The sequence below is a fragment of the Lotus japonicus genome, chromosome 6 (genome assembly GCF_012489685.1).
Source record: "Lotus japonicus ecotype B-129 chromosome 6, LjGifu_v1.2".
Lineage (NCBI taxonomy): Eukaryota > Viridiplantae > Streptophyta > Magnoliopsida > Fabales > Fabaceae > Lotus > Lotus japonicus.
In genome coordinates, this window is record NC_080046.1 from 54,902,868 (window position 1) to 54,974,956 (window position 72,089).

Here is a 72,089-nt window from a genome sequence, read left to right on the forward strand (position 1 = left end):
TTAATGAGCATTAACTAGTATACAGACTCTTTAGAAACACATTTTATTACTTTATGGTTCGGCTCGTCTAAAGTCTTAAAGTCAATTTAGAGAGTAAAATAAGTCATTGTAATTATTTATTGAGTTATTTTATTTACTTTTCAAAGTCGGTAACTTACTTTATCATCTAAAATATAATATATATATATATATATATATTTACTTAATGTGTTGACTGTCAAATCTTGTCTTTTATTAATTGGAGTAACTCTTTTTTTTAAAGTAAAATATAATATATATATATATATATATTTTGAAAACAAAAGCTTTTATTAGATGGAAAATGATCGATTTTACAGTCAACACATAACAAAGTGAGTAAAGACTCCCTAATGCTAACATAGCAAAACGTAAAGTTAGTCCATAAGGCAATACAAGGCAGCAACTTAAACATTCGTGCAATAATAGCAAGGCAAACCCAGAGCCACAACCACAAAGGCCAAACCCTTGATCAAGCATTAAAACGACCAATGAGAAGAGACATCTGTTGGGGACCTAGAAGTGGTGGGAAGAAAGCCTCGCAAAGCCAACAAAAACGGAGTCTCATCTCAGCATTGGAGAGAACGCAAATCAACATGAGACATTGACCAAAGATGAAAATAACATAACCAAACCATACTTCTTAGCGCGATAGCAATGACAAGTCCAATACTCCAGGAGCGAGCGAGCCACACCCGTACAATGACTCTCTTACTTAATTTAAAAGAGCCAAGTCCCTTTGTATAAGGCTTCATACTAAATTTCATAAAAAATTATTATGAAAAATAAGGACCGGAAGAAGTACTATTTTCCATATATTTCCAAACAATATTATGAAAAATAATTAATATGGTGCAAAATTCAATATGATTTTTATAAAAAGAACCAATGTTTATGCCAGTGTTTTAAGACTCGGCTCGGTGGTCGACTCGGCCGAGGTACTGAGTCACTGAGTCACTGGTCGGACAGTGAGTCAATGGGCGGACTGCTTGACTCAGTCTATATTAAAATATTCATTGTAATGTAAATTTAAGTGATATATTTTTAAAACGTTCATAATCAAATAGCATCATGGTTCAGTGGTAAATGTATTCCATTATTTCCTACAGGTCCCGTCTTCGACTCCTCCTCTAACCAGATTTTAAGTATTATTTCACGTTTTTTTGTCTACTTTATCATGTTGTTAGCAGAATTCAAATGAAAAAGGCCCACTGTAACAAAAACATTGTTGTTAACATACTTTAAAAAAATAATGAAAGGCCCACTGTATTAAAATAATTATTACCAGCTCCACTCTAGTCTAATTGGGCCTCCCATGCATGACCCATTAAATGAAGATTTAAAAAAATTATTAAAAAAAAGGGGAGACTCACCGGTCTGACAAAAAACCGGCCGAGTCACAGGTTCAATCGTTGAACCGGCCGAGTCAAACCGGTTCCCACCGAGTTGCTTGCATAACCGATCTGATTAGAGGCTCGGACCGGTCAGGTGGCCGAGTCCCGGTCCAACCGGTCGGACCGGCCGGTCCGAGCCGAGTTTTAAAACTATGGTTTACGCTCACTTGATTTTTATATTAAGGAATGGAAGAAGTACTGCTATTTTCCATATATTTCCAAACATCAAGTTGATACTTACAAAAATTACTAAATAGTAAATACACTCAATTTGATTCTTATATTAAGATGAGAATAAATAATCATAAATAAGTTCTTATAAACATTCATGAATTAAATATAAACATTAGGATGCATATCTTCATATTTATAAGGGTTAACTATCAGATTGGTCCCTGTCTTTGTCTCGCCGTCTGAAGTAAGTCCCTCCCCGGAAAATTTATTGTAAATGATCCTCGTGTTTGAAAAACTTTTGGAGCGAATCCTCGCCGGAGGGCGGAGCTCCGGCGAGTGCTTAAATGGCATGCTGACTGTGTTAAGTCAGCTGATGTGGATCTTAAAAAAAATTAAAAAATTAAAAATAAATACCAAGTCAGAATATTGGACCAAATTAACAAAAATAATCCTAAATTAATTAACAAAATCAATTCATTCCTAATTAATTTCAATTCCCCAAATTAACCCAACTTTCCAATCATTCCAATCAAATTGGGTTCATATTCTGCAACCCAAATCCTCTTCTCCTCCTCAAATTAGGGTTCTATCCACCAAACACGACCACCAACCCCAACAGCCACCACCATCCAGATCATGTTCTTCTTCTCCATCCTCTCTTCTTCTTCACCATCACCACTGGAACGTAGCAGAAGTACACACACCGGAACGACCCAGTGGATCCGAATCTGAGTGCGCAGAGGACGAAGGAAGAAAATGAGAGGGAGAGGCTGGGTGCGACGCTCGCATCCTCGCGGCTTAGATCGCCACCGCCAACGGCGATGAAGATGACGGTGATGATTAACATCGTGAACGACGACGGCGGCGAAGATCTCTTCCTCTTTCACCGACGGCGACGAAGATCTCTTCATGTCCTCTTGATTTCTTCATCTCCTGTCGATTTCTTCCTGCTCGCACCGTGACAGAGTCATCAACCTCTTTCTCTGCCTTCGATTCTCAGCAACACCAAGGGGGATTTGCAGGTTTGGGTTCCAGATTGGTGGTAGTTGGGGGGTTTGGTTGGATATGGGGGAGGGTGGATCTGTGGTGGTTGTTTGGGCTAGGTTCGAAGGTGGTTTTGTTTGGATTCGAAGGTGACTTTGTTTGGGTGGTTGTTTGGATTCACAGCAACACCAAGGTATGGTTTTTGTTCAAATCTTGGTTTGAAGATGGTTTTTGTTGCTGAGTCTGGATTCTTGGCCACCAAAGCACTTCTGGGTTCTCCTGGGTTTTTCTGGATAATAATCTTACAGTAGCCCTTTACAGCAACACCATGACTGGAAGATTATGATCCAAAATTCCGTCGGTGTAGTAATCTTGCTGATTTTGGTTTGGCTTCTCCCAAGAGTCCAAGACAGATTCTGTTTTTGGAACGAAACATGACAGAATTGTTGGTGCAAACAATGTGCCCTTACGTGTAGGTTGCTTTGACAACAAATCGGTGTTCATCTCTTGTTACAGTCACACTTTACCTTTCATGTTAGATTTTCTTTTTACCCCTTGTTGGGTTTCATTCTAAGCTACTTCTGGGTTCTCCTGGGTTTCTTTTTCCTGTTTTCTGGATTTTAATTATATCTTGACTCTGGTTATGATGATGAAGACCATGGGAAATTAGATATGGTATTTTTGGGATTTTAATTTGTTTATTGTTGGGGTTATAATTTTTTGAAGATGATGAAGAAAATGAAGATGAGATCAATGTGAAAACATTTAACGAAGAACATGATGTTGAAGAAGATTCATGCTGATGAAGATGAATTTATATTTTTTTAATTGAATTTAGATTAAAATATTTTTTTTATTTTTGTTAAATAATTAAAATTTCTGACCTGTTATTTTTTTTAATTTTTTTAAAATCCACGTCAGCTGACTTAACACAGTCAGCATGTCATTTAAGCACTCGCCGGAGCTCCGTCCTCCGGTGAGGATCCGCTCCAAAAGTTTTTCAAACACGAGGACCATTTACAATAAATTTTCCGGGGAGGGACTTACCTCAGACGGCGAGACAAAGACAGGGACCAATCTGATAGTTAACCCTATTTATAATGTCATTTTTTGTGTTTGACAAAAAAAAATCATTCATTGTGGAATTTATGGAACATTAACTATAATTTCCTTTATTGTGGAATTTATGGAGCATTGACTATGAAGTCATTTATTGTATTATACTTCCTTCATTCCACAGTCCCTATTTGTAAGACATACCTAATTTTTTAGAATTAAAAAAAGTTACTACTAGCAATAAAATTGTGAAAACAATATTAACTTTCTTATATTACCCACGATTCTCTCTCCAAGTTAAAAATGTTTTTCAAATTTTATATCTTTTCTTATTAAATATAAGGATAAATATGAGAAAAAATAATTATTGCTTCAACATATTGGTGGTGTTACTAGTTACACCCCAAAAACAATACCGAAAGGCTCAGCCCCGGCACATTACCTCAAAAATAATTATTGCTCCCAGAACCGCCGCAAAATACTTATTTTTTTGTAGTGCTTTGGGCTCGAGTTCCGAGCCCTTCCAAAACCAAACATGCTCATAATCCAAAAGAAGTTTAATATTTGAAAAAAAGAGAAATTGATCAAATATTGTTGACAATTATTTTTACATTGAAAATATAATTATGCTTTCTAGGGACATTTTCTTCCCCAACTCAGGTTTAAAGCTAAATAGTTGAACAAAAATGAAGAGAGTGATGAGAAACGGAGAAAGATACGGGAAATAATTTGTGCTAGTTGTTTTTTTTATTGACTGAGTTTAAAGATGAAATCCGAAACAATAACTACTCATGATCGTGAGCAGAGAAATTGACAAACGCAAAGGTTTCTGAGGCAATACCCAGCACTATCGGCTCCGACCGTAGCCACACAGTTTGAATCGCAAAAAATTTGATCAGGACTGCAGCGTCCGAACACAAGTTGGCATAACTGCCCTAGTGGGGGAGAATCACATTTGTAAAAACAGGTGCACACGTTGTTATAAACATACGGTTTTGTAAGTTCTCCATAGGAATCACACCTCGCAGTACAATTTGCAATTGGTTCGTTCTCTTCACATGTGAAAATTTTTGAGCATCTTCCAGGTTTCCTCGCCACCACACCTTCCACCACTGTCAATTGCACTGTAAAAAGAAGGAAGAGATTAGTGATAACGTCTCATATCATTTGTACTTTAACTCATATCGATCATAATAAGAGACTTACCTATTGTAATCAAAACTAGGAAGACAAAAGAATGAAATGAGTTTAAGGTGCGATCTGCCATCAGAGAAATCTTTTAGCTTGAGTTTATCAATCTTCTCTCGAATTGGATTCTTAGTTCACTTTTTATGTTCTACTTATAGGTTCATAAAAAGTTGACTAACATTAATTTTTGGGATAGAAATAGTTGTGTATCCTATATTCTTATATTATACTCCCTCCGTTCCAAAACTATTGTAGTTTTAGCTTTTTTTGTTTTGTTCCAAAACCATTGTTGTTTTACATATTCAAAGCATTTTATCTCATTATCTTTCACTCATGCCCTCATTTAATATTGTATCTCCCAAGTATCACCTCTTATTTCCACCAATCACAATTCTCACTAATTAGTTGACCAATATTTTCATTCTCTCTCTTTCATATAACTCATATTAAATAAGGGTGTTTCAGTCAAATTATAACATTAATTAATGAACTCTTAAACTTTGTGAAAAAACTAAAACTACAATAGTTTTGGAACGGAGGGAGTAAACTATTTCCAAAAATAAAAAGACATAACTTCGACAAGTGTCGCCTTCTTCTTCTATGTTTTTTTTCATAAATTTTCTCTCTCATACTGTAATTAATAGGTAGATAATGTCATATTTATATTTTCTGATTTTTTTTAGTAATTTATCACTTTTGAAAATAATTAATATTGTATTTAATAGTTATTAATAACATTAGAATAACTACTACCTCTGTTCCTTATTAACTGTCCACTTTGAAGAAAAAAAATTGTTCCTATATATCTATCCACTTAGAGTTTCAAAAGAGCATTAAATAATGTTTTTCAAAGAAATGTCCTTACAGAAACAATAAATGAGGAAAGATAAAAATACATTTTAAAGAGTGAAATAGGAAAACAAATAATATTTTCATGAATATTAACGAAATTAATTGCACTCCTTAATATGTGTGTTTCTTCTCTTCCTCATGAATAATTAAATAGGAACGAAGGTAGTAATAAAAGTCAATTGTGAGTTTTTTCAAAAATGACTACTGTATTAGTTTTTTTTTTTTTGATGCTACAGAACAAAGAAACAAAGAAAACAACACAACAGAAAGCGAAAACCCCTACGGCCTAATCACCACATGGCCCATGGCATCTAGCAGCATCCATCCCAGGGAGGGGGTCCTGGAGTATAGTGAGGTTTGAGTCCTGGCGCGCACCCGCTTTCGCCAAAAAATCAGCACACGAATTGCCCTCTCGCAAAACATGCTCAACCCGCAAGACCCAATCACGCCTCAACAACTCAACAATGTTGCCAATCAGAACTGCATAAACATGGTGATGAGAAGGAGGAGAACGCACCAAAGAAACAGCTAACAAGGAGTCAGAAAAACACACGACTCGGCGATGCCCCAAGGACCAAGCAAGCGTGAGCCCATGAAACATGGCCAGTAACTCCATATGCAGGACTGATTCTTGACCTCGAAAACCCAGAAAGCCTTAGAGCCAAGTTCCACTAGGATCACGCAGGCAACCCCCAAAGCCAGAGCGCACCGGATCACCAAGGGAACTACCATCACAATTAATAGCAATCTCCGAAGGCCCCGGCGGTGTCCAAGACACCAATCTAGGATGGAAAACACGCGGAGTGGACGACCAAGCATGCAACATCAACGCTTTATGATCAAGAATGGCACGCACAAGCTGATCATCAGGAACAATAGACTGATCAAACAAAGCTTTATTCCTCGCTGTCCAGAGCGCCCAAATGGTAGCCATGGCTGTGACCGGCTCTTCACGGAGCACATGCTTAAACCAATCCCAAGTCTCCACCACGCTGAAGGAAGCATGCCGAGGAGAGAGCCCAATCCTGAACCAGATTCTACGAGCAAACCAACAGTCCCGGAGGCAATGCAGCACCGTCTCCGGATACAGGTTACAGCGCGAACACACCGTCGAAGCCGCCATTTGCCGATGGAAACGGAGGTGATTCACAGGCAACACGTTATGACAACCCAACCAGATAAGGAAGAGAATCTTAAAAGGCCCCTTAAGTCGCCAAATCCAACCCCAATCAGGCTTGGGAGGAAGGTGCAACTCGTCATGTCTCGCCTGGAGCAGCCAGTGGTAACCAGAAGTAGCGGAATAAATCCCAGACGAATCTAAGTTCCAAACCATACAGTCAGGCACCCGCTCATTAAGCAAACAATCACGCCCATGAATCAAATCAACAATATCTCCAGGAAGCCCAGTATACAACCTGGAAAAATTCCAAGTTCCCTCATGAACCACATCCCTCACAGTAAGTTGCAAGTCATGGATATCCACCACAGGGACCAGATCACAAAGTTTAAAATTTCCAAGCCACTCATCATCAAGGTAGTCAAATCGAGATAGGTATCGTGTATCGCTATACCCTAATTCCGTGTCGCGTATCGTATCGTAACGTGTATCGTAAGATACAGACACAAAAAAAATTAAGTCATAAATTAAATAATATACTAATATATCATCTAAATATAGTTCAAAATAATCAAAGATCCAAGTCATAAGTAGAAAAATAGTCTCACAAAGTTCAAGTTCAACCTAATTCCAAGCCATAAGCCAAACTAAAGTACTAAACATCATAGAGATGAAATTAAATGCCCACTCCCTAATTCCAAGCCATTAAAAGGATGCTGAAGTTGAACGTGAAACATGAAAGTGCTGCTGAAGTTGAACGTGAAAGGGTGAAAGAATCAAAGAAAACATCACTTTTAGGGAAATTTACTAATCTTTAATGAAATTAAATTCCCACTCCCTAATTTCTAGGAGAGTCAGATGAAACGACATTTGAAAAACTGTTTTTGTATCGTATCGGGATACGTATCGTGCGATACTCATGCGATATGTGCGATACAGGTCACGATACGAACACAAAAAGATACGTACATGGGATACGTATCGTTTGGTTGATTTTCGTATCGTATCGGGATACGTATCGTGCGATACGCACGATACTGACTACCATGCTCATCATACCACAAGGAAGAGCTGCTGCTGCCCAGCTTAAAGGAAAAACCATCCATGAGAACGTCTCTAGCTTTCAAGATAGCCTGGCAAACCGTGGAGCCAAGCTTCCCTGGGGTAGAGAGAAAGTTCCCTTGCACACCATACTTTTCTCTCACCAAAGACACCCACGACTTCCCCTCTCCATTAATAATTTGCCAAACATTTTTACCAAGAAGAGCAATGTTGTGATCCCTCGCCTTACGTAAACCGAGCCCATCTTCTTTCCTAGGCTGTGCCACAGTGTTCCAATTAACCAAATGAATGCCATGGTTCCCTGTACCCTTCCAAACAAACCTCCTGATAGTCGCATCAATGTCATTGCAGACACCAGAAGGTGGAGAATCGGAGCCGTCTTAAGGAGTTGAGGCCAATTAGCTTGTGCAATGTGGCTTATAAGGTGATAACAAAAGTGTTGGTAAATCGCCTTAGACCATTGCTTACAGAACTAGTGGGTCCACTTCAAGGGAGTTTCATTCCAGGGAGGGGCACTAGGGATAACATTATCTTGGCACAAGAGGTCATTCACACCATTCACAATCACAAGAAAGGTGGTGGCTTGGTGGCGTTCAAGATTGATTTAGAGAAAGCATATGATAGGGTGAATTGGGATTTTCTTCGGGCTACTCTTTATGACTTTGGGTTCCCTCCACAGCTAGTGGCTCTGATTATGTGGGGATTCCAGGCGTCTAATATCTCTATCTTGTGGAATGGTTCGAAGCTTGAGTCCTTTGCTCCACAAAGAGGACTCAGGCAAGGAGACCCCCTCTTTCCATATTTGTTTGTCTTGTGCATGGAGAGGCTTGCTATTCAAATCCAGAAGTTGGTGGAAGATAGGAGATGGCACCCAATCCGTGTGTCGAAGGATGGGATAGGTATTTCTCATCTATTTTTTGCGGATGAGTCCTATTATTTTGTCAAGCCACTGAGGAGCAAGTTCAGCTTGTATCGGAAACACTCAATGACTTCTGTGAAGCATCCGGTATGCGAGTTAACTTAGAGAAATCCCGTATATTTTGCTCAACAAATGTGGACCAAGGGAAACAAAGGCGCCTCTCTTCTATTTTTGGCATGAGCAGAGCTGGGAATCTTGGGAAATACTTAGGAATACCTCTTCTCCAAGGGAGGGTCAAGCGGGACCACTTTGCATTCATCATAGAGAAGGTGAACTCTAGACTAGCTTCATGGAAGAGCAAGCTGCTTAACAAAGCAGGACGGCTGTGCTTGGCTAAATCTGTTCTATCTTCGTTTCCTGTGTACACCATGCAAGCACTTTGGCTCCCAGAAGCAGTATGCAACCATGTGGACAAGATGGTTAGAAATTGCATTTGCTCGAAGGGAGATAATCACAGAAGTTGGAACCTTGTAGCTTGGGATGATATCACGCAACCAAGAGACAAAGGTGGCCTGGGACTTAGGCGTGCAAGGGAGAATAACGAAGCAATGCTAGGGAAAATGGTACAGAGTCTGTTGCAGGAGAAAGAGACCTTATGGGTGCGAGTCATGTCAGAGAAATAATTGCAGAATGCCTCAATTTTGCAGACACAGCATAAACGAGGGGAGTCGTATATGTGGCGGGGAATAGTCAAGGCAAGAGACGCGGTGGCAAGGGGGTTTCACCCTCGCTTGGGGACTGGTAACTCATCCCTTTGGTACAACAACTGGTTGGGTACAAGGATGATAGCGCAACGAATTCCATTTGTTCATATCACAGACACAAACTTATGCGTGGCAGATTTGTGGCGGCACGGAGGATGGGACTTTAACCAGTTATATACTCAATTGCCTGATGAGATTAAGCATGAAATCAGCATAGTGCAGATTCCGCAGCAACCAGTTGGAGTCGATAAGATTTTGTGGCATGAAGAGAATGATGGTAAGTATACTTGATGAGCAATATTTTACCCATTTTACATAGCCTTAATTTGCCATTATTAATGATTATTCGTAATTAATTGACCTTGCTTGACAGTGATTTATATTATTTGGTCTAATTACGTTTATTCTTATTTTCAGGTCTTATTTGACATCAAGGGCATTTTGGAGATTTGTGGAATGAAGATTTAATTGTGCTGGAGTGAAGATTGTATTTTAGGAAATATTAGGATTTAATTTCGGAATAAATTAAGTTTGATATCTTTAAGATTCAAACTTATTTAGGTTGTTATTTTAAAACTCTATCTTTAGGATTTGTTAGGATTTATTGTTATCTTTTAGGATTTGATTTTGATTAGGATTTGTGATCTCAGCTCTTATTTAAGGGTTTATGCTGAGAGAAACAATTACCTTTTGCCTTCTGCTTTTATTTAATATAATTTCGTTTTTCAGTAATTATTAGAGCTCTGCTAGGGTTTATGCTTTTATTCCCTGCTTCCTCCAAATTAATTGCTGTATTCGCCCCATCCATGGAAGGCTAATTCCCTTCGAACGAATTCCTTTGCAAAGTATATCGCGCTCTTGAGGTATAGTGCTTAATAGAATTCGCCTGATTAGTTTTCTTCATCTCTACTTCTGGCTTAGGTTTGCTTAATTCCTTATGTTCACGAAATAGAAGATGATGTATGTTCGCTTAGTTCATATTAGGGCGTAAACGATTCTTAATCGCTTAGTTTAGAAATTTGTGAATTAGTTATCGCTTAGTTAATTAATTCTCACGAACTAGGAAACTAATAACAAGAATTGATCTTTAGATACCCGTGATTGAGCAGCGATATACTGAACAAAGGGATTCGTCCGTCTTTACTTGATTTTATTAATCTGTTTTACTTTTTGCTAGTCCTTGAAACTGAATCACAACCCCCCCTGAGTGTGTGCGTTTGTGCGTTTTTAATATTGAGTCTTTGTTGAAACGATAATCCTTGGGAAACGACCTAGGAGTCACTTCCTAGTTACTACAGTTTTCTAAATTAATTATTTGTATCGGGTACGGCCTCGATCAATACTCCTGCTTCTGCCTACACCATGCTCACAGAGAATAATCAGCCTACGTCGAGCCTTTGGAAGTTGAACTGGCGGTGCCGTGTGCCGAAAAAGGTGCGTTTTTTCCTGTGGCTAGCAGCAAGGGAAGCGCTACCCATAAACCAACGACGACGACGATATAATTTGACAGATGATGAGACTTGCCCTACGTGTGGCGTGCCAGTGGAGGATGTGGAACACATTCTGCGTCAGTGCTCGGCGGCGCAGTGAATTTGGGGCCACTTCCGCTCGTTGGTACCGCGTGTGCAACCTTCTTTGAGCTTTAGAGCGTGGCTGGTGGGACACCTCCAGCACGCCGACCATGCTGCCTCGTGTGCTATCCTGTGGCTCCTCTGGACCTGGCGGAACAACAAAGTTTTCGAAGCCCAACATTGGCCGATCGAGGTAGTGCTGCGGAAAATCCAAATAGCGGTGGTGGAATTCCAGAGGTGGGGCAGATTGAAGCACACCACGTCCAACGAGCAACAAGGGAATGATGCTCTAGAAGCCGGAATGGTAGAGTTGTGCACGGATGGTAGCAGGCCACATGACTCTCATGAGATTGGTGGGGGAGGAGTGTTGAGGGATAGAGATGGCAGGTGGCTGACGGGGTTTGCAGCGTTCTGGGGGGTTGGGGATGTGCTCATGTCGGAGTTACGTGCCCTCCATGAGGGATTGAAGCTCGTTTGGGATCTTGGGTATCGTAGGGTGGTTTGTCGATCGGATTGCATGGAGCTAGTTGGCTTGGTGACGGGCGTGCAGGAGGTTGACCAGTATTGGCAACGAGATTTGATCCAGCAAGTTCGTGAGCTTATTCGTGGTAATTGAGAGGTCACAGTTTCGCATATCTCTCGCGACGGGAATGCAGTAGCTGATGCTTTAGCTAAAACTGCTACTAGACTCCGCTGTCAATGGAAGGTGTGGCACCTACCTCCGCCTGATATTGTGCCCTTGCTGTGTCAGGATATTCTTCTTTAGCTTTGTTTAGTTTCCGTTTATTACCAAAAAAAAAGAGTACTCTTATTCCATCCGTGCATTGCGTGAGATCAAGTTTTAAGACGCACTTCAAATAAAAATTGAATCTGTTAGAATATAATATAAAATCATTCATGTGGTCATTAAGTTTTTTGGATGAGTGGTTACTTGACATGGTATCAAAGCCTCTATGGCGGAGAAGTCTGGAGTTCGATCCTTACTCCGCTCATTTTCTAATTAAAAAGTTGAATTTAATTAAGCACATGATAGGCGAGACTATGCATTTATCCACACTTCAAATCCAAAGAATTCTAACGTGAGGAGGCGTGTTAGAATTTAATATAAAACTATTTACTCCAACCCCAATAATAATGCACAATAACTAAAACTACAAAAATACATTTTACTTTTTACAACTCCCAATAATCTACATCATCTACAGCATTTTATTAATTTTTACTCCAACCCAACAACTTTTAAAAGTTTATATAAAAAATTATTTTTATTAATTGCAAGTTTTATTTAAACCTTTTACATTAAACAATAATAAATACAAACACATTTTTCATGACTAAATTGAATATCTACTCTTACATAACCTCACTAGTCATGTTGGAATTAAAAATATGCTCCAATAATAATAAATATTGGTGAGAGTATGTATTAGTAGTAATAACGTACTGACATGTTGGTCTGGCAGCAGCAAGCAATCCAACAACACACAAAGGTAAGGCTGAAATGGGCAACTTTTTAAAACTAAAATTACATCGTATTTACAAATTATTCTAATTCTAAAACTAAAATTATATAAGTAATCAATTGATTATAACTTAGTAGTTGCCAGTGATAAATTATAATAATTAATTAAACTTCACACAAATTATTAGCGTTGTTTATGTTTTGCTTATTAAAAAATGAATTGTTTATGTTTTCAAAATAGGACTATTTCTAAATTATAAAAGTTATCTAAGTAATGAAATAGTTATAAGTATTTAAATAGGCTTATTTCTAAGTTGTTAGTCGGTGCCTCTTGTGGCCGACTCACAATCTTCAAGTAGGCTGGGCTTTTTATGACTATGGGTCTGTTATGTAATTGAGTACTGGATTTCATGGAACCCCATGTAATATGGTCCATGACCTTTATGATTATATATATCATTTGAACTTTCAAAAAAAGTAAGTAATAATAGATGATAAGGGAAAATCATTTTTCGATGTAAAAAAAATATAAGATGATTTATCTTATGAGAAAAGGGTTCTTATGTGCGAATGATAAAAATAAATCATGACAATGAAATCTAATCATTAATAATCACGATTAAAATATTTAGCCATACATTTTTCGGTGGTCACATTCATGACCATTAAATATCGTTTAATATTAACCATCAATGATTAGATCTATTTATTATAATTTATACATATCATTCATCTCTATAAATTAATATATTAAAAGTTATAAAAATTATAAATATGGAAACTTTTTTAATTTAGGATGTGGGTGAAAATGGAATAGAAAATTGTTATTTGATCTGGTTGGGTTTTAACTCAGTCTCCCCGTCAGGATAAGTTCTTATCGATGATGTACAAAATATGATAAAGACAAGATTTCGTTATCCTATCATGCAGACAAAACAAATAATAAATCAAAGTAAAATTATGTTATCTTATCTTATCGAATATCTTTATCCCGCTTATTTCCCCACATCAATTAGGTTTTTGGGGAAACATAATACTCACTTAATTGTGAAATTTTTGGACAGTCGACTGGTTCGATGTTGGGCTTGTCCACCTGGGCCTTCCATAATGTATACTAGTGATTCAAACTTGTGTTCTTATCCTCACATCTTAATAATATATAAAGTTCATCCACCAAAGTGGGCCATAATGCTTTCTAATTTTCACATGTCATGTTTTTATTGGGTGTTTTCATTGAATTTCCACATGTCTATTTTTCATTGGTCAAAATCCTTAATTTTTGATTGGTCGACATTAATTACAACATTAAGCAATAAATAAGTAAATACATAAATCAAACAATTTGAAATTTGGTCGACATTAATTGGCCAGTAAACATTTCTTTTGATTGTTTGACTATTTCAAGCATTGAATGTCGATTACATTTTAAAAAAAAATTAATTTACGTTGCAATTAAGCTAAACAATAAACTTGATTTCTTTTGAAACAATTAAGCCAAACTTGATTTACGTTGAAATTGAACGGTTTTTTAAATTAATCAATGAATTAATTAATAAATTGTTTCAATTCCAGCTTGTTTTCAAATGGAATCCGTTAATTACATTAATTAAAATTTAAAATTAATATTCCATATAATTTTTATAACAATCTTCTCAGCTAGCAATTTCACTCTCTGGAGCCCTGATTTAACAACCACGCAATTTCACTCTCTTGCGGTGTCTCCGATTACAGTTCAGGTATAATTTGGAGTCAATCGGATCTCCTCATATTTTCAATGCTGAAAAGATTTTTGATTTGTCTTAATATGAGCTATTGCATCATTGAGTAGGTGTTAGTAGTCGAGAACCGAGCATGAGACTACGACGAGATGTGGTTCTCTGTATCAAGGTCCTTTTATGATACTTTATCCAATGCAGTGCAATGCACACCAGCTGTATGATAAAATGCTTCCCAGGTTACACCCTCTTCTTTGTTTCAAAAATTATATATTTTTTCGTTGATTGTTCCAGGTTATTGATTTTTATGCTCAAGACTGATCAATCCAGTTATGCTTTTTCGTTGATTTTCTTTTGGTACAGGTTATTGATTAAGAGATTGATGAGGTTAGTAATGATTATAGAATAACTAGCCGTTTATGTTAAAAAAATATTCATTGATTCTTTGGAGCTGCCCACATGAGATGAAATATCGATTTCCTAACGACAATTTATTTGATTATTTTACCATTGATCCTCATGTTGGATTTGTGTCATCTTTGTTCGTTATATGTAGTGAAATTACTTGGAAGCTTGAGAGCTTTTACAGAGGTAGAAAATGGTGATGTTAATGTAGAGTTTAGAGAGAATCCAGAGTGGGAGTATTTGCTTCCACAAGGGAGCTATCCCTCATTAGAAGAGGAATATTGTGTAATTTATTTTAAGCTTCTCAGTTCTCAGTTGAATAGAGCCTTATAAGTTTCATTATTTTAACCTTTTGAAATGTTTCAATTTTGTATCGGATAATAGTTTTTTTTGGACAGAGGGAAGGGACTTTGGAAAGAGGGGTGGGAAGATTAAGAATTTCAGCTACTTAATATTTGCTATGATATTTGCATCAACATTCCACTATTATAGTCCGATTATATATATATATATATATATATATATTTTGTCAACTGGATCAGTTTTTCAGTCTATTGTAAATCACTTTTTATGTTTAATTTGTTTCCAAGCCAATTTAGTCCAGAAAATTAATCCATCTGTTTGCCATTGTCGCAGGTTGATGATTCCACAAGGGAGTACAAGGTATGGAATGGAGGCTTTAAGATTTGTTGCAAGAATTCCTTGATAAAGTTCAATTAACTTCTATCTAGAGTTGTTCAACTAAATATGGCTAATAAATTATTAGATGATCCTTGCATCAAGAGAAGTGAGTTACAGCCACAAGCCATGTGTGGGGATCCTTTATATTTCTAGCTACCGAATAGGGTTCTTGACCACAATGAGGAAGGAGTTACATTGGCATTGGCAAGTTCTGAAGAATTCCCAAAAAATTGGTAAAAAATGTGTTGAAGGTGGAAAAGTGCCAAAACTTAGAGTGATGTATCATTCAACAGAGGAAGATGGATCAGGGATCGGAAAGACAATAAAAGCATAATTGGGTGATATTCAGAGTATTGAATATTTGCAAGAGTATCTACAGAACAATGACATTAATTCAATCTCTGTGAATACTTTAGGAGCCAAAGAAGTTTTATTAGAGTTTGCAATTTAATATGAAATGTATGTTCTGTAAATTGAAGTGCGTAGTTTCTAGTGGATTTAATAAATATATGATTAATTTATATGAAGCTTAGGAAGGTTTTTTTTTTGGGTAAGCAATTGATTTATTAAAAGGCACTAAGGGGTGAAACCCAGTACAAGGACAAAACAAGCAACACTACAAAACTGCACAGGAACGAAAAAAAGCAAAGCAAGAAGGTCAAGAGAAATAAAACAAAGACATTTACAGAGGACAACAGAAAGAAACACATGACTATCTAACAATTCATCCCTCAACAGAAAATTGAAGCACTTCAGATCATAGATTTAAGGCAAATAACAGGTTACATTAGCCATTCATACGTTGAGAAATGGAAGCCCTTTGTCTTGCTAGTAAGCCAACACCATGCTCTAATTTGGGCACCTTCCAGCAAATCTGAACCTTCTCGCATCGCAACTCCATTAAAAACCACCTGATTTTGATGCATCCACAGGGTCCATGCAATTGCGAACCACACAACTTGAAGCATCAGATTCTGCTGTGAGTTCAAATAATCAAACTAGTATTAGAGTGTTGCATCAGATGTGAGCTGCAATCCTTCGGGAGTACGGTAAGCCACCTATAGCATCTCATCCAAACTTCTGCAGCTATCAGACACGCAATCAGTAAATGGTCTAGAGTTTCTTCAACCTGAAGACATATTGGACAGCGAGCATCATCTGCTGCATAGTGATAACCTTCCTCTTTCGCAAGTTGTCCCTTGAAAATAGCTGATTTAACATTTTTTTCCACAAGAACACAGAAATGTTCAAAGGAAGACGAGGTCCCCAAACAGAGAGGAAAACTGGATCCACAGCACCAGCGAGAGGATTCTGTAATAATTTGTAAGTTGATCAGACCGTGTACCGGCCTTCCAACTCCGTTGTCTAGACCCGAGTCAGGAGTTCTCTCCAATAAAAGCACATTCCCAATTAGGTTGCTCATCTCCAACAGCAAATTTTCCTCCCTAATGCTCAAAGTTCTCCTCCACCTAAAAGACCACTCCCAAATACCTTCCACCCATTTCCCCATTTCCAAAATAGAGTTTTTTTCTACACAGAGAGATGGAAAAGTTTTCGGAAGCTAACATTTAACTAGGAACTTCCACACCACACATCCTTCCAAAAGAGAGTTAAATGCCCATTTCCTAATTTCTTACGAATGCCCTCATCAAACCAGCATAAACCCGCATCGGATTCAAAGCATAAATTGAATAAGTCCCTCCACCAAATCGAATCCCTCTTTGTAGCATTTAATTCACCTCTTGAAATTCTAATGCCATACAAGCCCAAATTACCTTGCTACAAAGATCTTTTCCCTCTCCCAACAATTTACACCTCCATTTAACCCAGAGTGCCTTATTAAAAGCCTCCCAATCCTTGATTCCGAATCCACCCTCTAGTTTGGGTTGACACACATGTTCCCACTTCACCAATGAAATCTTGTGATCTTCCTCTACACCACCCCAAAGGAAAGTCCTCATAATCCTCTTAGCTTCCCTCACCACACCCTTAGGTACTCGGAAGAAAGAGAGAAAAAATAACGGTAAAGTCATTAAGATGCTTTTTATGAGACAAATTCTACCCCCAACCGATAACATTTTCTGTTTCCAAGATGAAAGCTTCCTCCTAATCTTCTCTAGTATTGGTTGCCACATCAAAGCACGTCTAGGATTTCCCCCAATCGGAATTCCCAAATAGACAAAAGGAATATTTGCCACTCTACAATTAAGGATAAAAGCATACAACCGATGATCCTCACTAGACACATGAATACCAATACAGCAGCTCTTCATAAAATTGATTTTGAGTCCCGAAGCTAACTCAAAGCACCTGAGAATACATTTCCACGTCAACACATTCTGCAAAGAGGCCTCGCCCATCAATAAAGTGTCGTCTACAAACTATAATACTGCCATATCTACTTCACTGGATGGTCCCACCTTGAAACCAGAAAGCTTTAATTTCTTATCTCCATTGGCCTCCTAATCAAACCCGATAGACCCTCAGCCGCTATAAGAAAAAGGAAAGGTGATAAAGGATCGCCTTGGCGAACCCCTCGCCCCATAGAGAATTCCTCTCCCGGGCTATCATTAACCAACACTGATACTGAAGCTGAGGATAAAGAACAATCCACCCATCTGATCCACCTCTTACTGAAGTTCATCCTTCGCATCATATTCTCATAAAACCCCAATCTACTGTATCGTAGACTTTCTCAAAATCTACTTTGAAAAGCAACGTCGGTTTCCTCCAACCTTTAGTCGCATGGACAATCTCATTTACTACCACCACCCCATCCAACATGCTCTTGCCACCTAAAAGAACGGATTGTTTTTCATCGATCACCTTCGGGAGCACTCTTTGAGTCGTTAAGCTAGGATTTTAGATACAATCTTATAAAGACAACCGACTAAAGAGCTGGGTCTGAACTCATGGAGGCCCTGAGGGGGAAGGAAATTTCGGGATCAGAACTAAAAACGACGCATTGAAACCTCTTGGCCAAGATCCACCCGCCTAGAAATCTTCCACCACACACTTAAATATTCATCTTCAATACATCCTAGAATGAAGTTTAAATCGTCCGGTCTCGGACTTTTGTTTCCATCGCAATCTCACACTGCACCTTTTATTTCCTCCAAATCAACCCAAGAGCACATCTTACGGTTATCCTCATCTGAAATCCTACTGAAAGGCACGCCATCAAGAGTAGGTTTGTTTGATAGCTGAACTTTTAATGGGTCTCACATGTTAAAGGGCTAGATATCAAGTTATATTAGTTTTACTATTTTTAGTTTTATTTCGAGTCCGCTATTCATTTTCATGTTTTAGAAATTTCCTTTTATTAGAATGGTGCTATGACTCTCATTCCTTTTATGGTTACTAAATATGGTTACTATCTCAGTCCTAGTATAAATTATATTTTTTATGTCAATGAAACCCGAAAATTGATGAAATTGCATTTCTACTTTATTTTAGCTTAGCTTTTTAGAAATTATAGTTTGGTTAATAGAAAATTTTATTGGTACTTTCTGCCATACAATCAATTATATTAAAAGCTTAAATTGTTAGATAAGGGTGACACGAATAATTTTATGTTATTGTTGTATAATGCGCTTCATCCCGCATGAGCCCATTTGAACTTTGTTCGCACAATGAACTTATATTCAAAACTTCAAAAGCAAATGCATCTACTACAATATCTACGTTGACTTCAATTCCATCAGTTTAAATGTTTTGTCAGGCTATGGTGATTGAGAATCAGGTCACCCGTTTAATAAAATGACTTAGGAAAAATGGAAATTAAAGAAATTGTAGTTCATATTGCAAAATCAGTTTCCTCGATTTGATGCCGTTGAGCCAATTTATGGATTTGTTTGATCATGGCATTGCATGTTTTGTGTCACTTTGCCTATGGTGGTCAGTCCAACACCAGCCCTTTTTTGTTGAAAGTCCAAACACGTACCAAGCCACATATTTCGGGAATTTTATCATAAAGATTTGATATTTAATAATTAATATCGTTTTTTTTATAGGAAAATGTTAGTCGTTAAAAATATTATAGTAAATTAATCTCTTCCTCCGAGTTTGAACCCGGGACCCTTCACGCTTTATCTCACCCAACCCTTATGTCCCTAACTTTAACCACTACAGCTATATATCCTTCGAGGAGTGATAATTAATATCGTAATAATGTGAATATTTACTAATCAATGCTTTGTCGTGTCAATATTATTCTAAAGCCAATTTATATGAAAGACAAAACACAAGAAATAAATAAAAGAGATAAACAGAGACCGAAAATTAAACCCAAATCAAATACAAACTCAAAAAAATGCAATCTGGTCATCGTAGAATAGCTCAAGTGGTAGGAGCTGAGGAACATACGGGTTGGGTAAGAGAAGGTCCAATGATCGATTCCTGACTGGTGTAATTTATCTTTCCGATGTAAAAGAAAAAAACAATGCAATTTGAATATCTTTTAAGAAATTCTAATAGTCAATGTTTCAATGCTCTAGTATTTTTTTTGGTTACATCAATGCTCTGATATTAAAGCTAATGATGTGTAAGAGAAATACTAAAAGTTGAAAAACGAAACTCATGATACTGTAATCTATATACTTTATAAAACAAAATCACTAGGAGAGAGACTCTGATGATGTGTCACTCCCACAAAAATTCTGCTCTAAGAATGACTCTCAATGCCTTCTCTCTTACGTGTCGGCTTCTCATGCATTTGAGCTTCATGGGCTCCACTTGCCTTCTTTTTACCCAATAAGCGTTCAAGTTCTCCACTACTCCATTCCTTTCCTTCATGTGCCATTCCGGCTTCTTTTTTTTGATTGCTTCCTCAAGTTCCTGTGTTTATTGCTGCCGCTCCGATTGACCAATTGAAAATCTCCTAAAAAATTAAGTAATCCCAATTTTTTCTCCCAATATTCGTCACCGCCCCTCTTTACCAATCGGAAATGGCGTTTTCCCCTAATTTATGTTCATGCGTGCTTTGGCTTTCTATTTGCAGCTGCAATTAAACCTAAATGCTTTTCACCGGCTTATCTACCCAATCGTTTCCCTTGGCATTTGATTTCAAATTTTCGTTCTCCATTCTTTTTTATCGATGGTGTGCTATAAATACCCCTTTCTCACTGCAATTCCATCACCGTCAGTTTTCCTATATATCAATCTTTTTGCTCTTATTTTCCAATGGCTTTGGCTGGAAAGGTCGATACAATCTCAGCCCTTAATCCTTCGAAAGAAACATGGAACATTGTTTCCAAAGTTGAGCGTCTGTGGGTTAGCCCGAGTCTGTATGGTTCGAAGTTACCCTTTTCCATGGATATGGTTCTGATTGATTCCAATGGCGACAAGATTCACGCCACCGTCAGCAAGACTTTGATTTATTGTTTCCAACCTCTGTTAACAGAGGGTAGGGTTTATCGAATCTCTTTTTTGGGGTTGGAGAGTGTGGTCGTGATTTTAGGACAACCCGTCATCCCTACAAGATCAATTTCCAGATTCATACATCTGTTCGTGTACTTACCAATACTCAGATTAATCCAACTCCATATTCTTTCATGCCCATTTCCGAAATTATGTTCAATGACCCCGACACTTCTTTCCTGATAGGTTGAAAGCTATGCTTTCCGTTATTTTCATTTCTATGATTATATGATTTTACTTTGCCGTAGCTAATTGTGTCTGAAATTTATTTTTTTATGTTGTGTAGATGTTATTGGAATATTAACTGGGGCAAGTGCTGAGCAGGAGTTTGAGAAAGATGGTGTTAGGCAGAAGAAGATCACCCTTGAGCTTAAACAGGATGGGTAAATGTTTTGTATAATATTCGTTATTTTCAAAGTTTCCTTTTTTATTATAGATGTTATCGTTTTGACATTTAAAATTTTTTTACAGTGTTAGAATGGAATGTGCTTTTTTTGGCAAATATGTTGCTGAGATTTTGGGTCATCTCTCATCTGGAAATATGACTAATGCTGTGGTGGTTGTGCATTATGCTAAAATTAAGCCTTTCAGGGGTACAAATCTAATCTTTTTTATTTAGGTTTCGAACCCTAAGTGCATTACTATAATGTGTGACTTTTCTGTAGGTAAGGGGAGTATTCAGAATGTTTATGGTGCTACAAAGATTTTGTTTAATCCGCAGCTCGATGAGGCCAACAAAATTCGGGAAAGGTACAATTCTGAAAAGGATTTTGATTAGCTTATTTACATAATCATGTTAATTAATCTATTGCTTATTGTTTGTAGTTTTTTCGAGAGGAATGATCCTGCATCTCAAGTTCTGAGCCAGCTTCAGGATTCTGGTCGGATATCTGTTGAAGAGGATTTATTGAGGCAAACTGATGGTAAAACCATACAGCAAATTAAGGATCTTGCTCAGGTATATCTTTAAGTGTTATAATACAGATGTTTGTTCTTATTACTTGATGTTGTTATTAGTTGAGGTTGTGATTTTAACATTGTTTTTATTTCGTGCCAGAAATCGTACTGTGTTGTCCTTGGTACTGTGAAGTACATTCCTGATGGCATGGACTGGTATTATCCAACTTGCAAGTGTAGTAAGAAAGTGTTTCCTGCTGATGGAATGTATTTTTGTGAAGCTTGCAATCGACATGTTGTTTCTCCATTGTACAAGTTTCGTATTCAACTTCGAGTCATGGATTCCAATGATAGTGCTACTTTTGTGGTGTTTGATCAAGATGCTTCTGCTTTGCTGAATAAGAGTTGTGCTGAATTAGTTGATGCTTCTAACAAAGCTGTGAGTATTCTTTTTTCTTTTACCTTCTATGCATTGAAGTTTTTAACTATTTTTTTAATAACCATGTTCTATCTTTTTAATAACCACGTATATGTTTCATTTTCAGGGACCTGAAGCTTCTAATGTTCCGGCTGAAATTTTGGAACTGATTGACAGGACTTTTCTGTTCAAAATTGAAGTGTCAAATAGCTCAAACTCCATATATGAGCCTTCCTATCGTGTTAAGAAGATTTGTTCCGATACTGATATTATTTCTCAGTTTGTCACTAACTTCCCCCCATCGGAGGTATAATTGAAAAATTCTATCAGCGTGTATTTCACTCATGCGTCATTGCTGTGTTTGACGATTTATGGTTAATACGTTTCCAGGATGGTTCTGATCCTTTCGAATGTCTTGCTACCCCAACTTCTGCTGTTAAGCAGGAAAGTGTGAACCCAATAGTGTCTAAGGTTTCTTTATAAAACTCAGACTTTAATGAAATTTGTTTTATGATCAATAAAAATTATGGATTTTGACCCTAATAAGCTCTTTTTGATCTTTTAGGATCTGAATGCTGATTTCGCTGTTGCTGTTGAAGTACCCTCAACTGAGCCACCATCTAGAAAAGTTGTTGATTTGGGTTCTGATTCTCAGAACCTCACACCTTATGCTGGGTCTTCTTCTGAGAGCGGGCAAAAGATGAAGGTAATTCATAATTAGTTTATGCAGTTCTCACTTTATTATCTACCATTGTTTATGTAGCCATGCTAACGTGTTTATTTTTTTGTAGACTTTGAGTGATGTTGCTGTTAATGCTGTTGGTTCTCCTGCATCTGGCGGGTCAGTTGAATCTTCTACCTCTGGCAAGATGAAACTGAAGGTGAAATTGGAGAAGATGAAAGAAGATAGGAATGAGAAACTTAAGGTCAAATATTCTAATAAGGAATTTTTTAAGAATTTGATGATCCGCTGGCGTTAATTGTTTTAATTTAATGTTTCTCAATTATTTTCATAGACTCTTCATGCTGAGGTTGTTGCTGCAGTTGTTGCTCCAAGTCTTTCTACTGATAATGGAATTGATGTTGCTGATTCTTCTGCTGAAGCATCTCCTCCTACCAAGCACCCTTCCCCTCCTGATGTTGATGTGAAGTGTCGTTCTGCCGGAAACAAGAAGATTTTGAAAGCTGTTAAGAAGGAAAAGATTTGAAGATGTCGCTCTCTTTTAGTTTTTGTTTTATGTTTTTCGTGTTGTTTTTAAGAATTTGGCCAAGACTGTGATGTTCCTTTATTTTGTGTTGCTATGTAATCATGACATTTTGAAGTGCACTGCGTGCGCCAATTTTGCAGGTTTATGAATGAATTTTGGATGTTTGCGACAATGTTTGCATTATTTTTTACCTCATGCTATTCTGTTTGACTCAAGTGAAAATTTTTAAATAATTAAATACAGTAAATTGATTGCCTAATGTATACAATTAATGTGATTTAGTGGTTGTCACTTTGTTTTCTTTTTTGATTATTATATATTTTTGAAAAAAATAGTTAGTTAAGTTGTTCGTAAATATGAGTTATTGTTTCTAGCCGTTTTATTTTGCTGACAAGGTGTTTGTTTCTTAAATTTTTTATTATTTTAATTTCTTCATTGTATTTTTTTTATTTTAGTAAAAGGCTGTTATTAAATAATTTAATGGGTGTTTATAAATATGAGTATTTTTTTTCTTATCACATGCTGTTAGTATAAAAAAAATTAATGGTGTACATAAATATGATTTTGTTGTTTTAATTTTTAAATTTCCTTTTTTAACTGGGTTTTTGAATTAATATGATATTTTTGATGAATTAATGCTTAAAATTCCTGAAAACTCTTATATATTTCAATTTAACAGGTTTGGAATGAATGAAGAAATATATTGAATTCTTTGTTAGAGGTATGGAGCTGAAAAAAAAATGATTATGGTTTGAGTTTTGTTGAAGCAACAGCAAGAAGAAAAGAAAAGATTTCCAGTAAAAGGAATGGCGGAAAAGGTTTAACAAGTTCTTCGCATGTGAATAATGTGAATATGAATAGTAGATCTCCAGAATTTGTTACCCTCTCTTCGAAACATAGTAAGATGCCATCCATTGATGGTGTTTGTTCATCTGGCAAACCAAGTATAACTCAAACAAAGGAAAGTACAAGAATTGTAGCAAGTAGAAAACGTTCCAGTGGAGAAGTACAACCATCTTCTAAGCCTCCGGGTAAAGCTTTTTCAATGTTTTATATTAAACTTATTTGTAATCATAGATCTCATTAGTGTCAACTCGAGTGATGCGCATGACGTGTATTTGTTTCCATATTCAAGTAAGAACTCTCTATCTTATGGTATTTCTTCTGGAATAAATTTCTCAGAAATTAAGGAACTAGGTGGGAAGCAAGTGAGTTCAAGTGAGGCGCTTGGGTTGTCGGATTTAAATATAACTCCTCAAGGCGGGGATGTTTGGAATGGAGCTAATCCAATTATGGCCAAAGAATTAAGAATGAGGAGGAAACTAATATTGACAGCTAAGAAACGTGGGGTGAATATAGCAGGTGAATCTGTTATTATATCAAGTGATAGAGGTTCTGTTGTTACAGGTTTGACACTTACTGTTTTTTTTTAGCTGGTGCATGTTTTTCAATTGAATTAGGGCAATAGTCTATATAGATATTGCTATATCAATTGATTTCTTTGTTGTATTTTCCAGGCTCATGTGCAACTCCACTTTCTAATATTACAAATATTATGGAACGTACTCAACAAACAAAGGAAGCTAGGGCTAAACGTAAATCTATTTTGGCAGATGCGAAAGTTGCCAAAAAAGCTGGGATCTTGAATTCAATTAGAACTTTAACCTTTCAAGATGATAATTCCCCAACGGTTCAACGTAAATATTTATTATGAAAGTTTAATCATTATTTTTCAGCCTTTTATGATGCATTATGTATTAAACAAAATTTCTAAATTTTTTATTTAGGGTTTGATGAGTCTAGAAGAACTGAGTGCACTCAAGCTCGGAAAAAAAAAGATTAGAGGTTTTGCTACACAAGAGAGAGAAGCGGAATTTAAACAAAGAAAATTTTCAACTTGAAGGTACAATATGAGATTATCATTATATATAGTTTTATGGTTATAGTTTAGGTTAAATAATTTTTATTTTTTGACGCAGTGATGAATGAAGAGATTATTTCTTCCGAGAGTTTGTATGATCAATGTTCAAACAAACCTGAAAGTTCCCTTTGTGAAGTTGGCATTCTCAGTAGTGATGACGATATTTCTGACGCAGGTTTTATGATCGCAATCTCATACACTTTCTGTTGAAGTTTATCTACCTGTGCTTATAATTCTTACCCAGATATTATTTTTAATCAGGGTCTGATAATGATGGTGATGAAACAAATGGTGACTCTATTGCAGAGACACCGTCAAGTGTATCTGTTATATTTCAAATGGCTGAAAGTTCAGGTTTGTTCACAATAGATATTGGTTTATAATTTATTAAGTAATTCTATGTGTTTCCTCCACTAATTATTTGATTTATTTTCAAAATTTCTTGACATTGGGGATCCTACATGTGTATGTTTCTATTGCAATGCTCAAATGTGGCCAAGAGAAAAAATAGGGAAGATTAAGGAATCAGGTGCTGCAGCATTTTCCTTATGCTGTTTGAAAGTGGACTGGGCGGGACATAAAGAAGATTATGTCCCGCCCAAAATGAACAAATAACCATTGAAGATAGCCATGGCGGGAAAGGCAACATGACGAGCTCCATTGCCCTCCCTTAGGTGATGGACCCACAAGCCAGCTGGAAGATTCCTTTGGATTTGTCTTATATGTACGGGGATTTGGGCCCTGATTGTCAGGCCCAAATATAGGAAAGATCCATATCATGACCACCCCCTCTATAAAAGGGGAGGTCATCCACTTGTACGAAACCAACTTTTTCAGCATTAATGAGAATATTCCTTTTATGGTAGTTTTGCTATTTTAGTGCTCTGCTAGGGTTTACTTTTTGTCTCTCTTACATAAGCTTGCCCTAGTACAGAACATTGGCGCCGTCTGTGGGGAAGACTCAGCTCTTCCGGTGACAGAAGGAGGAATCGCGAGCCATGGAGACTCGTTCATACGGCGTAGGTCGGCGCGATCATCGCCGGCGCGGTGGTGGTCGACACGGCGGTCGCGCCGGCGGACGAAACAACAACCGTCCCGTACTGGACGACCAAGAGCAGGAAGCTTCCTCGGAGGGGGTCCACTCAGTGGCGCCGTCGCCGGCGTCATTGGTGAATGCAGCTCCGGGAAGACCTTCAGATCTGATCGCTAAATCAGATCCAGGTGTTCGGCGGCGTTCAACGCCGCCTGACTACGTGAACTTGGAAGATCTTAAAACAACTGCTCCACGGAGAGCGCAAGAGGCAGTGACAGGTATCACGCCTGCGGCTTTGCAACAAATGTTAGATACCTTGCAGAAGGTGCAGTCCCAAAACGAGCAGTTGCAAGCCCAAGTTGAGTATCTTACTCAGCGGCAGAATTTTAAGCAAGAACAACGCCTGGAGGCGGAGGATGTAGTTGAATTCCAACCTTTTGTTCCAGCCATCACTAGGGTGGACATTCCAAAGCACCTGCAAACCATGGCATTAGACGCCTTTTCGGGCGAATCTGATCCTATGGAGCATCTTAGATACTTCAATACTAAAATGGTGATCGGCGGGGCGTCGGATGCGGTAAAATGTCGATTATTGCCTTCCACGTTCAAGGGCATGGCGATGCAGTGGTTCATTCGACAACCGCCCTTCTCCATTGATAATTTCACTGATCTGTCCACTAAGTTTCTGACTCAATTTTCCGCCAATAAAACCACAAAAGCAACAATGTTTGATCTTATCAGCATACATCAGCAACCAGGCGAGAAATTAAAAACCTACATGGCACGCTTCAGCAAGATGGCGGTGCAATTGGAGGATGAAAATCCAGATGTCTGTTTGGCGTCATTCAAAAATGGCCTTCGGGCGGGAGATTTGAATAGAGACTTAACAAGGCGACCGGCGAAGGATATGATGGATCTTCGCGCTCGTGTTCAAGAGTTCATATTGATTGAGCAAGATGACCAGAAGAAACAAGAAAGAGAGGAAGGACGTAAGCAGTCTCAATCTGGCGGTGTTTCACAAGACAAATCTAAGGCGGGGAAGGAAACCAGGATAGCGCAAACCCCCCGTGTGCCAAGACCGGGACCATACCACAACTCTAAACCTGGCTTTCAAAATACATGGCACAGAAATTCACAAGGTCCCGCTGCTGCCACAGCTGGTCAGCCTGGTGCTTCGCCAACGCCAATCCCACTTACTAAGTTGAATGCACCCTTAAGTACCATTTTAAGGGCGGTTGGACAGACCAACGTTGTGCAGTACCCACCACCCCCACGGCGGCCGCCAGCTAACGTGGACACCAATAGGTGGTGCGAGTACCACAGAGCGTTGGGGCATACGACAGATAATTGCTGGAATTTAAGGCGGGAAATTGATCGCTTGATTAAAGCTGGCCATTTGGCAAACTTTGTCAAAGACACAGCAGCGCCGGAGGTAGCTAAAATCACTCAAGGGGACAAAGGTAAAGGTAAAGAGATAGTTGAAGAGTTGGGCGATCCTGCTGGGGAATGCTCATCTATTGCAGGAGGATTTGGCGGGGGTGCAATTTCAAGTAAGGCTAGAAAACGCTACGTAGCGGCAGTACACTCAGTACAGGAGTCGAACGAAGGCGAGTGTTGGGTGAATCATTCCCCTATTATATTCACCCCTCAGGATTTTGCGCATGTAATTCCCCATGACAACGATCCAATTGTGGTAACAATTAGGGTTAACAATTATGTGACAAAGAAAGTATTCTTAGACCAGGGATCTTCGGCAGACATCATCTATGGAGACGCCTTTGATCGCCTGGGACTAAAGGAATCAGATTTGAAACCATACAGGGGAACTTTGGTGGGATTCACAGGAGACCGTGTCAGTGTGCGGGGATACGTCGAAATTCCGACTGCCTTTGGAGAAGGAGAGTTTGTCAAGAAGTTTCAAGTAAAGTACTTAGTATTGGCGTGTAGAGCCAATTACAACGTACTCTTGGGGCGAGACACCCTCAATAAGGTCTGCGCGGTCATCTCAACTGCTCATTTAACTGTTAAATATCCCGCCTGCAACGGGAAGGTCGGGATATTGCGTGTAGACCAGAATGCAGCAAGGGAATGCTATTTGAGGAGCGTGGCGCTCTATGGGCGGAAGGCCGCCAAGGAGAGCCACCGAATTACAGAAATCTTCCCACAAGAAGGATTTAGCTTGGACCCAAGAGATGATGCTGATGATTTTCGCCCACAACCGCTGGAAGAAACCAAGCAGGTGCAAGTCAAGGACAAGTTTCTAAAGATTGGCAGTGGTTTGACAACAGAACAAGAGGACAGACTAATCACCCTTCTGGGTGATAATCTAGATCTCTTCGCATGGACCATCAATGATGTACCAGGGATTGATCCCAAGGTGATCACCCACAAGCTAGCCATACGACCAGGGGCGACCCCGGTCATCCAACCAAGGCGAAGAATGAGTGAAGAAAAGAACAAGGCTGTACAAGTAGAGACTGAAAAATTGATCAAGGCCCGCTTCATCCGTGAGGTACAGTACCCAACGTGGCTCGCCAATGTTGTAATGGTCAAGAAGGCCAATGGGAAATGGCGAATGTGCACGGACTACACGAGCCTGAACAAAGTGTGTCCCAAAGATTCGTACCCACTTCCCAATGTTGACAAGCTTGTGGATGGAGCTTCAGGGAATGAACTTTTAAGTCTCATGGACGCTTATTCGGGCTATAATCAGATTATGATGCATCCCTCGGATGAGGAAAGTACAGCATTCATGACCAATCAGGCGAACTATTGTTACAAGACAATGCCTTTTGGTTTGAAGAATGCAGGAGCTACGTACCAACGGCTCATGGACAAAATTTTTTCAAAGCAAGTAGGCAGGAATATGGAGGTGTATGTGGATGACATGATTGTAAAATCCGCCAGGGCTAGTGATCATGGCGGCGACCTTAAAGAAGCGTTTGATCAGTTAAGAACATATCAAATGAAGTTAAACCCTGAGAAGTGTTCTTTTGGGATCCAGGGAGGAAAATTCTTGGGATTTATGTTAACATCAAGAGGAATAGAAGTAAACCCGGATAAGGGAAGGGCGATCTTGGAAATGAAAAGCCCAACAAGTATAAAGGAGGTTCAGCGTTTGACAGGGCGAATGGCCGCCCTGTCACGTTTCTTGCCAATGGCGGGTGACAAAGCGGCCCCGTTCTTCACATGTTTAAAAAAGAATTCAAAGTTTCAGTGGACAGAGGAATGCGAACAAGCTTTTACCAAATTGAAAGAAACATTGGCCACATTACCGGTACTCTCCAAGCCAACACCAGGCGTTCCATTAGTGCTCTATTTGGCGGTTACTGACAAGGCGGTAAGTACGGTTTTGCTCCAGGAAGAAGGAAAAAAGCAGAAAGTTATATATTTCGTAAGCCATACTTTACAGGGGGCAGAATTGCGGTACCAAAAAATTGAAAAGGCGGCTTTGGCGATTCTGAAAACTGCAAGGCGCCTCAGACCTTACTTCCAAAGTTTCCAAGTCAAAATTAAAACTGATGTTCCCTTAAGGCAAGTACTTCAGAAGCCTGATTTATCAGGGCGATTGGTTAGCTGGTCGGTTGAGCTGTCAGAGTATGACTTACAATATGAGCCAAGGGGCCAAGTCACAGTCCAGAGTTTAATTGACTTCGTGGCGGAATTAACACCCACTGAAGGAGAGAAGACTCAAGGAGAATGGGTCCTGTCTGTGGATGGATCCTCTAATAACACTGGAAGTGGGGCGGGAATAACAATCGAAAGTCCAGATAAAATGATCATTGAACAGTCTCTCAAGTTCGAGTTCAAGGCGAGCAATAATCAATCTGAGTACGAGGCTCTGATTGCCGGCTTAAGGTTGGCCATTGAATTGGGAGTTCAGAAGTTATTTATCAAAGGAGATTCGCAGTTAGTGGTTAAACAAGTGAAAGGTGAGTACCAGGTGAAGGATCCGCAACTGTCCAAATATTTGGAAGTGGTGCGCAGATTGATGATGGAGGTCAAAGAAATCAAAATAGAACATGTCCCGAGGGGACAAAATGAGAGGGCTGATGTGTTGGCAAAGTTGGCAAGCACAGGGAAATTGGGCAACTACCAGACAGTCATTCAAGAAACCCTGCCTCGCCCGAGCATTGATTTGGTAGAAATAAAGTTGAAAGCTGTAAAGTCAGTCAGTGAGGGCGAGGTATCTTGGATGGAATCGATTAAAACCTTCTTAGAGAACCCACCAAAGGAGGATGATTTGAACACGAGAGCAAAACGAAGGGAAGCCAGTTTTTACACACTGGTGGGTGGAGAGTTGTATCGGCGAGGAATCATGTCTCCTATGCTCAAATGTGTCGATATCAAGGACGCCCTCGGAATAATGGCGGAAGTCCACGAAGGCGTGTGTTCTAGTCATATTGGCGGGCGATCCTTGGCAGTTAAGGTGATAAGAGCAGGATTCTATTGGCCAACGATGAAGAAGGATTGTTTGGAGTATGTTAAGAAATGTGAAAAATGTCAAGTCTTTTCTGACCTACACAAGGCTCCACCAGAAGAATTAACAACCATGATGGCGCCTTGGCCGTTCGCCATGTGGGGGACCGATATCTTAGGACCATTCCCTGTGGCGAAGGCACAAATGAAGTACATCATCGTGGCGGTTGATTACTTCACTAAGTGGATAGAGGCTGAGGCAGTAGCAACTATCACGGCCGCTAAGGTCAGGAGCTTCTTGTGGCGAAGGATTATTTGTAGATTTGGGGTTCCCAGGGCATTAGTAATGGACAACGGAACACAATTCACAAGTAGTGTTACCCGAGAATTTTGTACAGAAATGGGAATCGAGATGCGATTTGCCTCTGTAGAACATCCACAGACCAATGGGCAGGCTGAATCAGCTAACAAAGTTATCCTGAAGGGTTTAAAGAAGAAACTGGATGAGGCAAAAGGGCTTTGGGCGGAGGAACTACCAGGCGTTCTTTGGGCATACAACACCACGGAGCAGTCAAGCACAAAGGAAACCCCGTATCGTCTAACTTATGGAACTGACGCCATGCTCCCAGTGGAAATTGAAAACCAAAATTGGCGAGTGGCTCGGTTTAATGAAAATGACAACGGAGAAAACTTAATAGCAAATCTAATTATGCTGCCCGAGGAACAACGAGAGGCCCACATAAGAAATGAGGCGGGAAAAGTGAAGGTGGCAAGAAAATTCTCAACAAAAGTGGTGCCAAGAAAAATGAGGGTAGGAGACTTAGTGCTCCGAAAAAATACAATACCCGATAAACACAACAAACTCTCACCCAACTGGGGCGGGCCTTACAGGATTATTGGCGATGTTGGAGGAGGAGCTTATAAGTTGGAACAACTAAGCGGTCAAAAGGTTCCACGAACATGGAACGCCTCTCATCTAAAGCAGTATTTTAGTTAGTAGAAACAACAAATGTAAATGAAGTCGCACTCTTTTTCCCTTTCTTTGGAAAGGTTTTTAATGAGGCGACAATTGTAATGAAGGGACAATTGTTCCCATACGAAGGAAAATTAATGAAAAGATCATTTCAACAGAATCGTATGTTTTCTGAATTTTTATTACGAGTTCATGCAATGCAAATCGTATCAAGGTATGCAAATACCGCGAGTAAACCTTTCGGAATAAGAAAGTATCGCCTTCAAAAGTTAAAAGCCTTGGCAATTCTAGTGGCCACTAGAAACCAAGCCTCGTCGAAAAATCGGCTAAGGTATATAACAACGAAAGTTGGGAACAATTAAAAACAACGAATGAACTTAAGATGATATCCATTTAAAGTAGAGAAAAGGGGGCGATGCCCATACATGATTTGGAATGAAAATAAAACGGGGCAATGCCCAAAGAAAAATTTCAACTTCATAAAATAAAAACAAATTCAAGCCAGGTTCTCGTTGTTGGCGTTGTTGCCCTGGCTTGTCCCAGCTTGAGGATCTTCCTTCCCTTGATCCTCATTCCTGTGCTGCTCATTCCCATCCTCGCCATCTTCTTCAGGCTCACTCTCATCATTGAATTGGGGAAGGAGATCGAGGCTAATGTCATCATCACCAACTACTTGACCATCCTTGATCTCCTTCAGCCACCCAATGCGGGAAAGATCAAAGCCCGGCTCAACTACACTGATCTGCTCTTTGGCCGCCAGAAAGCCTTGAGCATATTGGAGAGAAGCACGCCCTAGGATGGAAGCATTCAGGCGATCATGTTTCTTCTCCAACTTTTGATATTTGGCTTGAATGGCAGTGTGCTTGTCATTTATGGCTTCTTTAAGAGACTTTGTCTTTTGAAGAAGCAGGTCCGAAGCAGCCAAGTCTTCAGTTAACTTAGCACACTTCTCCTCAGCAGATTTCAGCTTGTTGTTGGCAGTCTCAGCATCAGTTTTAGCCTGCTCATAGGCTGTTTTGTAATCAGCTGCCTTCTTCTCAAAACGGTTCTTGGCTGAGATCAACTCTTTTACACACTGAGCCATTCCCGCCACAGTGCTGGCGGCAGAAAGCGCGTGATGGATCGCCATGGAAGCAATGTTGGGGGGACCCTGACCGGAAATGTCCTTGTGAATCCGGTTGTCAAAAGTACGGGTCATGAATTCCAGCCCATTGAAGTGAGGATCCGACAAGCTCAGCAAGGGGGGAGGAGCTTCGCCACCAATGGCTGAACTAGGGCCAGCCTGGCCAAATGGAGTTGATGGGCGGTTGATCAGCGTGCTTGAATCTTGTTGAGGGGGCGGGACATTGTCATGTCCCTTCTTTTTCTCAGCTGGACGACTTTTTGAATCAAGAGTTGATTGGTGGAGAGGCTTACCACCAGCAGCACCTGAAGTTTTTTGACGTTTAGGGTCCCTGACGTTGTCAGAACCCGAGGTACCCTCATTTTTCTTCTTCTGCTCAGTTTCGGCAGCCCTCTTTTTCGCCGCCGCAGCAGACTGGGCGAGGTACTCCTTCATCTTGAGTGGGTTCGCGTCAACCTTGCCTTTTCCCATCGTAGCTGTACGGAAAACATCAATTAGACGAGATACATGAACAAAGAGAAAAAGAAGTTACGTACAAAGATTATAAACTTACTAAAAAATTGATTTAAAGTGCCGGACTTCGACGCCTCAATCAAGTCGTGACCGGAAATTACTGGTAGTGTGCAGAGGTAATCGGCGACGCCTTGTTCAGATTCATCCAAGGCGTCGTATGAAACAGATATTTTTCGGCGAGGGTTCTTTGTCCAGTAAAAAGGGAAGAGGGGGTTATTGTCAGAATCTCGGAACAAGTTCTTTATTTCGGGCGACTCCACAACTTTAAAGTATTTCTTCTGCCATACTTTGTAATGGCTTTTAAGGGCGGTAAACCGACTCATGTTCTTACGGGCTAATAGTGGAACCCATTTCACAGAAGTAGGTTTAGTGGTGACTGATTTATAGAAAAGGAAGAACAAGGGATAGGTTGGAGTGAAACTCAAGTGTTCACAAAGAATTTCAAAGCAGCGGAGGAAACCCCAGGCGTTGGGCTGGAGTTGGCAAGGCGCCACATTCAGAAAAGAAAGAACGTGACATATAAACGGCGAGAAAGGAAGTTTAATGTTTAAATCTAAGAAGAAATAGCCATAAACAAAGAAAAAATCGGGCGATCCATCGTCTGGTTCTTTACGCAACAGAACACAGTCATCTTCGCCACATGGGAGGACATTCAACAGATGATCTTCATTATTCGAGGTGGCGGGATCTATCTTCGTGAACCCTTGAGCAGAAATTCGAAGCGAACTAATGCTCCCAACGCTGCTCCAGATAGAATGCAACAGACATTTATCTTCAAGTAAATGCACGTCAGAGCGCCATTCAGGTGAAGACAAATCTCCATTAGAGGAGAGAATTGAGTCTACAGAGCCGGCGGGACCGGAATCATCATGGGTAGAAGGCGAGGAATGAATTTCAATTATAGAGGGGGCGACAACTTCCTCCTCCGTGGAGGGTGAAGAAAGTTCTAGGGAAGAAAGGCTAGCGTTTGGTAAAGACATGCGAGGCAGTTTCATAAAAAGAAGATGAACAGAGTTAAAAGTAAAAAGAAGATGAACAGAGTTAAAAGAAGAAAGAAGATGAACAGAGTCAGAGAAAAAAGAAGTAAACGAAGAGTCTCAAGAAAGAGAAAAACTAACCAGAGGGAGAACCGTGAATTTGAGAAAGGAGAACGTCGGCGATAGGGGAGCACCGCGCAATGACGACGGCCGGAGGAAGAAAAGGTTCACCGGAGTTCAAAGAAGAGAATGAAAGCTGCGGTGAAAAGGGTTTTCAGAGCAAAAGTTTTAAGAAAGTGAAAAATGAAAAGTGAAAAGGGGATTTTATAGAGAGAAAGGAAGAGAGAGAATGAGTGGGGGAAGATCGTGGGATCGTGGGATTTGAAATTCGAAAAGTTAGGAAGCGAAAAGACATTACTCCTCGAGACGCGCAACTGAAGATTGCATTTATAACAAATGATGACGAAATCCCGGAAAATAAGGATACGTGCGTCAGTTGAAAAGACGTGGTTGACGGTTATGATTAATGGCGACATATCTTTGAAACGGCAACAAAGGTGGCGAAGCGTGAAAATGGCGATGTAACAACGAAGGTAAAATGGCGATGAACGAATAAACAATAGCGGCGAACTACTAGGTAACATGATGAAGACATTTCAACTCTCTACTCGAGTCTCATGTCTTGGGGGCATGTGGACTGGGCGGGACATAAAGAAGATTATGTCCCGCCCAAAATGAACAAATAACCATTGAAGATAGCCATGGCGGGAAAGGCAACATGACGAGCTCCATTGCCCTCCCTTAGGTGATGGACCCACAAGCCAGCTGGAAGATTCCTTTGGATTTGTCTTATATGTACGGGGATTTGGGCCCTGATTGTCAGGCCCAAATATAGGAAAGATCCATATCATGACCACCCCCTCTATAAAAGGGGAGGTCATCCACTTGTACGAAACCAACTTTTTCAGCATTAATGAGAATATTCCTTTTATGGTAGTTTTGCTATTTTAGTGCTCTGCTAGGGTTTACTTTTTGTCTCTCTTACATAAGCTTGCCCTAGTACAGAACAGAAAGGAAAAGTCACATTACCATTTCTTCCTAAAACCACATCTCTTTTACTGGATTTATGGTCGGATAAGGATTCAAGATCAAAGAATTTTAAGGAAAACATCCGAGCTTACAACAGTATGTTCGCATTCACTTCTATGGGTGGGAAGGTATTGTCTACAATTAATGATGGTCGAGGCCCTCCTCAATTTGTTTTAAGTGGTCAGAACTTTCATAGGATCGGAAGCTTAATTCCGAATGTCGGAAATCCACCTAAATTTGCTCAGTTATATATATATATGATACACAGAATGAAACAGCAAATAGAATGAAAGTTTTCAGGTATTGATTTCCCCGTAATTTTCCTTATTTTTTATTTTTTGAGAAAAACTAACTAACATTCTGTTTAGTTTTTTTTTTTGAATTCTTATGATGTCTACTTGCACTTTAAATTTGCAGCAGTAACAAATCTGAGCTAGATTCTACATTGGTTGAAGATTTGAAAGAGATGATTGATCGGCATAATGTTTTGGCAAGGGTGTTTAGAAGAGTTCGTGATTATATAGACTCGAACGAGACAACTAATCTATCTGTCCGTCTCTTTAGAGGTAGAGGTAAGGATCCAAGAACATATAATTTGCCTACTGCAGATGAGGTTGCTGCATTGATTGTAGGAGATTTTGATGATTTGGAGTGTGGCAGAGATATTGTAGTAAGAATGAATGATGGTTTTCTCACAAAATTACATGAAACTCATGTTGCCTATATACCTCTCCAATACCCTCTTCTTTTCCCTTTTGGAGAGGATGGATTTAGAGAGGATATTCCTATTAGTGATTTATTCAAAAATATGGGCACATACAAGAGGCACACTGTTTCATTGAGGCAATTTGTAGCTTTTAGACTGCAAGAGAGAAGCAATGAGTTCGGGGTGGTGCTCAACAGTCAAAGGTTATTTCAACAGTTTATTGTAGATACTTATACAATGATAGAAGCCAACCGATTGACATACCTCAAATTCAATCAAGAATCAATTAGAGCAGACTATTTGAATGGGGTTGCTGAGGCTATTGATAAGGGCGAAACTGATCCCTCATCGGTTGGAAAGCGAGTAATATTGCCTCCGTCATTTACCGGAGGTCGGAGATATATGTTCAATAATTGCCAAAATGCAATGGCAATATGCAGAAAATTTGGATACCCTGATTTGTTTATAACAGCTACATGTAATTCTGGCTGGCTTGAAATCCAAAGGTTTGTCCGTGATAAGAACTTGAAAGCTGAAGATAGGCCAGACATTTGTGTTCGGGTTTTCAAGATGAAATTGGATATTCTTATATCTGATTTAAGGAAGGGGAAAATATTTGGAGGAGTTGATATTGGTAAACAATCAAATATTTTATTTCATAGTGGATTGTTTTCAAGTATTCATCTCTTTCATTTTGTTTTTGACATAGTGTTTTAAATCTTTCTTTGAATTTTCTATTTGTTGTGTAGGAATGTATACTGTGGAATTTCAGAAAAGGGGTTTGCCTCATGTTCACATTCTTTTGTGGTTGAAACCTCAACATAAATTTAAAACAAGTTCTGACATCGATAAGCATATATCAGCAGAACTTCCTAATCCGAAGTTGTACCCGAAGTTATACAAGGCAGTTTCTTCTTACATGATTCATGGGCCTTGCGGTGTTGTCGATCCGAACTCTCCTTGCATGGCTGATGGGAGATGTTCTAAAAACTTCCCCAAGAAATATCAAAATTGTACTACCGTTGATGATGATGGGTTTCCTCTTTATAAAAGAAGGCAAACTGGCATTTCTGTGTTGAAGAAAGGTGTGCCTCTTGATAATGCCTTCGTTGTACCGTATAATCCCCACCTTCTGATGCGCTATCAAGGTCATATTAGCGTCGAACATTGCAACAAATCGAATGCAATAAAATATCTTTTCAAGTATATAAACAAAGGGCCAGATCGAGTCAATGTTCGTGTATCTAACAGTGTTGATGGTTCTAACAACGTGGAGGCTCGGCATGAAATCAAAGAGTATTATGACTGCAGGTTTGTATATACCACTTCTTTTACAGTGTTTTTTTTTTAATATTTCTTTTACGTAATTGTATGTAAAATTAATTTGCAGGTATCTTACTCCTTGCGAGGCTGCGTGGAGGACATTCAAATATGATATTCATGATAGATGGCCTTCGGTGTCGCGTTTGGGTTTCCATCTTCCTAATCAGCAAAGTGTTCTCTTCAATTATCATGATGATTTAGAAGAAGTGGTTGAAAGATGTTCAACGAAGGGAACAAAGTTCTTGGCTTGGATGGAAGCTAATAAAAAGTACCCGGAAGGTAGGGATTTAACTTATGCTGAATTCCCAACTAAGTTTGTATACAAGCCCGAATCAAGAAAGTGGTTTCCTAGAAAGAAAGGAATTTCTCTTGGAAGAGTTCAGTTTGTAAATCCGGGGTGTGGAGAACTTTATTACATGCGAGTTCTACTGACAAAACAAAGAGGTTGTGATAGCTTTGAAAGCATTCGAACTGTCAAAGGGGTTGTTTATTCAACCTTCCATGATGCATGTGAAGCTTTGGGTCTAATGGATGATGATCGGGAATATATTGATGGTATTGTTCTTGGAAGTGAACTAGGAAGTGGGCATCAATTAAGAAAATTGTTCAGCAGATTACTTCTATCCAATATGATGTCTAGGCCTTCTGAAGTATGGAGAAAATCATGGGAGCTTCTAAGTGATGGTATCTTATATGAGAAGCGTAATGTTCTCAAAATTCCAGGTACTTAATTGTTTCAGTTGTTTTCGTTTTGTGAATTTTTCTACTTAATGAATCTCAAACTAATTATGATTAAGCAATTTTAATTTTCATCTTATTCACATCTTCAAATTGACGATGTGAGTCTGAAAAATCTTTGTTTAATTGAAATTGAAAAAATTCTCCAAAGCAATGGAAGATCACTTAAAGAATGGCCATGCATGTCGTATCCTTTGTTCTCCGAAAATATTAATTTTGAAAACAGGTTGGTTGCGGATGAGTTGAATTACAACAAGGAAGAAATAATGCAATTGCATGATGAGCTTGTGAGAAACCTTACTGTAGAGCAGAAGAGAATGTATAAAAAGGTTATGGATGCAGTTTTGTCTAATAATGGAGGTTTCTTTTTTTTTATATGGGTTTGGAGGAACCGGTAAAACTTTTCTTTGGAACACTTTGTCAGCAGCTTTGCGTTCCAGAGGGCTTATTGTTTTAAATGTAGCTTCAAGTGGTATTGCCTCTCTTCTCCTACCTGGCGGAAGAACTGCTCACTCTAGGTTCTCTATACCTATATCTATAAATGAGATATCAACTTGCAATCTTCGCCAAGGTTCTGTTAAAGCTCAATTGCTTCAAAAAGCAAGTTTAATCATTTGGGATGAAGCTCCTATGTTAAACAGGCATTGCTTTGAAGCTTTAGATAAATCTTTAAATGATATTATGAAGACTAGAGCGAAGTTTGGTTATGATATACCCTTTGGGGGAAAAGTTGTGGTTCTAGGGGGCGATTTCAGACAAATTTTACCAGTTATTTCAAAAGAAAGTCGTTCTGACATTGTTGGTTCTTCCATCAATTCTTCGTACTTATGGAAACATTGCAAAGTCATGCGATTGACTATAAACATGAGGTTACAAAATGCTGCATCAAGTTCTTCTGCATCAGAAATAAAAGAGTTTGCTGATTGGCTTCTTCAAGTTGGAGATGGCACGGTTCCTACAGTTGATGAGGAAGAATCAATTATTGAGATCCCCCAAGATTTGCTGGTTCAAGAGTGTAAGGATCCTTTGAAGGAGTTAGTGAATTTTGCTTATCCAGATCTTTTTAACAATGCGAATAACAGAACATTCTTTCAAGACAGAGCAATTCTAGCTCCAACCCTTGATAGTGTGGAAGAGATCAACAACTTCATGCTATCTTTGATTCCTGGCGATGAGCATGAGTTTTTAAGTTGTGACACCCCGTGTAGATCAGATGAAGATTCGGAGATGAATCCGGAGTGGTTCACTTCTGAGTTTCTTAATGATGTTAAATGCTCTGGAATTCCCAACCATAGCATTTTATTAAAAGAAGGGGTTCCTATCATGCTTATTCGAAACATTGATCAAGCCGCGGGGCTGTGTAATGGAACCAGATTGATAGTAAATGCATTGACAAAATATATAATTGTGGCGACTGTATTGACAGGTACAAATTCTGGGGAAACTGCTTTTATCCCAAGAATGAGTCTAATTCCATCGGAACCAGGCCTTCCTTTCAAATTTCAACGGAGTCAGTTTCCAATTACTTTGTGCTTTGCAATGACTATCAATAAGAGCCAGGGACAATCACTCTCACATGTTGGGTTATACCTTCCAAGACCTGTGTTTACTCACAGTCAGCTATACGTAGCTTTGTCTAGAGTGAAATCAAGAAAAGGGTTGAAAATTCTAATCATTGATGAAGAAGGGAACCTTTCAAACAAAACCCGTAATGTTGTGTATAAAGAAGTATTTGAAAACATTTGATGGGTGTAAGGTATGTAGTTCAACCACAGTTTATTTTCCTTTTTTTAGAATGATTATAAGCTGATTGTGATGTTATCTGTTGTTGGCAGTTTGCTTCATGTGTAGAGTGTCTGTATTTTCGACTACATAATTGTTCCAAGATGTTTAAGGTCTGTTTCTACTTGGCACCAGCTTAACTATTTTGTTTTTGCTGTTAAACTGAACATCACTCCTACATGGAATTGTTGTTTTTGCAGTGAATGGAACTAAGCAATCTGATCAACGTCATGGAGATAGGATTTGTGTTGACCATTCTTCATTATTTGCTGAATTAAGCAGTTGTTTTTTTTTTTCAATGTTTCAATGGTACTATGTACAAGATATCCCGTATTTTGAGCTATTTGAAATTATTTAAATTAATAAGTGCTTTTTATAATTTCAACTCACAAGTTATTATACTCGCCGTGCAACGCACGGGTAAGAATACTAGTATTTATAAAAAAAATATTGTGTCTGCTATGTTTTCGGCAAAATACTTAATTATGCTTTATTACGTTGCTTGTTGCGTTTCAACATGTAACCAAAAAAAATGCATAGGACTTTTGGTATAACTATGGGCCCGTTTGGTGACCAGGACAGGATAGGATAGGAAAGAATAATAATCATATCCTGTTGTTATCTGTTGTTTGTTGCGCCAGCAGGATATGATAACACTATCATGTCTCTTATCCTATCCTGTCAATCATGTGTAAAAGTTATCCTGAGGGGGGAGTTAGGATAGAGCAGGATATGATACCAGTTATATATTTTCTTTCAGTATCCTAACTCCAAATTAATTTATTTTAATAATATATAATTTATAATAATATTAATTAATAAATATAAAAATATTAATTTAACTAAAATAAAAAATAAATAAAATTATTATTCACAAATAGTAAAATAGACTACTCACTTACAAATACTGATTTATTAATAATAATAGACTAATTTAATATTTTCATATCCTATTATCTAAAAATTATTTATCTACTTATATAATAATTTAAATATAAATTATTTTTGAAATAATTATATTTTTAATTTAGTTAATTTTTATTGTTTATCACGTGTCACAAATAAGTGAAAAACATTGATTACAAATATTGATTTTTTAATAGTAATAGATTAATTTTTTATTTTCATCTCCTATTATTTAAAACTACTTATCTACTTATATAATAATTTATAATTCAAATATAAAGTACTTTTGAAATAATAATATTCTTAATTTAGTTAACTTTTATTGTTAATTATCACGTGTCACAACTAAGTGAAAACCAATCGGTTAACTGCATACTTTTATTTAAAATATAGGGCATCTTCAAAACAATAAAATAGGCTAATTAATAAAATTTAAATTAATTTTATTTATTTTAAAATATAGACTCATTCATGAAAATGTAAAGAAATTAAATTTAATAGAATGATCAATTTTAAATGTATTTTTTATTCAAATATAAATCTGATACATTTTTCCTTATCATATCATGTTCTTATCATGTACACCTCAAACACAGGATATGATAAGAGTCTATCCTGCTCTTATCCTATCCTGTTGATATTCTGTTTACATATCATATCCTATTATATCCTATCCTAACCACCAAACGGGCCCTATAAGTATGACATCTTTAACCCTTTGAGAATCCAAACCAAAAAGAAATTAGGCAAAACATTTCAAAAGGTGAACCTATGGCAAAGTATTATCTTCTCTTCATCACCATGGTTCTCCTTGTAGTAGGTAAGTCTCTTGTTTAAAATTGTGAAGCCAAATCAACTACAAATGGTGATTGTGAACCTTAGTAATGTTTCCTTCATTTTATTTAATTGTTTGTATTTTGTGTGTTTTGATATTTTGGATCATAGGGAATGTAAAGGTGGAAGCGGGTATATGTACAGATCCTTATGGTGCTTGTGGTCCTAAAGGAGAATGTGCGCTCAGGTGTGCCCTCCACCACCATGATGGAGATGGGGCTTGTGACTTAGGTCTTTGCACATGTACTTACACTTGTGGCCCTACTAAGCTTACCTCAAGAAAACTTAAAAAGTTATTCTAATTTCTTCCTAGCAGGTTGTGTATCCATCCCTGGATTGAAATAAATTTTTATCCTTCTTCCAAAAAGTGATTACGGAATTGCAAATTAAATTTTATCCGTCTTCATTTTCTTATTATCTTTGCTTTGCCTTCTCTGCAACTATTTGCAGGCTCATTTGGTAGAGCCTTGTTCCCAAGTTTATCTTTCATCAATATATATTATTTTCTCCTTTAAAAAAATTAAACTTATTTGACATTTGTAATGCTCTACAAAATAAAACTTTTGATTTCTACTAAGCTAGATTATACTGACAATTGTGAAGACTTAATAGCTAGTAGCGCAATATTATACATTACTGATGGTTGAGTAAAATTGTTTTAGAAAACTAGTGTACAATGTAATGTCGGAATAATGACATTCAAAAAATTCCATTTTAACCTTAATTTTGTTTTCAGTTACTCAAACAAGCTTAATTAGTATTTAACAATTGATTATCGGTTTTCGATATTCACCGTAAACACTCTTTTGCACAGAGGTTTGCCGGAATTTCACTTTCAAAGTAGTGGTTCCTTACTGCGCAACTTTTTTTCTTCCCTTATATTGCATCAATCCTATGTCTTTCTTGCCCAACATCAATTTTAATTGGAGAAACGTAAAATACTTGGGTTTCTTGCCAAAGTTTGTTCAAACAAATTAAACCACCACTGCTCAAAATAAATTAAGAGAGTACTTATATAGTTCACTCAACACTATCTCACCATTGAAGAACTCATGCCTACTTAATACCCTTCAACTTAATTAATAGCTGCCACGGGTCATTCTAATTAATCAAGTCACTTAGGATGGAATCGTGCTAGCTAGCTAGGCTGGTTTAAGAAGTCATTCAATCGTTCCACAAGTTCTGTAAGAAACAACATGCTTATTTTTCCAAGTCTTACAAGGACCTTACCAAGGTAAATCTTTGTCACCGATGCAATTTGAATGATATACGGTTGAGCAGACTTGTATGATTCCTGTCAAAACAATGATATAATATTGGTGACATATATAGCAAAAGTGATAGTTATGAACACATTAATTAAAAGATATGCAATTTTATTTTATCATTACCTTCATGAATAGTTTTGCTGATCCTTTTAACTCAGCAACAAGTGGTACAAAGGTGTTCTTGGACGAGTGATAGGCCTTCAGTTTCAGCAATCAGAAAATCAAAATGAGGCTTAAAGTTAGATAACATAGTCAACAATTGATTCTTCATTAAGAAAATTAAAGAAGGCTATTTATGTTTTGATCAAGTCATCAAGGAAATCATCAACTTTATTTATGTATTTTCAAGTCACTCATGATAACTGCACAATATATGCGCGATTGTAGAAAATAGCAAACCTGTATCAAATCATATGCGCTGTAATTTATGGCGCATTAACCAAGTTGTTTACCAAAATGCATCATAAGTTAATTGGTTTATTTGGTAAAGAGATATTAAACCCGATCGTAATGGAATCAGGTAATTCAGTCAATAAAAAATGAAACATGATTCCTGAAACATCCTGATCAAGCTTTTATTTCCCTTTGATGGTTAGGATTAGTAAAAAATGAAGCTTTTATTTACCTACTTGACTCGAACATGATCGGATTGGTTAGGATTTGGTTGCGTATTCAAAAATGTTGAATTCAATCTATTCCAGGTCAGTTAGAATAAGGTCACTGAATTACAAGATTTTGGAAAAATTGGCATAATTATGAACAAAAAAATTAAAGTAGCACAAAAGGATATGTTTGTTAGTTGTAGTTGGGCCTGGGCCTGAGCCTTAGTTTTCTGAAGGTGCTGTGTTCAGCTTAGTTTGTAAATTTATTAACCGCTTGACCAAACAAAAAGGGACATTGTATAAGTAGTTTTGTTTGGAATGAGAATTAGAGTAGAGTTTAGCAATTTCATTGTTCACTAACACTCACAATGTTTACAAGAGGTTGACCTAACCAACCCCAAAGTTATTGATTGCTTAGCAACTTGATTATTTTCTAAAGATTTGCTTTTTGCGCAAGATATTCTTAATTAGCTTCAGGCAACAAGAACAACTATACATGGATGGTATATAAAGGGTGCCACAAAAAAGTGATCATGCATGAAAGCAATGCAACAACAAATTAAACCTGCTTTTCATCTCCAGGAACTTGAGAAGGTGGCGCATTATTTATCTGGCCTTTGGCATCTACTGATCTTTTTTCCTAATAAGTGACAAAATGATTACAAACTTTTGCAATTTCTATAGAAAGATAAGCTAGTCAAGTTCAAAGTATATACCGCTGCTGAAGTCTATAAAATGATGAAGACCTAAAACTTGAAGATCACCGAAGCTAAAAGAGAGAGATCAAGTGTTTTAGGATTTGTGTTTGTGCTTTGTCCTTTGTTAGTTGTGAATCCTCTTTGCTCACTGATTCTATAAAGCAAAGAAAGGTTCTGTGTGTTTGATTACATTCAAACTCTGATTGTTCGTTGTATTCACCAATCACTGTGGCAGTGATTGAGAGAAAGTGAGAGGGACTCTCATACTTAGGTTGAGATTCTAAGTAGAAATACACTGGGTAGATTAGGAAGTGAACTATGAACTGTTGTGTTCATGAGTGTCTGTAATTCCTGATTCTTGAGATAGTGGATTTCCTTTCTTTGGGTGCAAACCCTCCAGACGTAGGTGAAAGTTTTTCACTGAACTGGGTTAACAATTCTTGTGTTTTGTTGTTTCTGGTTTAAGTTCTGTTTTTTACTGTTAAGCGATTGTCGAACCTATTGTCCTAGCATCGTGCAGGACATTCATACTACAGGGAACCTGAATTACAATATGTTTTTGGATAAATAAATAAAAGAGTGTCCACTGAACCAAAATGTCAAACATAGATAGAACCACCATGAACCCAAATTGATGGTGTTGGCTTCAGTGGTACAGTTAAAAACTGTCATACGGTTGTGCAGTTGAATGAATACGATTGGATATAATAATTAAAAATTCAACGGATGTGATCTAAAAAAAACAAATTTACTAAAATCCACTTCCCCACCAGATCTTACCAAAGGCCTCATCTCGTAGCTGCCTGATTCGCACGCCTCTTATTCCCGCTAACAAGGACAAAACAACGTGGGGGAGAACCGAACCGCGGCTGCCGCAGAGGGAGAAGAAGCGGAATTCGATGGAGGAGGTTGCTTTGTTGGAGAGTTGCTACGAGATGAACAAGATTCAAGCTTTCTTTTGTTCAAAATAAAGCTTTAATAATGAAAAATATTGAGCCTTTTTTTGTGCATGTCATTGTTGGTGTGGTGACAGATCTGAAGAGAAAGGAAGAGGTGGAGGATCTGGTGGTGGTGGGTTTGTTGGAAGGGGTGCGTTCGTCGGAATGGTGGAGGCTTTGGTGGTGGTGGATTCGCCGGAATGTAAAAGTAAGAGAAGAGAAGATGAGGACATTCTTGTTTTAAGAATAATAAATTAAGGGTATTACTGTCATCATAGTCTAAAATTATAAGTGAAGCACCGTGTGTTAGTTTGTAACTGACCCACCAAAGACGCCGTCCAAATTGATTCTACCATTAAGCAAACATGAAACCAAAATTAAATCTAGCATCTACAGAGAAATAAGAATCGAGAAAGAGAGAGTGAGAGCCAAAGTTTTGAACTCTGATGAGTTTTGCACGCCTGAACAAAAGACCAGCGCACGTGCCCTGGCTATGCAATATGTGGTTTATTGCGCAAGCAGTAATCATATCCTGCTGTAATATATGGTTTGTTGCGCCAGCAGGATATGATAACATTATCATATCCCTTATCATATCTTGTCTATTATGTGTAAAAATTATCTTGAGGGTGCAGTTATAATAGAAATTATCCTGATATGATAGGATATCAACTTATGAAATATTGAATTTTTTATTTCAAAGGAAAATTTGATACATTTTTCATTGTTTCTATCATATCCTATCGATATCTTGTCCACCTCAAACGCATGATAAGATAAGTGTCTATCCTGCTCTTATCATATCATGTCCTTATTCAATCATTTATCATATCCTACTCTTATCCTATCTTGACCAACAAACGAGCTCTAAAGGTTGAAACCAATAGCTAAATTCCTTAGAAGTGAAGAGTGACAAATCGTCCATTTTATTTTTGGATTAAATGACCAATTAATTTTGGGGGATGGAAATATAAAGCTTATTGGGTATTCCACTACGTTTTCTTGAATTCAGAAGGATCCACAAAGCATTACATGTGACTTGATTAATACATGTGAATTGACCATAACTGATTTGTCTTTGGAAGGTTGATGAATTTAGAGAGATTGCAAGACATGTGCACTGCCTTCTATGGATAGTTAGGTGTTCATGTCATGCGGCTGCTCATGAGAAATTTTTCACGGATACAATCCATTGGGTTAATATGAATAGTAGGGTGAGGAGATAGGTAATTCATAGGGGCAATTTAGAAAAATAAATAGTTTTGTGCATGTCATGTGACCAATTCCGTTAAAAGTTAACAGAAGAATTGTTTTGCACGCCTTAGAAACTTTAAGGAGTTAAATGCACCTTTTTTGGCGAGGGATGTCACCCACTATTTTTTCTCAAACTTTCCTGAGAACTACAATGAGAAGGCACTATGGCGGGTGTTTCAGCGATATGAACAAGTGCGGGACATATATATTTCTCCAAGACGGAATAAGTATGGAAAGAGATTCGGATTTGTGAGGTTTGTGGGTGTGAAGAATCCGGTGAAACTTGAACATGAACTGGACTCAATACTGATTGGGAACCTGAAAATGCATGTGAATTTTCCAAGGTTTGGTGCTCGGCCATTGGGGTACAGGAAACCTGATCAGACACATACGAATTATGGGGAGCCCAGTCTAAGACAAGAAATGAAGAACATGGCTCGCGATAAAGGGAAAGCAGCAGACCAGAAGTTTGTAGGTGGTCAGGGACACAAGTCATATGCCCAAGTTGTTGCTGGCACTGGTCCGGTGAGGAAGAATAGCGTGCAAAAGCACAAGGAGGTGAGCAATCAGAAGAAATCCTATGAGGAGTGGAAGGGCCCTATTGTGGTGGAAGGTACAGATTGGATGCAACGTAGTGTGGTGGGGATTATCAAGGATTTGGAGTTGATTCCTAACTTACAAAACACTACTATGTTGGAGGGACTTAACTTCATTCAAGTCAGATATTTAGGGGATGACAAAGTTCTTCTGACAGGGCTAGAAAATTTTAATCTTGTGGAAGCATTGCCGCAATCAGAGGTTGGTCCTGATGCAGTCTTCAAGGGGTTATATCCTTGGTCTCCGAAGATGGCTTTTGAATTTAGAGTGGCCTGGGTTCGTTGCTTTGGGTTCCCAATTCACATGTGGAACAAGGAATGCCTTCAAGAGGTAGTCCGGCCAGTGGGGGATCTCATCTCCATTGATACAAAAACTTCTGATTTTACCATCCTTGAATTTGCAAGATTGCAAGTTAGAACAAATTCACCAGGAATTATATCTCTATCAAGTGAGGTAATTATCAATAGTGTGGCATACACCATACGCTTATTTGAAGAAACAGGGGGCGTGGTTCAGGTGGACGTTCGCAGTGGTGATTCAGGTGATGAGGACGATGATGGCTCCTCCGGGTGGTCAATTTTCGGTGGCAGCACCGCGGCGGCGCCGTCGCTCGCCTCTGATGTGGGTAACAGAGCTGACTTTTCGCTTCCCACAACCGTTATTCCGAAATCTGGGGAGGGAACGTTGGAAACGGAAGAAGCATTAAAGGCAGTCGTTGGATTTCAGAGTATTTTTTGTGGAAGTGCTGCAGCTAATGATGAGGCAATCAAGGATGATTTTACGTTGGAATCAGGTGCCAATCATGAGGTTGATTTGAATTTGGAAATAGTGGATGGGTCAAAATCTGATGCTGTGGCACAAAATCTTAATGTGGTGGGGCCAACAGTGTTGAAAGGAGATATGGGTGATGGGGTGGACGCGGGTTTGGGTCTCACCCATAAACCCCAACCCGACCCAGTCTTGGAGTGCCATGAAGTGATAAAAAATGGGCCGCCAGCCCAAGAAGGTGTGGGCGATGTTGTGGATCAGAATCATGTGGCTAGTGGAGAATGTTTAAGCACTAGGAATCTTATCTCCATCGTAAACATCTTTGATTCCATGCCAAGTACAAATGGAAATCAACAAAGGGCGACGATGGATGGTGATACGACGATCGAGAACGGTGTTACGGCGTCGGAAGACTTGGCTGTTGTGGTTCGACAGCATTTTGGAGAATTAACCAGAAGATTGCGTTCTGCATCTGTGGGTGATTCACAGCCAGACTTAAATTCCTTATCCCCTGATTCCAACAGTACTGCTTTGAAGGGTCTCTGTGTTTCAGTGAGCAACTCCTTGGCTGACTCAGCTTCTCCAGGTGGAGGTAATCTTTCTTGGTTAAAAGGTTTCTCTGATGAAGCAAAATTTCTGTGGGCACTTGGTAAAGAAATTGGGGTCTCTTTTAATGGTGATGAGAAGGAAATTGTCTGTCAATTGAGGGAACTGGAAAAACGTGATGGCCATGGGTTGGGGACCATTCACAGTCGTGGCCCAAGATAGGGGAACTCTAATAATCAATGAAGATTTTATCCTTTAACGCTAGAGGGGTGGGAGATAGTGCAAAAAGAAGGGTTATTAGGGAGATGGTTTGCCAAAATCATGTGGAGTTTCTGTGTGTCCAAGAAACTAAACTGCAGCAATTGGATAGGAGGATTTGTGCTCAGCTATGGGGTGACTCTGATTTTGAGTGGAAGATGATACCTGCAGTAAATAGAGGTGGGGGCATTTTATGTATATGGAAGTCTACAACCTTTGTATTGGAAGACTGTGTGGAGGGTCCTGGGTTCCTTGGTCTTGTGGGTAATTGGGTAAATCCACCACAAAAATGTGTCATAGCAAACGTCTACTCTGCTTGTGATATTGAGGGGAAGAGGGCTCTGTGGAATGCTCTTCGGGAATGGCGTCTAAGATGCCAGATTTCAGCTTGGTGCCTTGCGGGAGACTTCAATGCCGTTCGTTCTGAGAATGAGAGAAGGGGAGTGGCAGGTACTAGCAGTTCACAACGGAGGGAATCTCATGAGTTTAATGCTTTTATTATGGATTTGGAGCTGGTGGATATTCCATTGGCCGGTAGGAAGTTTACTTGGCGACGTCCGAATAATCAAGCTCAAAGCAAGATTGATAGATTCTTAGTCTCTAATGAGTGGTGTTCTGTTTGGCCAAATTGCTCACAGATGGTGTTAAATAGGGACATTTCCGATCACTGCCCCTTGCTTTTGAGACAATCCTTTCAAGATTGGGGACCTAAGCCATTCCGGGTTTTGAATTGCTGGCTCAATGATCCTCGTCTCTCTGCTGTTGTGGACAAATCTTGGGCGGAATCGCATGTGAGTGGATGGGGAGCGTTCGTGTTGAAGGAAAAATTGAAGACCCTTAGGGGCAGTTTGAAAGTTTGGAATCGAGAGGTCTTTGGGGACTTAAAGTGTAGGCGTGATGAGATTGTTAACCAGATTAATTCTCTAGATGTGAAGGAGGAGGATCTAAGTCTCTCACAGGAAGAGATGGAGCTTCGCCAAAAACTTGTTGCTGAGTTCTGGTCTGTTCTTAGGCATCACGAGTCTTTGCTTTGTCAAAAAGCTCGATCTAAATGGATCAAAGAGGGGGATCAAAACACAAGCTTCTTCCATTCCACAATTAATTGGAAGAGACGTTCGAATGCAATTGTTGGCTTACTAGTGGATGGGTCTTGGGAGGAGGAACCTGGGAGAGTTAAAGAGGCAGTACATAATTTTTTTGAGGCGAAATTCAGATCAGATATGCGTCAACGCCCAAAGCTGGAAGGTGTGCAATTTAATACCGTGTCAGATGAGGATAACTTAAATCTGATTGCTCCGTTTGATGTAGCTGAAATTAAGGAAGCTGTGTGGGGTTGTGGGGGTGATAAGAGCCCAGGACCTGATGGATTTAACTTCAAATTTATTCAGAAATTTTGGAGCTTGCTGGAGCCAGATTTCTGTAAAGTGGTTCAAGAGTTCTGGCTTCGTGGTGCATGGCCTCGCGGAAGTAATGCATCATTCATTGTTTTAATTCCGAAGGTAAATTCACCCCAATGCCTAAATGAATTTCGTCCAATTTCCTTAATTGGGTGCATTTACAAGGTGGTGGCTAAGTTACTGGCTTCCAGGTTGGCTCCGGTTCTTGATAAGCTTATTGATGAGCGGCAATTTGCTTTTATTGGGGGTAGAAATATGTTGGACAGTGTTGTAGTTGTCAATGAAATTGTTCATGAGGCTAAGATCAAGAAACGACCAACTATGATTTTTAAAGTTGACTATGAGAAGGCATATGATTCAGTGCAGTGGGAATTTTTGGAATATATGATGGGACGAATGAATTTCTGTAGCAAATGGATTAACTGGATCATGGGATGTCTCAAATCTGCCTCAATTTCTGTATTAGTAAATGGGAGTCCGTGTTCTGAATTCAGTATGGAGAAAGGTTTAAGGCAAGGTGACCCCCTTGCCCCCTTTCTGTTCTTGATTGTGGCTGAGGGATTAAATGGTCTTTTCCGGAATGCTGTTCACCTGGGAAAATTCATAGGCTATAAGGTGGGCTCTAATGGTGGGTTAGAAGTGTCCTTGCTACAATTTGCTGATGATACTATTTTTATTGGGGAGGCTTCTATTCAAAACCTTGTGGCTCTGAAATGTATCCTCCGCTGTTTTGAGCTATGCTCGGGGTTGAAGGTTAATTTTAACAAGAGCAGATTGGGATCTATTGCAGTTGGCTCCGGCGTATCCCACCAGTTTGCTTCCTTTCTCAGCTGCAAGGTACTGGATTTCCCTTTTACATATTTGGGCCTTCCTGTGGGTGGTCGTCCTGGCTGCCAAAAACTATGGGAACCTGTTATAAATAAGATTCGTAGTCGGCTCTCCTCTTGGAAACAGAATTTGATTTCGTTTGGTGGGCGGATATGCCTACTGCAGAGTGTGCTCTCTGCTTTACCTGTGTTCTTCATGTCTTTTTTTAAGATGCCAGCTGGTGTTGTCAAGACCTGCACAGGTTTGATGCGGCGATTTTTGTGGGGAGGCTCTGATGGTGACAGGAAACTAGCTTGGGTTAAATGGTCGGTTATTTGCCAGCCAAAGGAGCGAGGGGGCCTTGGCATCAAAGACTTAACCAACTTTAATAAAGCATTGCTAGGGAAGTGGCTCTGGAGGATGAGGTTTGCACCTAATTCGTTGTGGTGTAGGGTGGTGTCTGCTATATATAGTAATGGTTCTTGTACTAAGGAGTCGGCATGGTGGAAAGATGTCAAAGTAGCCTGCGGTGGTGAAGGAGAGGGATGGTTCCAGGAAGGGATCTTAAAACATGTACGAGCTGGTAATACCACTAAATTCTGGCTTGAGGACTGGTCGGGGGTGGGCATCCTTAGGGAGAGATACTTCCGGTTATATAATCTGTCTAGGTTGAAAGGAGCGTTTATCTCTGACTGTGGTGTTTGGGTGCAAGGTGTTTGGAATTGGAAGTTTGAATGGCGTAGGCCGATTGTTGGAAGGGAGGTGTTGTGGCTGCAAAATTTAAATATCTGATCTGGCTGGTGTGAGGCTTGTGGAGAATTCTATGGACAAATGGACATGGGGTCCAAGCCCCGATGGTGTTTATTCAGTTAACAGCTCTTACTCTTTTTTGCAGGTTGCGGATCAAGCGCCCCCTGATCCTATTTTTAATTTAATTTGGCATGCAGCTGCACCGTCTAGTGTGGTGGCTTTTGCGTGGCGATGCATTTTGGATCGCATCCCTTGCTTTGAAAGTTTATTGAAACGGCATGTGATTTCCTCATATGATGCTGCTGTGTGCTTATTCTGTCAGAAGGATATTGAGACTAGTTTCCATCTACTCTTTTCTTGTACCTTCGCATTGGATGTGTGGTATGGTTGCCTCAATTGGCTTGGGATTTCATCTGCTCTACCTATGGAGCCTCGTGCTCATCTTCTGCAGTTCCGGTTTGGCAGTTACACTTCGCATAATCAGGGGTTGATGACTATTTGGCTGGCGGGTATTTGGACTTTATGGCTTAGTCGCAATGCGAAGGTGTTCCGACAAGAGGAGGCCAGCGTGACCAATGCGTTGGAGTTGATTAAGCTGCGATCATGGCAGTGGATTAGAACAAAAATAACCACCTTTGGTTACTCTATTTTTGAATGGTATTCAAATCCCCTTCTGTGTATCCAATGCATGTAGTGGTGACCCTGTTGAGGTGTGAGCTGCTGTTCCTTTGTTGTGTGATGGCTGTTCCTTTTCAAAGGTTAGTAGTGTTGTTTGTAGTGTTCATGTGTTGGTGTAATTGGAAGGTGAGGTTGATGTATTTATTAAATTTGGATGGGTAGCATTTGGATTGGTTGCTGTCTTGTAAGGTTTTGGGCGTGGCTATTGGATTAAGGGAGCAGTGCTATTTTGTCCTCTGGAGTAGCTATTCATTTTGGCTTTGGTATTTGTTAAGTGCTGCTTGTGGGAGGTGTCTTCTATGTTGGTGGGGAGTAGTGCGTTGACTATGGATTTATGTTTTGATAATTTAGCATTTTGGAGGTTCCACTTTGGATTGTAATTTCTGTACTCGTTTCCTTAGGCATTTTCCTTAGTTCTTTCTTTCTTTTTTGTATTGGGTTGAAGTACCCCTTGTACTTCACTTCAATAATATTCTTTGCTTATAAAAAAAATGCACCTTTTTTTAAAATTAGGGGCTAAGTCAAACGAGATTCAAACTTTTTCCCTTTCAACTCACCAAGTTTTTTAGAATCATTCCCACCTATTTGACCAAATGCAAGAAAAGAGGTCTAAAAAGAAGTGTTGAAAACAGAAAGAAATTGTTATACATTTTGAAATTTTATTTAAACAAATAAATAATTATGCAAAATCAATCTCCTCGATTTGATGTCGTTGAGATCACTGCTTTTGAAAACCCAAACTGCTCTTTCTGAAATTTATTCATTTGTTATAAAATTGTTTAATCATGGCATTGTTTTGTATCACTTTTCCTATGGTGGTCAGATCAACACCAACACTATTCATTATTCACTTCTGAATTTTTGGACTTACACATTCCATTGCAAAGTTTCTTAGGTATAGCGGCTTCACCGAGATCACACACACCGCGCTCTATTTTTATTTTTAATTTTAATGTAGTTATTGTGGAACACTCAAGTAAAGATAAGCAGCATATGTTGGCTCAATTATATTGACAAGGACGAGACACTTCACATCATCCGGTTGAGTGCTTAATTCTTGTTTCTTTTTTTTTTTTTTCTGCTTACAAGTATTCTCATTGGAGACATTCATGTCCGAAGAAGGAATAACTACATTATGGTGAGACTAACTCTTTTCATTAGTGGATGATTTTTTTTATCACAAGACTTGAACCTGAGACATTGGTTAAGGAGAATCAAGTATATACCACTTAATCAACCACCCGTTGATAATTAGTTTTAAGATATAGTAAAGTAATAATTAATTAACATTATTAAGTTTGTCTAAAAATATTGAATTGAAGTAATAATTAGGTGATAACGTCAATATATATATATATATATTTTTTATTAATAGTATATGTTAATTTTGATCAAGTTTTTTATGATTGTAACTGGGGAAACCAGTTCCTAGCAGAGGCGTTGGCGCGGCGTAATGATTTGTACCTTGCGTTGCGTCGTGGGTTCAGATAGATGTTGTGTGAGATATAGACTGCGTTGAGTTAGCTTCAATTCTTGAGGATCGTGTGGGTCTAAGAGTTCATGTGGATGGTCAGATTCTTCGAGACAATATTCGAGACCTGCTTGACAGGAATTGGAGGATTAGCCTTACTTGGATCCAACGGGAAGAGAATGATGCGGCATATTGACTTGCCAAGAGGGGGTTCACTCGCCCACATCTAATTTTGTGATTGTCGACATGCCTTCTACCGAGTTTGAGACCTTTTTATTGAAGGACTCTCTTACAGACTTTCAGTTCTTTAGTTTCCTTGTTGTTTGGCTCATTAATTTTCCGACGCATTAAAAAATTATTATCATAAAGTTTTTACATTTAATAATTGATATTGTAATAATGTAAATAATTACTAATCAATTTTCATTTCAAATTAACTCACAATTATTACTCTCATTAATGCTTTGTCGAGTCAATTTATCATTTGGTGGGGGCAAACCACGGAGAGGAAATTGGGTACCATAGATTTGCATGTGCTATGTGTTTTGTAACTTTTGTTTTATGGGTTAGAACAAAGCTAAATTATGTGGTACCCATAATTTCTTTTGGGTGTGATACTCACATTATGTTATTTAATAGATTATTTCTATGTTGTTCAACATAAATTTTACATTTTCAAATTTTATTTTACTTTTAAATTAACTTCATTCCATAAAATTTATTTTTTAATAAAAAATAGACGAGTAGTGAAAACGAACGATGGTGGTGGCGATGCGCGTCAAATGACCATATTTGACGGAAGAAAAAAGGTTAAAAAACACAATAAAACAAATTTGACATCTCTAACAATGAAATACTACATTACTATAGTATAATAAAATCAAACTTTTAACGGATATATTAATTTTTACTACTAATTTAACACATTTTGGGTACCACGCCTTGAATTAACTCAAGGTACCACAGCAAGCACCCTTCAAGTTTGTGTGGTTCGCAATTTTGTGGACCCTGTGGATGCATCAAAATCAGGTGGTTTTTAATGGAGTTGCGATGCGAGAAGGTTCAGATTTGCTGGAAGGTGCCCAAATTAGAGCATGGCGTTGGCTTACTAGCAAGACAAAGAGCTTCCATTTCTCAACGTATGAATGGCTAATGCAACCTGTTATTTGCCTTAAATCTCTGATCTGAAGTGCTTCAATTTTCTGTTGAGGGATGAATTGTTAGATGTCCATGTATTTTGCTGACTGATCGAGATAGTCATGTGCTTCTTTCTGTTGTCCTCTGTAAATGTCTCTGTTTGGTTTCTCTTGACCTTCTTGCTTTGCTTTTTTTCGTTCCTGTGCAGTTTTGTAGTGTTGCTTGTTTTGTCCTTGTACTGGGTTTCACCCCTTAGTGCCTTTTAATAAATCAATTGCTTACCCAAAAAAAAAAAACCTTCCCAAGCTTCATATAAATTAATCATATATTTTTTAAATCCACTATAAACTATGCGCTTCAAGTTACAGAACATACATTTCATATTAAATTGCAAACTCTAATAAAACTTCTTTGGCTTAGCTTCTAAAGTATTCACAGAGATTGAATTAATGTCATTGTTCTGTAGATACTCTTGCAAATATTCAATACTCTGAATATCACCCAATTATGCTTTTATTATCTTTCCGATCCCTGATCCATCTTCCTCTGTTGAATGATACATCACTCTAAGTTTTGGCACTTTTCCACCTTCAACACATTTTTTACCAATTTTTTGGGAATTCTTCAGAACTTGCCAATGCCAATGTAACTCCTTCCTCATTGAGGTCAAGAACCCTATACGGTAGCTAGAAATATAAAGGATCCCCACACATGGCTTGTGGCTGTAACTCACTTCTCTTGATGCAAGGATCATCTATATTTAAATTAATGTTATGGTTCAAATTAAGTAGCATGCAGACCAAATAAACAAATACTCATCACATAAAGCAGTAGTCTAGCAAAGAGGACACCAAGTTCTGATGTAGCACCGGTGATTCTACAGTATTGCAATAATCGAGTTAAATTAATGAATGATCTATTAATTATCACTTTTATTTTATTTTTTAATACAAAATATGGTTTATACACAATATTGAATACTTGAGAAATATTCATTCTCAAGTAGTACAAGGACATCCATTTTAACAATAAAGGCCTCCAGGATAAGCATCATCCTAAAGAAAACCTAAAACTCAAATACATGCAAAATAACACCTTTCTCCTTAGGGAAAGGTTTAAAGGTATTTTAGCCATTTTACTTATTTAATACATCCATTTTAACAATAAACACCCTGGGATGATACTTTAAAGAAAACTTAACACTCAAATATTACATTTTTTTTTGAAATTAATATTACATTAAAAATAGTCTGTTAAAGTTATTTATCTCCATAAGGGGGGAGAAGGATGTAACAAAAAAAAAATAAGGGGGGAGAAGGATAAAGGGTGGTCGAGTTAATGATAATCATTCGTGTGAAAAATCTAATATATCAGTCATCCAATATTTTTTTATTATTTTTTTTTGAAATAATATTTTATTATTATATCATAGGTGAAAAATTTATCATGCATACATGTATATGAATTAGTTGATGATGCACTATTCCGATAAATATTGCCTTTGAATATCATGAGATGGACTAATTAAATACATTATTCGTATTCTTTATTCTTTGACGACATCCATATACTTTTCTTTAATGGTGATATATCAACTACTAATGGTGATATATCATCCTTTGCTCTGGTTGTGTCGCCTGTGTCATCACGTTTGGCCATTAAGGACCTAGTACCCGGGGACTCTGGTGGAAAGACTGTGTTCTCAGGGGTGAATATTCTTGAAGGAATCACAGGTTGATAAGGAGGTGCAACAGTGTAAAGATAGTTTAGGAGCATTTGGATTATCTGAGTGAAGTTGGGTCTGGCATTTGGGTCCTCTTGCCAGCATGAAGTAAGAATTACAGCCAATTCCTCAGGAAGATTCTCTGCACTTGGCTTTACACTCTTAAAAGGACACCCATTTTTATGAAGTGTTTTACCAAATATTAATATTTCTACATTTTCACATTTTAGTTTGATCTCTTAAAGCGCCTCTTACACTCTCTACTAGATATAATACCCGTGCAAAGCACGAGTTTATATAAAATATTTTTTAACATTATATAAAAATTATTATACTTTAAAAGGATATCAAAAATAAATTTCAATTATAAGTATGATAAAAATCTAGAAACAATTTAGAGTTTTCTTTGTATAGAAAAATACACACTCAAATTTAATAATTTATTTTAATAATAAACATTAATTTATTTTTAATTAATTTAATAATTCATTTATTTTTTTATATGAAAATTAATTATGTAAGTTTGAAATATTTTGTATTAAATAATAATTTTTTAATATGGTTGAATGAGTTATAATAATAACATAATTTGTGTGCATTTGTAAACAAAAAAATTTATTTTAAATTTTAAAATTATAATGAATTGTATCTTTAATAGTTTTGAAAAAAAACTTAAAACTTAAATAACGTAAGATATTATTTTTTAAATTTATATTTATTCACTTTTTTTAGCAATTAGTTTCTTCCTTCTCATGTCATTTTCACTAATATATAATAGATCAAAAAATATATAATTAATATTTATCTTTTACTTAAATGTATAGGAAATTTTATAATTAATATATAAATAATTATAAAAATGAAGAAAAATAAGTTTATAAATATATTATTTAATGTTGGTAGTTGAATAGTTTTTGACATTACAATTTATTCAGTTTTAATTTTATTATTTAATATCTTTATTGCAAAAGAAATTCTTTATTTTTAATGTATTTTAATGTAGAGGTAGGAATTACTTGATGTATTTAATGCAAAAAAGTTCAAGTCTCCTTTATATATATATATATATATATATATATATATATATATATATATATATATATAAGATTATAATACATGCAATCTTTACTAATGTATTTAATGTAATGATTCAAGTGTTATTTATTAATTTTAAATCTATTTTATCTAAATTAATTAATTATAAATATTATTTATAATTAATCAATTTTAATTCTTAATATTTGTCAACTCAAGTTATTTTTTAAAATTATAACTATTATTATTTAACATAGGTATTTTTGTGAATATTTAATGTAGGTAGTTGAATAGTTTTTGAAAACACAATTTTGTTTTTCAGTTTTTAATATATTTATTACAAAGTTAATTTGTTATTACTTAATGCATTATAATACATGCCATCTTGGCGGATTCTATGGTACAGGAATTTGTTTTTGGGTATTTTACCGGAATGATGTGGACCAATTACTATATTGCACATGTAATTGTTATTTATTGTTTCAAGTATGACCCAAAATTAATGATTGCTATTAATATGCCCCAAAGAAATTTAAAATATCATTTTTAGTCCTTGGTTCAGGTGAAATTTTTTACTTGGAAACCACATAGAAAATTCTCGCATCTCATGAAGCCAGGAAATTGGAGAGGACGCCGTCGCCACTGAAGGAGCGTGCTTGACAACCACCGACCGTCGCCGCTGGAGACTTGAAGGCTTCCATTTTGGCCTTGCGACTTGGGGCTCGCAATTAGGGCTTGCGTCGACCCCTACCAGTTGAAGCTACGACGACGGTGGGTGCGTATTTGTTTGCTGAGGCAGGGTTTGAATGCTTTTGTGATTTCACAATCGATTTTGGTTAGGTAAGCTTTGGAGGTGGCTGTGATTCGCTCCAAATCTGGGATCGTTGAAACTTGTTCGCTCGATCTCTTAACTTTGAAATTGAAACCAAATCATCATCTTCATGTTCCTCTATAAATCGAATCAGTGGTGTTTGTTTCGTAGGTTTCTTGCTCTGCTATTTTCCCTTGTGAGATTGAGTTGTTTTGGATTCGATTTGCTTGTCTTCGGCGGTGACGGTAGCTTTTGTAATTTTGTTACTTGCTTTTACTAGATCCAGTGATTTCTTGCTTGAAGTGGAAATGAGACTTCTAGCTTTGGATACGGAGTTCGCTTCTTGCTTTTCTTTGGTTTGATTTTATTTTTGGACAAGTTACCAGATTAGATTTGAGGGTGTTGGTTTGTTTTGATTAGCTGGGTTTGATTTTTGGTGATGGTTTTGTTCTTCAGGGGCTTTTGATCTTTATCCATTCTAATAGAAGTTGTAATCATATCAACAGTGGTAAAAACTAGTTTTACAACGATAATTATTAAAAAGGGGGCATATATTTAGTAAACTAAAATTTAACTGGGTCATAATGTAAATAGTGTAAATCAGTGTCCAGTCTGCACTTACTTTTCCATGTCATCTTAAGTGTACATAAATTATTGGTACATGTCACTATTGTAGCTTACACTCATTTGAATTTATGGGCACCGGAGCATGCACCAACTTGAAGCATCAGATTCTGCGGTGAATTCAAACTAGTATTAGAGTGTTGCATCAGATGTGAGCTGCAATCCTTCGTGAGTACGGTAAGCCATCCCAACCACCTATAACTACTAGAAATTGGGAGGTCTATACTCAACCACAAAAGCAAGCTCAAGAATTGAGGTTTGCACTACCCTTATAAATACTAACTATGCTCTATCTCTAGCCAGTGTAGGACTTCTAATACACCTCCTCACGTCCAGGACTGATCAACCTAGAACATGAGATCAACAACAACGGGTGACCCAATTATGGAAGGTCTCCACAGCAAACAACAAATGGATCTAGGATAGGCTCTGATACCATATTAGAATTTGGTAGGCCTAACTCCACCCAAAAGCTAGCTCAAGAATTGAGGTTTGCACTACCCTTATAAAGGCTAACAATGCTCTATCTCTAGTCAATGTGAGATTTCTAACAATAGCATCTCATCCAAACTTCTGCAGCTATCGGACACGCAATCAGTAAATGGTCTAGAGTTTCTTCAACCTGAAGACATATTGGACAGCGAGCATCATCTGCTGCATAGTGATAACCTTCCTCTTTCGCAGGTTGTCCCTTGAAAATACCCAATTTAACATCGTTTTCCACAAGAACACAGAAATACTCGAAGGAACACGAGGTCCCCAAACAAAGCAGAATACTGGATCCACAGCACCAGCGAGAGGATTCTGTAATAATTTTTAAGTTGATCGGACCGTGTACCGACCTTCCAACTCCGTTGTCCAGACCCGAGTCAGGAGTTCTCTCCAATAAAAGCACATTCCCAATTAGGTTGCTCATCTCCAGCAGCAAATTTTCCTCCCTAATGCTCAATGTTCTCCTCCACCTAAAAAACCACTCCCGAATACCTTCCACCCATTTCCCCATTTCCAAAATAGAGCTGTTTTTCTGCACAGAGAGATGGAAAAGTTTTCGGAAGCTAACATTTAACTTGGAACTTCCACACCACACATTCTTCCAAAATATAGTTAAATGCCCATTTCATAATTTCTTACTAATGCCCTCGTCAAACCAGCATAAACCCGCATCGGATTCAAAGCATAAATTGAATAAGTCCCTCCACCAAATTGAATCCCTCTTTGTAGCATTTAATTCACCTCCTGAAATTCTAATGTCATAGCAAGCCCAAATTACCTTGCTACAAAGATTTTTTCCCTCTCCCAACAATTTGCACCTCCATTTAACCCAGAGTGCCTTATTAAAAGCCTCCCAATCCTTGATTCCGAGTCCACCCTCTAGTTTGGGTTGACACACATGTTCCCACTTCACCCATGAAATCTTGTGATCTTCCTCTGAACCACCCCCAAAGGAAAGTCCTCATAATCCTCTTAGCTTCCCTCACCACACCCTTAGGTACTCGGAAGAAAGAGATAAAAAAATAGCGGTAAAGTCATTAAGATGCTTTTTATGAGACAAATTCTACCCCCAATCGATAACATTTTCTGTTTCCAAGATGAAAGCTTCCTCCTCGTCTTCTCTAGTATTGGTTGCCACATCAAAGCACGTCTAGGATTTCCCCCAATCGGAATTCCCAAATAGACAAAAGGAATATTTGCCACTCTGCAATTAAGGATAGAAGCATACAACCGATGATCCTCACTAGACACATGAATACCAACACAACGGCTCTTCATAAAATTGATTTTGAGTCCCGAAGCTAACTCAAAGCACCTGAGAATACATTTCCACGTCAACACATTCTGCAAAGAGGCCTCGCCCATCAATAAAGTGTCGTCTGCAAACTATAATACTACCACATCTACTTCACTGGATGGTCCCACCTTGAAACCGGAAAGCTTTAATTTCTTATCTCCATTGCCCTCCTAATCAAACCCAATAGACCCTCAGCCACTATAAGAAAAAGGAAAGGTGATAAAGGATCGCCCTGGCGAACCCCTCGCCCCATAGAGAATTCCTCTCCCGAGCTATCATTCACCAACACTGATACTGAAGCCGAGGATAAAGAACAATCCACCCATCTGATCCACCTCTTACAGAAGTTCATCCTTCGCATCATATTCTCAGAAAACCCCAATCCACTGTATCGTAGACTTTCTCAAAATCTACTTTGAAAAGCAACGTCGGTTTCCTCCCACCTTTAGTCGCATGGACAATCTCATTTGCTACCACCACCCCATCCAACATGCTCTTGCCACCTAAAAAAATGGATTGTTTTTCATCGATCACCTTCGGGAGCATTCTTTGAGTCGTTGAGCTAAGATTTTAGATACAATCTTATAAAGACAACCGACTAAAGAGATGGGTCTAAACTCATGGAGGCCCTGAGGGGGAAGAAAATTTCGGGATCAGAACTAAAAACAACGCATTGAAATCTCTTGGCCAAGATCCACCCGCCTAGAAATCTTCCACCGCACACTTAAATATTCATCTTCAATACATCCTAGAATGAAGTTAAAATCGTCCGGTCTCGGACTTTTGTTTCCATCGCAATCTCACACTGCACCTTTTATTTCCTCCAAATCAACCCAAGAGCACAGCTTACGGTTATCCTCATCTGAAATCCTACTGAAAGGAACGCCATGAAGAGTAGGTTTGTTTGATAGCTGAACTTTTAATGGGCCTCACATGTTAAAGGGCCAGATATCAAGTTATATTAGTTTTACTATTTTTAGTTTTATTTCAAGGCCGCTATTCATTTTCATGTTCTAGAAATTTCCTTTTATTAGAATGGTGCTATGACTCTCATTCCTTTTATGGTTACTAAATATGGTTACTATCTCATTCTTAGTATAAATTATATTTTTTATGTCAATGAAAGACTACCCTGAAAGACTACCCAAAAAATTGATGAAATTGCATTTCTACTTTATTTTAGCTTAGTTTTTTAGAAATTATAGTTTGGTTAATACTCCCTCTGTTCCTATTTATAAGAACCAAATAGAAAGTGCACTTGGTCCTTTTTATAAGAACTAACTTGAAGTTTGTGGAGAATTAATTATTTTTGGACAAGAATGTCCTTATTTAATTGAATTTCTCTCTCTTTCCATTTGCTATAACATTAATGATGCATAAAAATTAAGAATAATTGGTGGAGGGTAACTTTGGAAAGTTGATATAAATTGAGAACAAATTTAATGCTTTTATCTAGATTAGCTAAATTTCTTAAGTGATTGTTTGGTTGGAGGAGAATGGAGGGGAGGGGAGGGGAGGGATTTTAAAAATTTAATTTTGTTTGGTTCAAACTTTAGGAGGGGAGGGAAATGGAGGGGAGAAAAATCCCTCCAATCTCAATTTTTTGATCCTTCCAAAAGTGGGGGAATTAGGAGGGGAAATTAATTTCGGACAAAAATAACCCTACCCAAATTTAAAAATTCCAATCTTTTATCCTAGGGTTTCCCTTCTTCATTTACGTTATTTTTTTCCTTCTTCAAACCAAGCCCTGCTGCCCCCTCTCCGATCTCTTTCTCCGCCCCCGGCACTGCATGCAGTTGATTGATCAATCGGTCATGTTTTTATCTATATAGCCCTTTTTGTTTGATTACTAGTTTTGTTTTTGTTACTGTGTGAACTTGATTGTGGGTCTGATATTTCACCTGGTTTGCCGTGGGTTGTTTTTTCCTTCAATGCTCCACTGGATAACTTTTGGCCTAGTCCCACAGGGTGTTTCTTCCACGATGGTGATTGGTTCTCATTTTGTGATTGGATTCGTGGGGCAGCAGTAGGTGTTCTTTTGCGTTTTTCTTGCTGTTTCTATGTCCCCTGTTCCTTTCTTTCTTTTTCTTTTCATATGTTTTGTTTAAATTGATGAAATAGTTGACATTATTACTGGTAATATATCTTGCAGTTTTGTTGATGATTGGTATAAAAGTAATTTTAATTATAAAATATCTTCCCTCCCCTCATGAACTAAATAAAAAAAAGTTATTTTCCCTTCCCTCTCCTTTATGAACCAAACATAATACGTATTAAAATCTCTCCCTTCCCTTCCCCTCCCCTCCCCCTCCATTAAAATCCCTCCCCTCCCCTCCCCTCATTTGAACCAAACAGTATATTATAAAGGGTGTGAAGTGATTGCTTGGTTCTTATATTAAGAAACGGAGGGAGTAGAAAATTTTATTGATACTTTATGTCATACAATCAATTATATCAAAAGCTTAAATTGTTAGATAAGGGTGACACGAATAATTTTATGTTATTGTTTTATAACGCGCTTCATCCCGCATGAGCCCATTTGAACTTTGTCCGCACAATGAACTTATATTCAAAACTTCAAAAGCAAATGCATCTACTACAATATCTACGTTGACTTCAACTCCATCAGTTTAAATGTTTTGTCAGGCTATGGTGATTGAGAATCAGGACACCCGTTTAATAAAATGCCTTAGGAAAAATGGAAAGAAATTGTAGTTCATATTGCAAAATCAGTTTCCTCGATTTGATGCCGTTGAGCCAATTTATGGATTTGTTTGATCATGGCATTGTTGTGTCACTTTGCCTATGGTGGTCAGTCCAACACCAACCCTTTTTTGTTGAAAGTCCAAACACGTACCAAGCCACATATTTCGGGAATTTTATCATAAAGATTTGATATTTAATAACTAATATCGTTTTTATTATAGAAAAATGTTAGTCGTTAAAAATATTATAGTAAATTAATCTCTTGCTCCGGGTTCGAACCCGGTACTCTTCACGATTTATTCCACCCAACCCTTATGTCCCTAACTTTTACCAATTGAGCTATATATCCTTCGAGGACTGATAATTAATATCATAATAATGTGAATATTTACTAATCAATGCTTTGTCGAGTCAATCTTCTTTTAAAGCCAATTTATATGAAAGACAAAACACAAGAAAGAAATAAAAGAGATAAACATAGACTACCTGAAAATTAAACCCAAATCAAATACAAACTCAAAAAACTGTAATATGGTTTCCGTATAATAGCTCAAGTGGTAGGAGCTGATGGACATACGGGTTGGGTAGGGAGAAGTCCAGGGATCGATTTCTAGCAGGTGCAATTTATATTTCCGATGTAAAAAAAAAAAACAATGCAATTATATTTGAATATCTTTTCATTAAGAAATTCTAATAGTCAATGTTTCAATGCTCTAATATTTTTATTTTGTTACATCAATGCTCTGATATTGAAGCTAATGATGTGTAAGTGAAATACTAAAAGTTGAAAAACGAAACTCACGATACTGTAATATTTATCTTTCATTAAAAAAAAATATTGTGTCTGCTATGTTTTCGGTAAATTACTTAATTATGCTTTATTACGTTCCGTGTTGCGTTTCAACATGTAACAAAAAAAAATGCATAGGACTTTTGGTAGAACTATAAGTATGATATCTTTAACCCTTTGAGAATCCAAACCAAAAAGAAATTAGGCAAAACATTTCAAAAGGTGAACCTATGGCAAAGTATTATCTTCTCTTCATCACCATGGTTCTCCTTGTAGTAGGTAAGTCTCTTGTTTAAAATTGTGAAGCCAAATCAACTACAAATGGTGATTGTGAACCTTAGTAATGTTTCCTTCATTTTATTTAATTGTTTGTATTTTGTGTGTTTTGATATTTTGGATCATAGGGAATGTAAAGGTGGAAGCGGGTATATGTACAGATCCTTATGGTGCATGTGGTCCTAAAGGAGAATGTGCGCTCAGGTGTGCCCTCCACCACCATGATGGAGATGGGGCTTGTGACTTAGGTCTTTGCACATGTACTTACACTTGTGGCCCTACTAAGCTTACCTCAAGAAAACTTAAAAAGTTATTCTAATTTCTTCCTAGCAGGTTGTGTATCCATCCCTGGATTGAAATAAATTTTTATCCTTCTTCCAAAAAGTGATTACGGAATTGCAAATTAAATTTTATCCGTCTTCATTTTCTTATTATCTTTGCTTTGCCTTCTCTGCAACTAATTGCAGGCTCATTTGGTAAAGCCTTGTTCCCAAGTTTATCTTTCATCAATATATATTATGTTCTCCTTTAAAAAAATTAAATTTATTTGACATTTGTAATGCTCTACAAAATAAAACTTTTGATTTCTACTAAGCTAGATTATACTGACAATGGTGAAGACTTAATAGCTAGTAGCGCAATATTACACATTACTGATGGTTGAGTAAAATTGTTTTAGAAAACTAGTGTACAATGTAATGTCGGAATAATGACATTCAAAAAATTCCATTTTAACCTTAATTTTGTTTTCAGTTACTCAAACAAGCTTAATTAGTATTTAACAATTGAATATCAGTTTTTGATATTCACCGTAAACACTCTTTTGCACAGAGGTTTGCCGGAATTTCACTTTCAAAGTAGTGGTTCCTTACTGCGCAACTTTTTTTCTTCCCTAATTTTCCACATGAAACACTGAGCTGAAATGTTATTGGATGTTACTGAAAAAAACGGAAAATGCTTGCTTGATGCGAATGATTTTTAGACAAAGGGAAACAAATCATTGTGATTGGTTCACAATATCCTTATATTGCATCAATCCTATGTCTTTCTTGCCCAACATCAATTTTAATTGGAGAAACGTAAAATACTTGGGTTTCTTGCCAAAGTTTGTTCAAACAAATTAAGCCACCACTGCTCAAAATAAATTAAGAGAGTACTTATATAGTTCACTCAACACTATCTCACCATTGAAGAACTCATGCCTACTTAATACCCTTCAACTCACTACAACATTTTTGGCCTTCTGCCGCGGACAGAAAACCGCGGCAACATGTTAAAAAACCGTGGCTGAAAGCTTACGCCGCGGTTTGGCAACGGTTTTCGTGTCGCAGTGTATGCGGCCGTGGCTAAGCCCAAGTGCCACGGTTTTATCAAGTTAACGCCACGGTTCTCACAAAATCCTAACGCCACGGTTTATATAATACCGCGTTTGAGAAACCGTGGCTCTAGAAATTTCAACCATGGTTTATTTAAAACATTTGCCACGGTTTCTCTGTGCCATTAATGCCACGGTTTACTAATGTCTTTTCTGCCACAGTTTTTTAACCGTGGCCATCAAAGTGTTTTTTTTTTACCTTTTCAGCTACTTTTTTTTCACCTGAGCTTGCAATCTAACATTTAAATTTTAAGCCTAATATAATGATAGATAGGTGTGCTAACATGATAAGAAATTTCTAACAATTTACTTAACAACATATTACCTAACCATCTAGATCCAATCGTCCTCTAAAAGTATTATTGGCGACCCAAAATTGAATGAAAAGGAAACTGAAACAAAGGTATCAAACAACAATCAAAAGAAATCTATTAACTCAAATAAATGATGTTCTGAAGAACTTTAAATGTTCAGGAAGAAGTTAAAGTGAAGAAGGCCTAATTCTTATTTGGCCTACTTAAATCACATCTCAGCCTATGACAAGCCATAACAGCAAGCATCTGGGGTTACTCTATAAAATAGCATAGAATAGAGGATAAAATTCTGACCATGGGTTAAATTTGCAAAAACAAATGGATAAGTATGTGCCATTTCTTTATGTCCAAATCCTAAGCCAGGACAAGTGGATATGCGGAGGCTTCAAAATCTTGAGACAATAGAAAACATTTGGAGCCATTCCAACTTCAATTGCAACAAATCAGTATAGTCTGCCATGTAAAAAATGGACAAAATAAAAATTTCAACGTGATATGAAGTTATCAAGAGAATATTAATAATTAGTGCTAAAAGTTCGAAATAGAGTACTTGTCTGCACAAGTTATCCACTGACATAGTTAAACTACATACATGTCAAGCTCATATTCAATTATCAGGCTATACCTTCAATCGGGAGATAAAAAAGTTGTGACAAAACGAGTTTGGCTTAGTTGAGAATTACCTAAATCATAACAGATTCATTTGGATTCCTTCGTCACATTTGATGACAACCTGAAAACAAAAAATAGGAGGACTTGATGAACTTCTAGTAAAGAAAAAAATCTTTGGACTAGAGAAGACTATAGATGGTGAAGTTGGTATCACATTTTATGCCACAAATGAAAATTCACAAGAAAATGTCCATTGTTCTGAATTGCTATCTAGATTTTAACAAGAAAATATTCACAAGCAACTTTCTACAATCTTTACCTCTTGTTCCCTTAAGTCCTTTAGCCACTCTGGATCTTTCTTAGTTGAGAACCTTAGGTTTAGTAATGAGCACCTGTTCATAAAACACAGAAATAAGGAAAGAAGAAGAGGATAAAAGAAATTAATAATATTAGTTTGGACCAAACTACATATTTCATCACCAAACTACATGCTACATTTAGTAAAAGAACAAGCACCAGTTTATGAACATCTCACACACAAAGTTCTTCAGTTCCAAGATGAATCACTTACACCATCATCAAAGAGTTTGCATGTCCCACAAAAGTACTTGCCCATGCAAACATCACAGATGATACAGCCCTACTTAATCTGTAAGCACTAGAAATAAGTGCAAGAGAAGAGTTAGTTCAAGGCAGATTCTAATTGATGCAAATGTAATAGATAACTTGACACATAATGCAAACAATATAAATATCTATGAAAAATTCAGCATTCTCCAGTAGCATTTAATTCTACATTCTATGTCAATTCCAAATCCCAAACAACACCAACTTTAAATCGCAAAAGATACATTACATTTACATGGATACTAAAAATCGAGAAATAAAAGCTTATAAAAACTTTGGAACCAGCTTGGAACAGCTCCAAGCATAGATTAGACCTCGCCAGTTAACACCCAACATAAGGATCACGAACCAGAATCATCAACTCAGTCATAAAAACCAAATCACCTAGTAAAAGTACACCATGACCCCCTTGCTGCCTTAATGGCTTAACACAACCTCTAACCAATATTAACATGTCCTCATCAACCTGTAACAGCCAAGGAAAGCATAGAAAAGCATAGGGTAAAACGTTAGGAATCTTGCAGCTACTAAAGATCCAAGGAAACAAACCGCTCCAAGCCTATAGCCCACCCCAACATGAAAACTAGAGCATAAAAGTATAATTCAAAGGACAACAAGCAACTATTCAATTTTAATGACCTACAAGAGAAGTGATTAAGCTAGAGCAGAATTGCATTTCAAGATATCAATTGTGCAGTAAAACCAAAACTATAAGCAAGATATCAAGGAATTAATGAAAGGCACGATAATTTCCCCAACAATTTCCACTCCAGCCAGCCGAAGCATCCCTTAGAGAGACACACCCAACCTGTACTCATTTTAATTATATTTTCTGCATCTTTTTACTCTGCCTATATATACCAATTGAGTCTCAACTAGTAACCACAAAAATTTGAGTCTCTACTAAATTTTCTATTGTGAAGGGCCATGATACAGATAGATACGAGAGGGAAAAAAATTCAAGTATAGTGGATTAAGATGCGATATATGTTTTGCAACATTGATTTGGGTTGTGTTCCACTTGAGAAACTGAGGTAGTTAGACCCTGCCTTTGACCAATTCCAAATTAAAATAAAAACAGAATGCTCCTTTAAGTTGTTGAGTATGCATGTGAGGTGTCATAGGTCACATTGTGACAAGATTTTCTTATGTTGATGCACTGACCTGAAGGTATGAAAAACGGTAGAAAGGGGGGGTTTGAATAACGTTTTCAGTACAAGACTTCCACCTTAAAGATTTTGGCAAATCTTTCGAGAACTTAAGTGCTAAAGATAAGAGATAGAAAAGCACACAAGGATTTTATCCTGGTTCACTTGATAAATCACTCAAGCTACTCCAGTCCACCCGTTAAGGTGATTTCTTCCTTCTTAGAATGAAGGCAATCCACTAATCAGGTAAGAGTTACAACTGCACTTGAAACCTACAAGTGACTAACAATTACACTGACTTAGCTTACACTAAGATTCACTCTCTTAGTCTTCTCTAGGATCCGATCAACCTTGATCTCCTAAAGGCAAACTATACAACTGTATATGAAGTTCTTGTTTACAAAGAAAGTGCTTCTAAAAAGCTTATAGTAAACACAATGAATTTCAAGATGAAAGAAAGCTTAGAATATTTTGAATATGTCTTGCGCGTGTGTATTGCTTCTACTTAGTTTCTTAGCCGCTTCTTTCAATCTTCAGCCTTTATATATACTCCAAGGATTAGGGTTGAGCGTTGCATGGGAAATGCTACCGTTGGAGGGAAGTTCTGGAAAATCCAGCTTCTGCTGTGGCTGAGAACGTTAGGTAGGTCGTCAGGAAGGTACACTTGCTTTTGTACTTGGATAGCGACTTGACCTTTTAACCTAGGAGACTTCTGATCAGGGGAATACTTCATATTGGAACTTGTGAAGCCGGTTGATCAGAGTCAGAGGGAAAGCACAGATCCTCTGACCATTGTATCTTCTGATTCTGAACTCAGAGGGAAGAACATGGCCTTCAGAGTTTCTTGCTTCTGGACTTCAGAGTTTCCACTATTCAGCTTCTGGATCTTCAGAGTCTTCTACACCATCAGAACATCTGAACCTTCAGTGTTTCTTGGTTATCAGAACTTCTGGATCTTCAGAGCTTCTAGCGACTGAGTCCACATCAGAGTTTGTATAGCTTCAGAACTTCTGAAGCTTTTCCACTGTTCATACTGAACATGGTGAATGCGAAAGCGTTGCTTGGGTCACTCTTTATACACAGTGCTTCTGATTTGTGTGAGATTGAGTTGAGGTCAGAGCCTGTAAATAGCACACTCAGAAAAACACGTTAGAGTACCACAATTGTTCATATCAAAAGGTTAACTTGTAATCATCAAAACATAGAGTTGTACTACTAGATCAAAGCTTGATCTTACATGACCTACAAGAACGAGCAGGATTTATGTTATGATGGTCCTATCAAGATTTTAATTGCATCAAGTTTGTTGCTTTATGAAAAACTAAGTTAAGAAGGATCTACTCCCCGCTTGAGAAATTGTCATAATAAAATGCCTTCAGTTTGACACCTTTCAATAATTTGGTTGATATTTATATGTTGTAGTAATGCTTATAGAATAGTTTTTCTCAAAGATAACAAACATCAATAGAACCATTTTCCACGGACAGATAACTCCCCACCAAAATCCCTCCAACATGCAACGATTTTAGCATGATAGATGGGAACCAAAATCAGAAAAAAGAACCCCACCATGAATTACAACCCAAATCATCAGGCAAGGATCCAAACGCACCAGAGGACAGTAGAATATGCTACTAATTGAGGCAAGGAAAGCATCAAAACACCCAGAAAAGAAAAACCCACCCCAACAGACATAAATACATACCTCAACAGCGGAGAGGGGAGGGTCACGCAAGATGCGTCGTGCCGGTGGAGAGAAGGGTCGCGCGAGATGAGATGATGAGCGGTGCCGGCGGAGGGAGGAGGGTCGATCACGATCAATTGAGATGGAGAAAGCTAGGGTTCATAAACTTTCTCTTATCATCGTGAAGTTCTGAGAAGAGAGTGTTTTAGGGGTTTAATTTTTAAGGGTTTTTTCTTCTTTTATTACTTTTAAATTTTTTCTAATAAAAAACTAATCCTAGTTGTGCCAGATACAAAAACACGCGCGGGAATCACAAAATTTTAGAGGAAGAAAATTAATCTGTCCAAAAAAAAAATATAGATTTTTATGCCACAGTTATATTAGTGGGATAAGGTTTCCGCGGTTTGGGAAGGCGTAGCCATCAATCGTCCACAACTGTTGAACCGTGGAATAAAATGTAGGGGCCACGCTTTTCTTCATCCGTGGTCATCAAGGGTCCACAGTTATTGAACCGTGGCTTATACTATACTTAGGCCACGGTTTTTCTTCCGTTGAAGAATTTAGCGTGGTCTAAAGTGAAAAATGTTGTAGTGACTTAATTAATAGCTGCCACGGGTCATTCTAATTAATCAAGTCACTTAGGATGGAATCGTGCTAGCTAGCTAGGCTGGTTTAAGAAGTCATTCAATCGTTCCACAAGTTCTGTAAGAAACAACATGCTTAATTTTCCAAGTCTTACAAGGACCTTACCAAGGTAAATCTTTGTCACCGATGCAATTTGAATGATATACGGTTGAGCAGACTTGTATGATTCCTGTCAAAACAATGATATAATATTGGTGACATATATAGCAAAAGTGATAGTTATGAACACATTAATTAAAAAGATATGCAATTTTATTTTATCATTACCTTCATGAATAGTTTTGCTGATCCTTTTAACTCAGCAACAAGTGGTACAAAGGTGTTCTTGGACGAGTGATAGGCCTTCAGTTTCAGCAATCAGAAAATCAAAATGAGGCTTAAAGTTAGATAACATAGTCAACAATTGATTCTTCATTAAGAAAATTAAAGAAGGCTATTTATGTTTTGATCAAGTCATCAAGGAAATCATCAACTTTATTTATGTATTTTCAAGTCACTCATGATAACTGCACAATATATGCGCAATTGTAGAAAATAGCAAACCTGTATCAAATCATATGCGCTGTAATTTATGGCGCATTAACCAATTTGTTTACCAAAATGCATCATAAGTTAATTGGTTTATTTGGTAAAGAGATATTAAACCCGATCGTAATGGAATCAGGTAATTCAGTCAATAAAAAATGAAACATGATTCCTGAAACATCCTGATCAAGCTTTTATTTCCCTTTGATGGTTAGGATTAGTAAAAAATGAAGCTTTTATTTACCTACTTGACTCGAACATGATCGAATTGGTTAGGATTTGGTTGCGTATTCAAATATGTTGAATTCAATCTATTCCAGGTCAGTTAGAATAAGGTGACTGAATTACAAGATTTTGGAAAAATTGGCATAATTATGAACAAAAAAATTAAAGTAGCACAAAAGGATATGTTTGTTAGTTGTAGTTGGGCCTGGCCTGGGACTTAGTTTTCTGAGTGCTGTGTTCAGCTTAGTTTGTAAATTTATTAACCGCTTGACCAAAAAAAAAAGGGACATTGTATAAGTAGTTTTGTTTGGAATGAGAATTAGAGTAGAGTTTAGCAATTTCATTGTTCACTAACACTCACAATGTTTACAAGAGGTTGACCTAACCAACCCCAAAGTTATTGATTGCTTAGCAACTTGATTATTTTCTAA

At 37.8% G+C, this 72,089-nt stretch overlaps 2 protein-coding genes, 2 long non-coding RNA genes and 1 pseudogene across 9 annotated transcripts; 4 read left to right on the forward strand and 1 right to left on the reverse strand.

The window, feature by feature from the left end:
- Positions 1-9,438: 9,438 nt before the first annotated feature.
- On the forward strand, positions 9,439-9,759 carry LOC130725592 (uncharacterized). The gene has a single exon (XM_057576809.1). The coding sequence runs from the start codon at positions 9,439-9,441 to the stop codon at positions 9,757-9,759; it is 321 nt and encodes a 106-aa protein (XP_057432792.1).
- Positions 9,760-11,340: 1,581 nt separating this feature from the next.
- LOC130725593 (uncharacterized) lies at positions 11,341-11,655 on the forward strand. The gene has a single exon (XM_057576810.1). It carries the CDS (start codon positions 11,341-11,343, stop codon positions 11,653-11,655), a length of 315 nt encoding a protein of 104 aa, XP_057432793.1.
- Positions 11,656-14,120: 2,465 nt separating this feature from the next.
- Positions 14,121-15,799, forward strand: LOC130724314 (uncharacterized). Its single transcript, XR_009014480.1, has 4 exons — positions 14,121-14,237; positions 14,330-14,455; positions 14,580-14,603; positions 15,258-15,799. It is a non-coding gene; the product is annotated as an uncharacterized LOC130724314 (long non-coding RNA).
- A 19,920-nt stretch (positions 15,800-35,719) lies between these two features.
- LOC130725929 (uncharacterized) lies at positions 35,720-40,188 on the forward strand (annotated as a pseudogene).
- Positions 40,189-66,282: 26,094 nt separating this feature from the next.
- On the reverse strand, positions 66,283-70,493 carry LOC130726283 (uncharacterized). 6 transcript variants are annotated; one of them, XR_009014780.1, is made up of 6 exons: positions 70,285-70,489; positions 67,746-67,897; positions 67,376-67,453; positions 67,124-67,196; positions 66,876-66,925; positions 66,283-66,645 (listed from the first exon to the last, which is right to left on the reverse strand). It is a non-coding gene; the product is annotated as an uncharacterized LOC130726283 (long non-coding RNA). The 6 variants fall into 6 exon arrangements; XR_009014779.1 differs by having other exon boundaries at positions 67,376-67,462; XR_009014781.1 differs by having other exon boundaries at positions 67,816-67,897; positions 70,285-70,488.
- Positions 70,494-72,089: the final 1,596 nt, after the last annotated feature.

Excerpts from the sequence above, each read along its gene's own strand:
- LOC130725592 (XM_057576809.1), top strand. The coding sequence starts at position 9,439 with ATGTGGCGGGGAATAGTCAAGGCAAGAGACGCGGTGGCAAGGGGGTTT.
- LOC130725593 (XM_057576810.1), top strand. The coding sequence starts at position 11,341 with ATGGTAGAGTTGTGCACGGATGGTAGCAGGCCACATGACTCTCATGAG.